The 68963-nt window shown below is 34.8% G+C and overlaps 6 protein-coding genes across 7 annotated transcripts; 5 read left to right on the top strand and 1 right to left on the bottom strand.

Moving 5' to 3' along the window:
- Positions 1-8229: 8229 nt before the first annotated feature.
- On the top strand, positions 8230-26698 carry LOC130630513 (ectonucleotide pyrophosphatase/phosphodiesterase family member 3-like). The gene is made up of 28 exons (XM_057444032.1): positions 8230-8558; positions 13315-13362; positions 13475-13516; positions 14031-14091; positions 14432-14453; positions 15247-15332; positions 15488-15567; positions 15914-16033; positions 16508-16583; positions 17008-17041; positions 17171-17236; positions 17496-17568; positions 18044-18152; positions 18398-18441; positions 18523-18592; positions 18775-18806; positions 19608-19681; positions 20120-20170; positions 20278-20344; positions 20432-20519; positions 21281-21471; positions 22484-22544; positions 22911-23056; positions 23356-23482; positions 24287-24373; positions 24673-24802; positions 25524-25680; positions 26222-26698. Exons 1-28 carry the CDS (start codon positions 8556-8558, stop codon positions 26369-26371), a joined length of 2295 nt encoding a protein of 764 aa, XP_057300015.1. The 5' UTR covers positions 8230-8555; the 3' UTR covers positions 26372-26698.
- A 2644-nt stretch (positions 26699-29342) lies between these two features.
- On the top strand, positions 29343-32450 carry LOC130630514 (uncharacterized). The gene has a single exon (XM_057444033.1). The coding sequence runs from the start codon at positions 29703-29705 to the stop codon at positions 31815-31817; it is 2115 nt and encodes a 704-aa protein (XP_057300016.1). The 5' UTR covers positions 29343-29702; the 3' UTR covers positions 31818-32450.
- Positions 32451-37502: 5052 nt separating this feature from the next.
- Positions 37503-38858, bottom strand: LOC130630512 (8-oxo-dGDP phosphatase NUDT18-like). The gene has a single exon (XM_057444031.1). The coding sequence runs from the start codon at positions 38816-38818 to the stop codon at positions 37919-37921; it is 900 nt and encodes a 299-aa protein (XP_057300014.1). The 5' UTR covers positions 38819-38858; the 3' UTR covers positions 37503-37918.
- A 2841-nt stretch (positions 38859-41699) lies between these two features.
- LOC130627535 (uncharacterized) lies at positions 41700-44545 on the top strand. Of its 2 annotated transcripts, XM_057441391.1 has the most exons (3): positions 41700-42578; positions 42750-43274; positions 43776-44545. In XM_057441391.1, the coding sequence occupies exons 1-3, from the start codon at positions 41930-41932 to the stop codon at positions 44543-44545; spliced, it is 1944 nt and encodes a 647-aa protein (XP_057297374.1). In that variant the 5' UTR covers positions 41700-41929. The 2 variants fall into 2 exon arrangements, with proteins under 2 accessions (XP_057297374.1, XP_057297373.1); XM_057441390.1 differs by having other exon boundaries at positions 41700-43274.
- An 840-nt stretch (positions 44546-45385) lies between these two features.
- LOC130627561 (ATP-dependent DNA helicase PIF1-like) lies at positions 45386-47049 on the top strand. The gene has a single exon (XM_057441392.1). It carries the CDS (start codon positions 45407-45409, stop codon positions 46454-46456), a length of 1050 nt encoding a protein of 349 aa, XP_057297375.1. The 5' UTR covers positions 45386-45406; the 3' UTR covers positions 46457-47049.
- A 354-nt stretch (positions 47050-47403) lies between these two features.
- Positions 47404-48368, top strand: LOC130630081 (uncharacterized). Its single transcript, XM_057443479.1, has 4 exons — positions 47404-47564; positions 47839-47868; positions 47980-48033; positions 48112-48368. Exons 1-4 carry the CDS (start codon positions 47513-47515, stop codon positions 48366-48368), a joined length of 393 nt encoding a protein of 130 aa, XP_057299462.1. The 5' UTR covers positions 47404-47512.
- Positions 48369-68963: the final 20595 nt, after the last annotated feature.

Genomic DNA, 68963 nt, shown 5'->3' with positions numbered 1-68963 from the left:
TATTGAACAATTGTGCACCATAGTAGCTCGTAGTCTTTCGGCCAGCTTCTGTTCTAACTTTTGGTAATCTTATCTGCGACTTGTTACCTCTCGTGTTGATATTATGATTCACCAGCTCGTATTGAATATTGCTAACGTTATCAATTTTATGGAGAATCTTGAAAACATCTGTCACAGCTTTTCTTTTACGTTCGTTTTCAATAGAAATCGAATGTTCTCTGTTCGAACGGTCGTTTGTTATCTTTTATGTGATCTGGAATTTACCGAAGCTAGATTTGTATTTCGTGCAACGAGTTTCAACTGGCTAAAATTCGTTTTAAAAAACGAAATAAATCAAAAATAGTTTTCTTATTGCTTTTTACGTTTCATTTAGGTTTCATAAAAGCAGTGTTTGCAAACTTGGACTTATTTTTCTACTACTTTCATATTTTTCATTCTCTTGTGCTGTACCATAATAATTAATTATTAATAACGTGAGCCTTTTTTTTGCACAATTATGTAAAGCAAATACTCCTCCGTAGAGGACTACTAAGTCAGTAATACGCCGTAGAGCCGAAACGACTGGTTTATTTAAAATTATTTCGTTATCTGTAAACGAAATTTCGAAAACAGAAAGAGATCGAAAGCTAGATCACGTTCCCAGGAAAATCAAACCTCCTGTTCCGCAGTGCTTAGTTACATTGTTCAGCGATAAAATAGGCAGAATAAAAGACTTTACCGTCAAACTTTATATCGATAAAAACGTAAAACCAGTAGCCTAACCTGTAAGGCGAATTCCGTTTGCATTGCGTGGTAAAGTTAAAGAGGAACTTAAAAAATTAGAGCGTTTAAGGAATTATTGAGGGTGTTACAGGAAAACCCACCCCGTGGTCTAATTTAATTAGTTGTGGTACCGAAATCTGATAACAGACTTTGTTTAGATATGAGAAATGTAATTATAAATACTGCAATTCACGCGCTCGTTACCCTACCCCAACAGTAGACGAGTTATTAGTAAATGTAAAAGGCGCAACTCGATTCACAGGTCATCTTGGCATAACAAAAATGAAAGCCTTGCTGAGAACAAAATCATGTTTCATAGGAATGAATAAGTTAATTGAAGAACGAACCGAACACTGCATTGGTTGTCAATCTACAACAAGTAAAAAATCTAAAGACCGATAATTAATTCACCTATACCATCCCATGTTTGGCATACTGTCCACGTCGATAATTTATAGCCAATTCCAAATGGGTATTACGTTTTAGCATTTATGGAATCCACGACAAAATTCCCTGAAATAGGTTACCTAAAATACACATCCGCAAAATCAGTAATTGATAATTTAAAAAAAACATTTTCAGCGTCTGGTTACCCAGTGAAAACTGTCACCGTTTAAATCCTTCAAAATTTGACAATACATGAAAGAAAAAGGTATAAAACAAAGAAGAATTTCACCTAATTGGCCACAGGTTAATGGCCAGGTAGAACGCCTAATGAGCCTCATTCGCTTGCTATAATTTCATTTTGTCAAATCGCACCACTCCTCATTCCAGCACTAATATTCAACCAGCAGGTATATACGTACAACAATTCCTACATACGACAACACAGTAAACAACAACTACCGCAAGTTCAATCAATTCAAAATTGATGACCACGTGCTCGTAAAGCAATCATACCAGAATAAACTTACAAATATTTTTAAACCTGATCCTTACATTATTACAGGTAAGAAACTTTCCATGATTACCGTTACGAACCCTCGCACGAACCATTGTACCGCTCGCAACAGCAGTCATTTCAAGTAATTTCCTTCAAATGCATGGATACCATTTTATTCAACGAAGCAAGATGATGATGAAATCGACATAGATGAACATAAGGAACATATTAAAAATCAAAACAATCTTCAAAGTACAGAATCGTCACAACCAAACCCTTCACTCCTCATAAACGTTACCGCACACCACCAATGGAAAAAAAGTATAAGCCTTGAAAGTATAAATCATATAGTCATGTATATAGTTTACACACAGACATAGTTTCAGTTATTAAACCTATTCAACCACATGAATGAAAGTATAAGCATTAAACACATAGAGCACATAGACATGCATATAGTTTACACACAGGCATAGTTTCAGTTACTCAACCTATTTAGACATTGAAACTGCACAAAGTACTTTTATATTCTTAGGAACATTCCGATAAAAAACGGGGAAGATGTTGTATCGTGTAACTTGGTTCATACAAATAGTATGATGTGCAACTTAGCGAAGAAAAAGATGATGAAATTCACGTGGTGAGAAAGACAGTTGCTGTACATATGAGTGATAAGAAAGACGGATAATATTTACGAGTTTTATATTTTACTTCTAAATCCCACGATATAAAAGTTTTCTTTTTCAACCGAATATCTATCCCTTTTCTTGACCGATCGATTGTTTGAAGGAAGTGCAGTTACATTTTTTTGTGAAGAGGTTTTGAAGAGAGGTAAAGGTGTTTTTTAGAAAAATGTTTTTTAAAACACATTAATCTTGATGGATTGATACGTGCACAAAACGTTTTGAATTTCGAAAGTCGTTATTTACTGTGTCCCAAAGGTCGTTTCAAAATTCTTATTTTTAGCTCGCTGCAAATACGAATCGGTGTTGGTGATAAAAACAGACACAAAGAATTTCTCACTCATAGAGTACTTTTTCTCTCATAAAGAACAATCAGATCACAGAAAAACGTAGAGAATAAAAAAAATGTGCGTAATATAATGCACGTGACAGTTCTAACATAAAATAATAAAACCACCGGTTCACAACTAAATAAAAGATAGCAAGTGAGCGTCACATATTTCAACACTCCCACTTGACGGTCACTCCGTCACGATAGTCATTTCGTCAATGTCAAATTCAATGTATCTTGGTCACTCCAAGTTTTAAGCGAAGCTTCTTGGACTGTGGTAGAGGGAGTCCCTTTGTCAATAAATCGGCAATCATTTCCTGTGTTGGACAGTATTTCAGCTTAATCTCCTTGGTCGAGACAGCGTCGCGTATGTAATGGTACTTGATGTCAATGTGTTTTGTTCGTGAGTGATGTGCGGGGTTTTTCGCAGGAGCGATTGCACCTTGGTTGTCTTCAAAAATCGTAGTAGCATTTGCCTGTTTGAACCCCATACCATCAAGCAGGACTCGCAACCATACTGCCTCTTGTGTTGCACTGCATAATGAAACGTATTCAGCTTCGGTCGAAGAAAGTGCAACGATTGACTGACGTTTCGATTTCCATGAAATCGTGGAATTTCCGATTTGGAATAGGTAACCGGAAGTCAATTTTCGTGTTACCACATCTCCAGCCCAATCAGCGTCGGCGAAGCCACGTAAACAGTTCATCGTTTCGTAAGCTTTACTCCCCTTGTACACCAAACCATAGTCGATGGTTCCTTTAACGTATCGGAGAACTCGTTTAACACCAACCCAATGTTGCTTTCCAGGTTTCGACATGTGTTGACTAAGCACTCCCACTGCAGCGGACAAGAGTGGTCTGGGCCCAATCGATGCGTACGTCAGGCATCCAATGACAGATTGGTACTCTTTCAGATTGACTGGTTCTTCGTCATCTCTCAGCTTTTTGAACTTTGTGTTGGGTTCGAGTGGAGTAGCTACTGGCTTGCAATCTTCCATTCCAAATCGTTTCAGCACAGATGATAAGAACGCGTGTTGGTCGATTGTAAGTACCCCATCCTTACGGTTTCGTTTGACGGCCATCCCAAGAATGTAGTGAACTTCCTCTTCGTCACCCATTTCGAAACGTTCACCTATCTGTTTCTTTTCGGAGAGGAGTTCTTTGTCGTTGTTTGATGCAATCAGCAGGTCGTCGACGTATACAGCAATAAGGAGGATAACTTCCTGTCCGTCCTTGATGAATCGTCAGCATCGTTTTGTATGCATCCTGAATCCTTGAGGTATTCGTCGATGGTTTTGTTCCAGCATCGTGCAGACTGTTTCAAGCCATAGAGACTCTTTCGCAATCGACAAATCTTGTTCGGATGTTTCTTGTCGATGAAGCCTTCCGGTTGCTTAACGAAAATCTCTTCCTCGAGATCTCCATTTAGGAATGCTGTTTTAACATCCATTTGGTGGAGGTTTAAATCAAGTTGATTGGCAATGGCTAGTACAGTACGAATAGAACTATACTTTGCGACAGGTGAGAAAACTTCGTCATAGTCGACACCGGGTTTTTGAGAGTATCCCTGTGCAACAAGAAGAGCTTTACACCGGGTGATCTCGCCTTTAGCATCACGTTTGTGCTTAAAGACCCATTTACTGCCAACAATGTTCTTACCGGGGGGTAAGTCAACCAAGTCCCAGGTTTGGTTCTGTTTCAGCGAATCAAATTCATTATGAAGTGCTTCAGACCATAGCTTTGAGTTCACACCGCTTAAAGCTTCTTCAATGGTCGTTGGCTCCTCAGTGTCCATAGCTGCGACCGATGCCGCCTCCATCAGGTTCCACCAATTACCTGTCAGAACGTTCAGTCTGTCAGGTGGTCTCCTTGCTCGTTGTGGTCTGGCATCTTCTTCGACAGCGACTTGCGGTTCACCGATGTTGTTTCCTGGTTGTTCCGTTTCAGCTTCTGCCTCAGCTTCTCTGAATGTTCCAGTGAAAAATTCGTGAGTTACGTTGTCCGATTTTTCGATGTCAAAAGCGTTCTCTACGAAGATGACATCACGACTTTGAAGCATCTGTCTTGTTTCTGGATTGTACAGTTTGTACCCGTTTTCGTTCGCAGGGTATCCAACAAAAACGCATGGAAACGATTTCTTCTGGAGTTTTCCATTACGTTTTGATTCAGGAATATGCACGTACGTTTTGCAGCCAAACACTTTCAGGCCACTAACTTCAGGCTTTTTACCGTGCCAAAGTTCATAAGGCGTTGCTTCCTTCAGTGCAGCAGTAGGACTTCGGTTCCGTGTGTAGGATGCGGTAGATACCGGTTCAGCCCATAGGTTAAGGGGTTTCTTTGCGTGATGCAGCATTGATCGTGCAGTTTCCAGTAGGGTGCGGTTCATGCGTTCAACAACTCCGTTTTGTTGTGGAGAGTATGGAATGGTCAGTTCACGTTGAATTCCTCGATTGTTGCAGAATTCGTCAAAGTCCTTTGAGAAGTATTCACCACCATTATCTGAGCGAAGGCGTTTTATAGTTTCGTTCTCCACGTGTAATCGTTCGACTTTCAATCCAGTGCGATTTTCAACAAGGTTTACAAACTGCCCAAACTTTTCAAGCACTTCAGACTTTTGCTTCATCATGTAGACAGTAGTGTATCTTGAGAAATCGTCTATAATAGTCACAAAGTACCTGGAACCTCCCACTGAAGGTACATCCATCGGTCCACACACGTCACTGTGAATCAGCTCGAGCAATCTGGTTGTGGTGCTTTGCGATTTCTTTGGGAATGATTTGCGATGCTGTTTCCCCATTGCACATCCTTCGCAGATTCGATCGACGGCTTCCTTGGTATCGATATTCAGGCCATTTACCATCTCTTTATCGTTTAAGAGTTTGAGGTTGTCGTACCCCAGATGACCGTATCGTTGGTGCCACAGCTCGATTGAATCCTGTTTGATTGTTTTCCCGATACAGCACGTTTCCTCGTTTCGTGGCTTTATCGTGTTAAGTTTGTAAAGTTTACCGTACTTATGTCCAATAGTATACTGCTTCCCCTCCTTGGTGATATCGCAATCCTTGCCTTTGAACTGCACATCGACTCCCTTATCGGTTAGGTAAGATAGAGAGAACAGTTTGTTTTGGATCTTCGGCACGTAAAGTACGTCGTGTAGCACAGTTTTGACCTTTTCATTTTTGCTCAAAATGGTCAAATGTACATTTCCTTTCCCGAAAGCATTCAGCACGTGATCATCGGCGAGTTTTACCTTTATAGGCGTTTCAAAACTGGAATAGTCTCTTAAGCTTTTCAAATTATGGGTCATGTGAGAAGAAGCACCAGAGTCAATCCACCACTCATCCTCGTTTACTTCAGAGGATTTCAGAGCTAGTTCATTATCGTGATCATCGTTAGCGAGATTTGCGTTTTCTTTCTTCTGGTCACTTTTCTTCTTAAAACAGTCACGAGCATAATGTCCTGGTTTCTTGCAGTAATGACATTTACCGGATTTCTTGTTGTTGAGCTTTGACGAAAAAAGGGCATCACCAGAAGTTTCAGCTTCAGCAGGCTTTTTCTTTTCGCTTTCGTGAATAAGCCTGTCCCTAACATAATCCCAGGTTAGATTGTCCTCAGCAATTGTTTCAAGCGCCGTCATTAAATAGTTATACTCTTCGGGTAAACTACTAATAAGAAGAATAACTAGGTCCTTTTCTGCAATAGCATCATCAATCGCTTCCAGGTGTTCTGACAATGTCTTAATGTTGTTTATGTGTTCAGTCATATTTTGACCTCTAGCCATCTTTGCTGAAAATAATTTTCTCCGATAGAAAATCCTTTTTGAAAGTGTTTTCTGCTGAAGATATTTTTCAAGATTTTCCCATGTTTCCTTAGCCGATTTCGTGGAGCGAACGTAAATTTGTAAGTTTGTTAAAATTCCCAAACAAATGGCGGCAAACGCTTGGTTCTCGCGTTTCTTGATTCGACGTTTCTCAGCCTCCTGCATATCATACTCTATGGTTTCATCACCGGTTACAATCTCCCAAAGATCTTTTCCGATTAAATACATTTTCATGTTGAATTTCCATGAATGATAATTTTCAGCAGTCAGCTTCTCAATTTTGAAAGTTGCGTCTTCAGTTGCCATCGTAAAAAATCAAATTCAACAAAACAAAATTATTTCAGTACTCGATATAACATTGAAAAGTGTCTGGGCCCATAACCTGATAAAAACAGACACACAGAGTTTCTCACTCATAGAGTACTTTTTCTCTCATAAAGAACAAGCTGATCACAGAAAAACGTGGAGAATAAAAAAAATGTGCGTAATATAATGCACGTGACAGTTCTAACATAAAATAATAGAACCACCGGTTCACAACTAAATAAAAGATAGCAAGTGAGCGTCACATATTTCAACAGTTGGCTATGGTTTTTTCCACCTATTGTGTTTCCGAACAGAAAATAAAGACTTGGAATGAAGATGTGGAAAGTCATCGGGATTAATGTGTTTCCAAAAAACATTTCGTTCTTAAAAGTAGCATGTTCCAGATTTCCGTAAGAAACACCTTTTACCTCTCCTTAAAACCTCTACACAAGAAAATATAACTCCACTTCCTTCAAACAACTCAGGCCTAGATCGGCCGAAAATTAACATAGATATTCGGTAGAAAAAGATATATCAGATATTTCTTCCCATAACCTGCGTTAGTTGTCCATTTAATATGATTATGTGACATAAAAACGTCATTTCACTCCCCAGAACTCTTAAGAGGTATATCTCGAAGACCTCTCGGAACGAGAAGGACAAAATTTATTCCATATTCGCGCTAATTTACGGTGCCTTATGTACATTATTTTTTTAATAAAAACATTTTTTAATTCACAGCTTTATCGAGTACCTATGCCCAGTGCACATAAAGATTAAAAATACGGAGGAGGGCATCGCTCCTCCCAAGATGTTAATTTCCGGGGGGTTTGGATAGTAGAATGTATATTTTAAATATTTCTACATACTATTATTCTTAATGTGCAGAGAGTCTAGATTTTGTTACTTAACAAACACAAAGTTTGTGCAACCTCTTCCCAATGGCTTTTTGGTGCCGTCTAAGATTGTCAAAAAAAAACCTCTGGGAACGAGGTTGTCGTTTTTGCAATTAGTATTAATAAATGACATACATTATTGTTTTTATTATAGTAGTGTGGGTAAAAAATGTCCGTTAAAAATTAAAAGAAAGTGTGTTTTTGACATATTTTATTCTTTAGCAAGCTATCTCACCGGTGACTGGAAAACATGTTCCCAAGCAAAAAGACACTTCCGTAGAAGACCATGTGATAGAGTGTGATCGCCTCGCTAATTTTAATGACTTTTCTATTGTTGTCAAAGAGGCACACAACTATATGCTCGAAATAAAGGAAAGTCTTGTGATTCAAACGGAGAAACCACCTCTTAACAAGAACGTAATGAGCTCTGCATTATATTAATTTAATCAAATTTCTTTTGCACACTTTCACGATTATTATACAGCTTTTTGTTTTTTTCCTTAATGATCCGTGAAGTTGTATATATAAAGAGATAACATAGTTATAATTGCTAAACGTGATCATGGCTGTAGTATACAGCCGAAAGCTTGTTAAAGAATAAAATATGTCAAAATCACACTTTTTTAATTGTTTTTATTATGTTAAACCACATATTACAGGCGACGAAAAAATTTACTTATAATTTCTTGTTTACTAATGTATGTTTTACAGACAAAAGCAATCTGACATTCTCGATAGAGGCTTTTTTAAGTTATATAAACATTCTAAATGTTTATTGAAATAATATAAGTATATATAGAAAGTTCAATGCATCCGTCAGTGAACGATATTATGAACGATTTCGAGATTTTATATCACAAACTTGCAATCAACCATGGTAAGCATATTGTTTTTCTAATGTTGATAACACACGCTCAAATGTTTTTCTAACAAAACCAGTACAATCGTAGTTATTTTTCTCGCTTTGTTTGTGTTAGGTGTTATTTTATTTTTAAATTTAATAGTCAGAACAGAACTTTAGAATCCAGCATCTCTGATTCTTTCTTATGCAATTTCTCTTCTTAAAGTTCTGTTTAAATAAGATAATTTAGTGTTAATACGTATCTCTATCTTGGGGTCCTAAGATAACGAATTTTGAGTCACTCTGAATATACCACTCCCGCTCAAAATAACGCCTCTTTGAATAAATGAGCGCCTTCTGAAATGAGCGCCTTCTGAAATGAGCGCCTTCTGAAATAAGCTCCTTTTGAAATGAGCTCCTTTTGAAATGAGCACCTTCTGAAATGAGCACCTTCTGAAATGAGCGCCTTCTAAAATGAGCACCTTCTGAAATGAGTGCTTTTTCAAATGAGCACTTTTTTAGATGAGCGCCTTCTCAAATGATGGCTTTCTGAAATAAGCGCCTTAGCCTTCGGAAATGAGCACCTTCTTAAAAGAGCGCCTTCTAAAGTAAGCGACTTCTGAAAAATGCGCCTTCTCAAATGAGAGCTTTTACAATGGAGCACATTTTCAAATGAGCGCTTTTTCAAATAAGCGCCTCATGTTTTAAAAAAGATGCTGAATTGATAGAATGGTGCTTAAAGAAGTTGCTCATATAGGAATTATTCACTACAGCGAAAATAATACAACTTCTTTTTTTAACTTCTTTTCGCTTAACAGTCAAGGTTATTTAAATGTTTTTAATCTATTATATTAACTAGTCAATAAGCCTGTGGAGAAACCCACTTAGGCAAAAGGACAATGAAAAATAACCTTAATTTGAATGACCTCTGTTATATAGAGCTGGAAAGACAGATGAAGAAAATGTATAAAATCATGTGTTTTTGACAAACGCTAATTTAGATTTTGCTGACGTCAGCAATGATATAACAAAATGCAAAAATATTATTTCAGAAATTTGTGTACCTTTTATCTTTATCATATACAACCTAAAACACTGATCAAGAGAATATATATGATCGGGTATTTTTGACAAACGGTAAATTTTATTGAGATTTAAAGGTATTTTGAACCCGTCTGTACCAATACGGTTGGTATGATCCTCATCTTCGTCCCCAGGGTTTTTGTCTTTTTGATATGATGAGTTCATATCATTGTGGAAGCACGGTCATACCACCCCAAGCGAATTGGTCCCTGGTGCCCCTTAGTTACCCACGCAGGGGATGTTAGTTATTTCTAGCTGATTCCAAGATATAACATAACAGTGCAATGTAATTACTTCGCTAATTTCAAAAATGTTGTTGACGTCAGTCAAATGCATGGACGTCGTGCCATTCATCAAAAGTACATTTAAATCTCAATATTCAAAATAATAAAGTCTTGAAATCAGAGCTGGGCTACTTTATGCATCGCTTACAAAGTGATGGACAAAAACGAAGGAAGTTGTGTGTACACATTACTCCTGATTGTTTATTCTTGACTTTATGTGTGACAGGTTATTCTTTAACAGTCAATGCCAATCGAAAAAAAAAAGGGGAATCCAAGAGAAATTATTAGAAGGCAACAAGGTATTGAGAATTCCTTAATTGCTATCTAGCTAGACCCTGTTCATTTCATCCAACACCAAACTGTTCCACTGCTAGCTAAACTGAACAACAGAGGAAGAGAGAATCTGCAAGTGTAACTAATTATAGTTCCTCCATCTGGCTAGCTATATCGAAGTTCATAAAGTTGCAACACAGAAAAATGTATATAAAAGATTCTGCTAGAAGTACTAAGACAGATGCGTTTGCTGTATAGCTACGATGTAGCTAGCTAACTTATTCGTGTGAACTACCTAATTTGTTATTTTTTGTAATAAGAAACATAGTTTTATGAAAACATAGGTCATTAATGGTTTTAGTAGACCACTTTTTATTACTAACAATGACATACTGAAAGTAATAGCGAAATGATACAGATCTTACAACATCACCTTTTTTTTCTTTTGAAATTTAAACATACTTACATTTTTGTTTTATTTTACTTGTAAGCCTGACCTTTTAAACTAAATATAAATACACAGAAGCAAACGTTAAATCCATTTTGCAATATTTTGATAAGCATTTTGATAAGTCAGGCAATACTACCTCGATAAAACGAGTAGTCCAAAACGATGGTACAGAAACTTCTCACCCAAAAGAAATTTCCAACACATTCAATTCATTTTTTGTCAGTGTTGGTGCCAAACTAGCCTCTAAATTTTCTTCTGACACTACTAATGTTAATCCACCTGTTAGCGGACACGATTTTCGGTGGGCTCGTATTGAGACCAAAAGTGTCGAAAAAATAATTAGTTCACTAAAACTTAATAAAGCTACAGGCTTGGACGGAATTGGTTCACGACTGCTAAAAGCAGGTTCGTCAGTTTTAAGTATTTATTTATCAAGTCTTTTCAACAAATCTTTATTTACTGGTTATGTACCTAAATGTTGGAAGACTAAAAGGGTCTCGCCTATTTTTAAAAGTGGCAATAAAACAGATCCTACTAATTATCGGCCTATCTCCATTTTGCCAATTCCTATGAAAATTTTTGAAAAGTTAGTGCATGAGCAAATGTCTCATTTTATTTCTGAGCACAACTTCCTGAATGACAGACAGTCCGGATTTCGAAAACTCTTTTTCACAGAAACTGCAGTAGTCGATGTCTCTGATTTTATTCTTACTGAGCTCGACCAACATAACTTTGTTTGTGCTGTGCTCATTGACCTTAAAAAGCTTTTGACACTGTTGATCATAAAATTTTGTTAAAAAAACTATGGTGTTTTGGCATCAGAGATGCTGCCTTTGACTGGTTCGAGTCCTACTTAACGGGCCGAATGCAGCTGACTCTTGTAAACGACACAGGATCAGATCTGCTTCATGAAGACGCTTTTGGGGTGCCGCAGGGATCTGTGTTGGGGCCCCTGCTCTTTCTTTTGTATATTGATGACTTAAAATCTGTCATCAATTCAAACTACCACCATCTATATGCAGATGATACAATAATTATTTCGTCTCATAAAAACTTGGATACCCTTGTCTCCCAGGTCGAGTTAGAACTTTCGCAAGTCGACCTCTGGCTGAATAATAACAAAATGACTATTAATACGGACAAAACTGAAACAATCTTTTTCGGCAACCACAGCCAGTTAAAAAAAGTTGAGAACAAAACTATCAACTATATGGGTATTCCTTTGAAAAGGAGCGAAAAAGTTAAATATCTTGGGGTAACATTTGATCAAAAAATGCAATGGGAAAAGCACATTAATGACATAAATAGAAAAATACTAATTAAATATTCTAAAATTAGAACCATTGCATCCTGTTTAACACCTCGCACAAAAAACCTTTTAATTAATGCACTTGTCATGCCATATTTCCACTACTGCTCCTCGGCATGGGCTTGTGCCACCCAAGGTAGATTGGGAAAACTAGAAAAACGATTAAAATGTGTCCGTACCTTTCTTGGGAAAGAGAGGGAATATTCAATGAATAATTTACTCATCAAAAACGATGCCATATTAGTTTTCAAAGCCATGAATCACATTGCTCCTGATTACATGCGCTCAAAATTCCTTTTGACAAAAAACTGTCATAATCATCAAACAAGAGGAGCTTCAAAAAACAGGTTCACACTTCCCTTGGTCAACACGGAATTTGGCAAAAAAGCCTTCCCATTTAGAGCTGCAAAAGTGTGGAATAATCTTCCAGACCAAGTGACCTGTGATGGAAGTCTGCTTTCGTTTAAGACTTCCATCTCGAATGTATTTGGCAAATTCTAATGGAGATCACTTTTTAACTTTTTAATTTTTGTTTTTTATTCTTTTTCTTTTCAATTTTCACAGATTATAAATGTTACTATGTTTGATTGAGCTGAGGCAGTCTAAGGTTTATCATTTTTTGTTTCTTTTTTGTTCTAGTGGCCCCCAGTGGAAACAATCCACTAACTATAGGTTTTTGTGATTTTCTGGGCTAGCCACTTTAAATATTTATTATTATTATTATTATTATTATTATTATTATTATTAATATACAAGCTATAGCTATATTTTTTATTGTGTATAGCAAAGTGTTATATATATTAACTGAGTTTCAAATCTTCCATTAAGGCTCCTCGTTGGTCTTTTGTGAGCAATCTTATCTTGGTATACTTCCTTTCTCAATCTTTTTTTCTGTAATGATGTAAATGGACCACTCTATTGCTTCGTTTTATGTTTTTGTTTATTTATTTGTTGTTGTTTTTAACAAAGAAAGTACGTTTGCACTTTTCCCATTTGCTGATCTGGTTTTCCTTTGATTACATTCCTGTCCAAGTATGTCACGCAACTTAGTAATTTCCTGATGGTAGTGCTGGCCTACCTTTTTTACCATCAAAATGTCAATTATCAAAGCCAATTAAAGATATAGATTAACCCAGTTTATATTCACACAGTAATGAACAATTTCAGAACAACTTCAGGGTGGGCATTCATAGTCAAAAGAAAAACATTTTTTTCCTTTTTCAAATAATTGCATAAAAGTGCCAACCTGAGAATAAAGTGTCAAATTTACTCGTTGCGAATGGGTAAAAACTGACTTTAAAAAAGTGGGTTTTCTTTCCCTTTTTTTAAATTGTCTACAACCTGGAAATGCAAAACTAATGATAATGGTTTGAATGTTTTTTGTGTTTTAAGGGTTACGACAGCCATTACTCAAAAGATGAAGTAAAATTTACACCATCGGTAAGTCATACTGCAACTATAATTATATATTTTAAAGTCCTTAATTATTCAATGACTTATAGAAAGAAGTTTGAATGTATAGTTTCATACCCATGTTTGTGTTTATTTTTAGAAAATAACAAACAAAAAGAAGTGCTGTATTGGCATTATTCTGGTAAGCAGTGACTGTTCACACTTCAGTTTTTCTTATTTTAAACTACGTTTCTGTTTTTTCTACTTTACCTGCAAAACGGGTTTTTTTAATATGTGTGCTACGCTAACAAGCAAGGAGACAACATAAACATGAATTTTCAACGCTTTATACCACCCCTAGCTCCCCATACTTATACTACTCTCCTGTTTTAAGCGATCTTCTATCAGTAACAGGGTGGGATATAAGGGAATTCAAATTCCAAACAAACCTAGACAAAGGGGGACATCATTTACATAGGACCATAAAGTACGTAGATATTAAGTTGTTCAATACCCTTTTTGTATGCCTTTGAATCTTTTAACCCCTGCTTAGTGAGACCAAGCATATTTGAAAAAAGAATTTAATGTGTGGTTAACGCCTTAAGAAAGAACATTCACCTAGACCACTATTTGTAATATTTCAATATTAACGCTCACAACGAACCCAAAATATTTCATATATGTCATTTGCAATGAATGTAAAACTTGTCTTTTAGATTACAGTGATTGTGATTATTACTGTAATAGTACTTGCAGTTGTGCTGTCAAAATCTAAAGGTACGTTGATGTAGTTGGATTTACCATTAAAACATCATTAGAAGGAAGATGGGAGGTATTTCATGTAAATATGATACATGTTCAAATTTCCAAAAGAGAGAGAGAACATTGCAGTGTTTTGACATGGCTAGTTAAAGCATATATTTACCATTTAACCTGAGGCATTGTCTATTACTCTTGGAGAACCTTCAAGGCTTACACTGACCCTCAAAGCTTATATTACCTTCAACATGATAATTTTGTATTGCTTCTTGATTGTGTTATATATTATGTTTTGGATATTTTTTAGAAAAATGTAGTAATTCTATTTGATACTACTGATAATTTTCTTCCTTTTTAGATGAGTCTGGTACAGACCAAATGTAAGCTTCCGCATAAATAATTACTTTTATAATGGACCATTATTTTTAAGAAAAACTCTGATGTGTGCTATTTCTAGATTATGTGATTATGTTACACAGATTTAAAATGAAGTTAAGGTTATTCAGGAACACAAGTTTGCTAAGAATAATAATTTTGAAATAGGAAAGATTTTATTCAATCTATTGCTTTCATCTGGGTCGATGAAAAAAGTTAATTACTTAAATTGCTATGATCTGATTGGTTGATTTTGTTACTCTAATTATCTCCTCAACTAATAAATAGCCAAAGATGATTACAATCATTGCCTGTCAATGACAGCTGTTAGTGTCGAAACGTAGCCTAGAATAAAGTCGCTTGTTCATAATATGATAATATCTTTATTACTCAATAATAATTTTGGTTATACAAAACGAACAAGATGACACAAAAATATGAGTTTTGGTCATATATTTGAGTAGAACGGTATATAAAATTCATATGGAGAATTTGAATTTAAACCAGTTTGTTGTAGTGAAGATTAATGTTTGACAACAAACAGAAATACAAATACAAAACAAGAAATAATATTTCTTTCTAAACAAAGAAATTCAGATTAAATACAATAGTTTAGTAGTCAAAAAAGTACTACATATTTTGTTTGATTCATTTAAGTCTTTTTGTTATGTTATTTGTAAAAAATATTTTTATTAATAACACTTTTATATTAATTATTTTACAAACAATAACCGGTTAAATTTTAAATTCTCTTTTACTTGTGTATATATATATAGTGTGCAAAATAATATTTTTTAGGGATAATGTGGTTCTACTAGTTTCACTTGATGGTTTCCGTCATGATTATCTCAGTCTTGGACTTACTCCAAACTTGAACAAAATTGGTACGTTTTTATATTTATCATCATACTACTATTAAATATTTTTCCCTTCCCTTTGAGATGACATTAAATTACCCAAATAATACAAGTCTAATATGGTGCTACACAGCTTACATTATATTACACAGATTTTTAAAATAACATCCTTTATTCTGTAGCTTCGTTGGGCGTTCGAGCTGAGTACTTGCGTCCTATTTTCCCTACAAATACATTTCCCAATCATTATTCCATCGTTACGGTAAGAAAACCTGTTTTATGATGGTAAATTTAACGAGAAGTTTGTGAATTTTTTGTGCCGTTGTTTAAAAAAGTTGGTTATGACATTTTAATATTTCACCATAATTTTTAATAACAATTTTAATAAAGATATTTTTCTTTTTTTTATATCTTAACGATTCATTCGGTCTTCATCAAGCAGACCTTCTTGTTCGGTTTGAGTTATTGCTCTGCACTTATATTTTAGTGAATTCTGCATGATAGAAATTTAAAGTTGCCAAACTGAAACTTAGATTGTAACTGTTTCCATAAGTAAAAACTATGCCTACCATATATCTTTTCATTTCATCTCAAGTTAAATTATTTAGGGCTTGTATCCTGAATCTCATGGTATAGTTACAAATACATTCTTCGATTCACAACTAAACGACACTTTCCGTATTGGTGGTGCAACATCATTTGAAGGGAAATGGTGGGGTGGAGAACCAGTATGATTAATCTTTTCTCGTCTCCTTCTTTCGTTTTTTAGCAACTATTAGCAACTATTTTAAAACAACCGTATTGCAGTTACAGTTACAAATTTGTTGGAAATACATACTGTACAACCATAAATTACAAGTAGCGTAGCACAACAAATGTTGTAGATATATGAACTACTTCTATTAGTACGCCTGGTCGCACAACAACAGTGGCACAATAATTACACATTTTAGTGGAAACCAAGTGTTAATGCCAATGTCTGCTTAATTTTTGTGTCTCTAATTGTTATTGGAAAATATAGTAATTTTGGAAACTATGAAATTTCTGTCAAATAGTTAGATAGTATCACGTTATGGGTTACAAACTTTTTGTTTTAATTCGTACACTTGAAAACCAGTAAAAGTTGATACACCTTTTATTATGGAAGTTATCCATAATATATGCATTACAAAAAGCGATTACATGTATGTTTGTTATGTTAGATATGGCTGACTGCAATGAAGCAAGGGTTAAAAGCAGCTTGTTTTTTTTGGGTTGGATCTGAAGCACCAGTGCAAGGTTGGGTGTGATTAAAAAATATTTTATTCTGCAAATTACACATGTAAGCTATTATGCATAACTAATAAATTTATCCATAGTGTGAAGCTATTTCCATCCCTCTTCCACTTTACACACCACTCCTCGGTTTAGGTATCGGCCGCAAGAAGCAATCTTGTAAATGCATATCAATTTTGTATTTGTCATAGCATGGCAAATTTAATATTAAAAAATAAAGTGCTTTGTATGATGGAAGATTTTTTAATTAAGCACAGAAATTTATTGAATATATATCTCAACTAAACTAATAATTTACTGCGACTGTGTTGCAGGGTTCGCACTATGTTATCATGCAATTTATAAAGTAACCAAGGATCATCAAACAATTTATTCAGCAATTCAATAAAAGATTACGTTATCATATCTGGGTATTTGTGCCTTATAGGTATTCGCCCAAATTACTGGAGAAAGTTTAACAGGTATGTAGGTTGTTTTAATTTCAAATACGATTTTAGTATTTACAGCAAATAAAGTATATCATGAAGGATCTTAATGTTAACAATATTTGTGCGTGTTTGGTATTGCAAAATTTAATTTTTACCTATTAGCAAGGTTCAGTTTTCTACTCGAATTAATCAAGTGATAGCATGGTTAAAGATGGATTCTGACAAAAGGTATACTTGTAAGAGATTACTTTACAATAGATGATCTATCATAATCTTAGCATTATTTATTTTTTTATTTGTAATATATTTGCACATGATTTCATTTCAGTTGAAAAACTGCTTTCAAAACGAGTCCCTTAAAAAAATTAATTAATATGAAATCCGTTCAAAATGCACTATATACATAAAATGTAGAATAAAATGAAATTTTTTGGACTAAAGGAATGTTTTGATTATTATTATACATTGCAATTATGTGAAAATTTAGACCTGGTGTGATTACCTTGTACTTTGAACAACCGGACAAGAAAGGTCATTCGACTGGTCCACTTTCAGCCGAAGTAAGTTTTCTTAGTGGTTCTCATATTTTGCTCACCATTTTTTATCACCATTTAGTCATGTAAATTAATTTCAGAATCCAGAAACTTTTAAAACGTGGAAAGAAATACGACCATTTTTTTAAAAAAAATACATACAGTGTACTTAAATTCTAGTGACTGCCATAACGGCCCTGGTTGTTTAAAATTAATTTTAAACTTAGATGGAAGGTTATTACAAGGGGGCGCCAAAAAGAGGAAATACGGTATAAAAACTTTCGACATGTATATTCTCTAATGCACTGCAACTGAGAATTACACTTTTAAGAATCACCTCAAACATCCATCAAATTTATTTTGCAAAAAAATATTAGATATCAATCCTGTTGTAATATATTAATTTTTGTATAAAATATGACTAGGTAAAAAATATATTAAGTGCTAAATTTTTGTGTAAACTTGTTGTCAGTGCTCACACTGTTAGAGGGTTTTTCAACAGGTAAAAAAGACAATCAAGTTGGTTGACGACACTGTTGGAGAATTGTGGAGTAAGCTTGAAGAAAATGATTTCATGAAAAAAGTGAATGTGATTATTGTATCAGATCATGGTAAGACCACAAATATAATCAACTCCATTGTATACGATTTTATTCTACCCAGACCTTGAAATTTTGAGTATTTATCACTATCTATTGGATATATATACCTTTTATTAATAAAAATTATTTTAGCCAAACTTGATTGATTTATAATTCCTTTTGTTCGCAAAAACATGTGAATGCTCATTTATATCTTGTGTGCAAGATATAGCCATCCAGTTTATAAAATTACTTTTAAAAACTTGTTTTTACAGGAATGGCAAGCATTAACTGCAAGGATATCGTCAACATTGATTTAGTGAGTGAAACCTCAATCTTAGAAATCTCCGCTGGACAAAATATTCTAGTGCTCTGAAACAATATAATTTTTTTCTTCTAGTTAACTGATTTGTCGAATATGACGGTAAAGGGCCTAGGTTCTTCATCAATGCTCTACGCGAAAACTCAAGGTAGGGTGAAATGAGACCATCCTATTGATTTTAAGCTTCCAAATGACAAAAGCCTGTTATGCGTATCTATAAATACTTGTTATTTGGAACATTGTTTAACGTAAGAAGGTAAGAAGAACAACGCACTGTAGGTGTAAGAATGTTTTCTAATTTCTTTAAAAATATATTTCTTCATCTTTTAGAGGATGGAGAGAAGGTATATCGTGATTTAAAGGTACGCAACGCTGTTGTTGTTCTTCTGTGTGAAATTTTTTATTGTGTTTTCTTGTTACAAAATCTTTGCATTTTCTGACACACTGATTATTTAATATTTTTGCTCAACTTCGTCTTTTTGGCAATACCATTTATAGCATTGATTTTTTCTGTTTATTTTTTATCTTCGTTTAGTGTATTCTTTTATTTCATTTTAAACTTTGAAAGCAATAAACTCACATTTTTCAACTTTCTTAGAACTGTAAATAATTATAATTACCATACGAATATCAATTTAATTAAACCTAAGCGCTTAATACAATTACAGGCAAAACAGCCCCACAGGTTGACTACCATAACTCCTATGGTTTCGGTTCTATGAAAGTTCTTTCCATGTTTGATAAAAAAGATGAATTGGGCAACCCGACGGTACCAAACTGCAAGTTTAGGCCACCAACTACAACTCAATATTATTCGTGTAAACCTGTTACTTAGTCTGAAAGGGAATCCAAGGTGATAACTGATGGTGAACTTAAGTTGTTTAACCAGTCTTCTTCTGCTCATTTTGTTATTCATTCATTTAGTAATAATACGACCAGTTCTTATTTTTATTGAGTCAAGAGTGTGTATTTGGCAAGAAATGTGATAAATCAACATTTTTTTATCTTTTTTTTATTTTTTTTCACTCTCCTATTCGCTGGAATAATTGCTGGTGGAGAATGTTTTGCCGTTGAAAGAAAATATGTGAAATGGAACAGTTAGCAACTTTCTTATGGAATAGAGTCCTTCTGGTTATATTTTTTTCGTCTTCGTCATCGTTTAGTGTGCTGATAACAGGTTAACAGCTTTGCACAAAGATATTCACACACCACGTCGAATGCACTATTCAAACAACAGGTAAATACCAACGCATGGTATGTAATTTTAACTAACACATCAACCATTGCAACGACCAGTGAAAGATAAGTATTTGTTCACATATTGTTTACCCATGGCAAATTCGCTTTGCAAAAGGAAAGAAAGATAATAAATAAGCGTGAATTTGGTTTCGATTTAAAGCTTACGTTTTTTTAAACCTCGTTACTTTTACTCTAATGGTTTATTTTTTCCTTGTTGTTGTGGTACACCATACAATTTTGAGACGTCACAAGTTTGGTAAAAGCAATGTAAAATGTAGAGACAGAAATAAAATTACTTTGTGTTCTTTCCTTTCAAACCGATTCCTCTATTGCTTGTTTCAACTAGATTCTTTCAATGTTACAACCTAACGAATAGTTAAAATTGTCGGTGATCAATGTACTGCATTTATTTATTTATTTTTCGGCAATGTTTTAGACGCATTGGAGATCTCTTTTTAACGCCTGATAAAGGATGGCAAGTGTTAAGGTATAATGTAACTGATGCTCTTCTTTTTACCACTGTCAGCAAATGATTGCATTTCCCAATGAAGTTTTGTATATTTCTCTATTTTTTGTTTGTTTTTTCTTTATCAGAAATAATACCTGTCGATCATGGATGAAAGGCTATCACGGCATCGACAACATTGAAAAGGATATGCAGGTTAAGTAGACGCTATTGCTTTTTTGTAGTTGTCGTCGCTGCCGTTGCTAGGGACAGTTTAACAGCAAATCTTATCTTTACTTTCAGGCCATATTTATTGCCTCTGGTCCTGATTTTAAATCTAATTACACGTTCGAGCATATTCAAAATATCGAGATCTATAATTTGTTAACAGGTACCTGAAATATTGTGTTTTTTGAAAAGAGTTTAATTAGCACGTCAGTTGGAGGAAATAGGTCTATAGAATATTATTACTAGTTCATTCGATAGCATAGACCACTTCGGTTTGTAGAACACTTATTGCTAGACCACTTAGGTTTATTGGAAAATTATTACTAGACCAATTTAGTTTATAGAACAATTAATACTAGACCACTGAAATTAATAGAACACTTATCATTCGAGTTTATAGGAAATGAGTTACTAGACCACTTCGGTTTATAGCAAACTTGTTACTAGACCACATATTTGTAGGACACTTATCACTAGACCATTCAAGCTGAACCCAGAAAGTATTTTTCTTGTAATAAAAAAAAGTTTATGCAGTACTTTTTAATTTTGATTAACACGGAGGTTATAAACAACAAAAACTACAGAGTGATGGGCTACACATTCTTAATATCAATAGCACAAGCAGCTACACAAATTAGCGCAAACAGACATTTGAGTTACAAGAGTTACGTGTTGACACAAACTAATTGTAGCCTAAAACCTTGAAAAAATTATCTGGATCAGGAACCACTTTTAATGATAGCATATTCGCACGATTTTATTGACCATGCACAAGCGTAGCATGAGGACTATGTAGATAAAGTTGGTGCTAAAAACTTCATGTTTAGACTTGCTAAGAAACGTACATCTCAGGCTTTTTAAATAACACATTTTTTGCTATTTCTTTTGTGTTTGAATTCCTAATAGTTTCAAAAACCTTTTTAGATCTTCTTCACATCAAACCAGCTCCTAACAATGGTACTGCTGGCAGCTTGCGTCATCTTTTGAATCCTAAATTTTTAAAGACTTTACTGCCTGTTGCAAGTAAACGTATAACTGAACAGAATTGTGGATTTCCTGATGATCTTGAAGCGGCTTTGAAGGAATGTAAAACATGTGTTTGTCCTTACTGCAATGTGAGTTCTCTCTTTTTCACTTAACTCCTTCACCTAACCCATCTTCTGTGTCTTAGATTTCAAATATTTGCAGCATTTCCCGCGTTTTTGGACTTTGATTTCGCAAATTTCGAGAAATTCCTGCGATATAACTTTATTCGCAAATTCAATTTTGGTTACAATTAGCTAGTTTTTTTGATGAACACAATGGTATTTAACAGTTAGTAAAAGTGAGTAAGATTTTATCAATTTATATTTATTTTGGTAAAACACTTTAATCATCGATTAACAATTTGGCTAATGAAGTGGCGATCCTTAAAAATCTCTGGACACAAAAACTTTAGACATTAAACTAATTCACGATGGTACTCTTCAATTGCCGACCTAATTATTATTGTGTTAAAAAACATTTTCCGACGTAAAAAAATCCATCTAAACTTAAAAGACATTTTTTCTGGTAAAAATTGCAAGGAAGTGTACACCAAAAGAGTATTACTGTTAGGCTGAAAAAAAATCGTATGGTTTTGTAAAAATAAAAAGAAATCAATCTGAATTGCAAACTATGCTAAGAAAACATAATTCGTTGTTAACCAATTCTTTTTCTTCGGTTTGATATCGACAAACCATGAAAACGACATTCAAGTTAAGTTGGACTCGCACACAAAAATAAAACAGAATGGCTAATACTTTAATTTTGTTTGGGCATTCTGCTAATTGCTCTTTCATTTAATCGAAAATTTCCGTTTCTGTTCGCAAGAAAAGTTATAATCATTTTAATTTTATGTTTGGATTTGAACGAAAAATATATCAATTGACTAGATTTCGAAAAACACAATTTTTGACCCGCTTCATCCCATTATTATGTAGAAATCTAGCTGTATCATAGCTTTTCCCATGTTTTCAACCTACGTTGTTATCACTTCATTGACCCCCCCCCCCCCCCCCCCCCCTCCGTGTTCTCATCACTTTCACGACCTTCCTTTCTGTTCTTCTAACCTTACTTAACCCTTTCTTTGTGTACTTCTTTTCATAGTTTAATATCTCATCGAATCTGACATTGTTCCGAAAAAATTTGAATCTGACGCAGAAAGAAGGTAAAAGAACTGACCTCTTTGAAAAAGTTACTTAACATGTTTCAGAGAAACGTGAAAAGTTTTGAAAAGTCAAAAATAAATCCATATTGGGAACATAAATCTAAAAAATCATATTTTCTACTCCAAAGTTCGTAAATTGACCCTGGTTTTACTTTTGAAAAGAGGAAAGCAGGCACCTTTTTTTAGGTTTTTTAAAAAAAATTTATAATAGGGTAAAAAACATCTCTCTTTTGATAATCAAATATGATTTTTTTTCTTATGAATTTCTGAACTCATTACTGTAAGTAGTGGCTATTTTTGTTGAATAATGCTTGAAATTGGTCTATGTTATAACGCAAAATTGAATTTCATTTCTTTTATGTATAGTTATCCGATCTCATAATTTACACTTGCCGTGGGCGTTACCCGAAGGTCACCAAGTGCAGTGTATTCTCACACAAAAGCATTACGTCACGGGATACAGTACCAAATTGCACATTCCACTCTGGGTTGGTTATAAACTGACGAAAGAGGTTTGGATCCTATTAGTATGTTTTGTGAGCAAGTGTTTTTATTAATTTTAGTGGGATCTACTGAAAGTGTGCAGATCCTGTCCTATGTTTTACAGTCTGTTCGGCAAGATCTTATTAACTTTTATGGAATTATTTTTTCATTTCCTAATATTTTACTAGCCGTTAAAAGCACCTATCATCTTAGTTTCGTTTTCTAAAAAAACTTACATTGAATGCATCCATTGTAATACACCAATTTCAATACACCCATTACAAACTTGCTATTTTGTTTTATTGAAATTTTCGCCATTCATTTTTAGCAACTACTAGTAAACATTCCACGTAAAAATTGCTTCCGTCGCGATATCAGACTTACCAGCGCACAGAGTTCATTTTGCAAGTCGTACAGTCTTTCAGGTTACGATCGAGGCCATATTGCTCCCTCAGGTATTTTTTTTTGTACCCACATTCATATTATATTAGTAATTTTGGAGATAATCTATCCAGTTAAAGGGTGGTGTACAGCGTATGGGATTTATATGTATAATATTCGTAAGCGCGTAGAAACTTCAATTGGGAATTACCCAATACCCCGTGCATCCTTGCCGCCTGTAATCATGAAGCAATGTACTTTACTTGGACGGGGGTTGTTACTATTAGTATAGGTGCGATTATAATGTGCTTTTCTGTTTTATGGCCCCTGTTTTTTAAAACGTTGCGAAAAGACCACAGAAATATATTTTACAATAAAAAACAAGTGTGGAAATTACGCAAATATTGCGCAACCTTTTTTCCGTCTTTGTTTGGCTTGTGGTCTTGTTTTGCGAGCCAAATTTTTTCTTCTGTCTATGAACAATCCAAAATAGTCGTGCGACCTGATCAAGAAGTCTGCTGGACTCTTAAAACCTCGAAGTCAGACTAGATGACCTTACCTCTTCATTATTTTAACATTCATCATTTTCTAAAATAAAAACCTTGATAACCCTGGATAGATGGAAACTTCAAATAACCTTGAAATGCAAATATTTACAAAATATTTACAGTAGTTCTGTCTATTCATGAGTTTACATGCTTGGTAATGTACAGGCTATACCTAGGTACTGATTCTATGTGTTGTAAATGCTTGAATTATTGAAGAACAACTTGAAAATGCTTAAAATATGGAGGAAAAAAAACCTTGAAAATCTTTAAAAGTTTTAAAGAAATTCGGAAGACAGGTTGTTTTTTTTGTGCATCTTTTCTTTTATTTAGGTGATTTTAATTTCGACGAATTTGCAGCGCAAGATACTTTTATGTTAAGTAACATAGCTCCACAACACAAATACTTGAACAGATATGGTAAGTCACTTGCTTACTTGATTGTGAAGTATAGTGCTACGCTCCTTGTTGAGTTTTAGTATAAGGATGTCTACTAATCTATTATATTTGTTCTTAAAATATTCGTGGATAATTATTAGTAGTTGGCCGTAAGTTGGTAATAACTCCGGGTATGAGTAATGACTTGACCTGAAATATTTACAATGCAGCTGGATAACATTATCACCATTTTCATTTCGATTCACCTTACTTAGATAGAAGGACCTCGGGTGTTTATTGTTTCTTTTACTGCTATTTTATTTATTTCCCTTCATTTTAAGGTGCATGGTCGTATCTTGAAAATCTAACTCGTGACTTAGCGAAGAAATATGGAAATATTTACGTCTTATCCGGTTCAATATTTGATATGAACAATGATGGCCTTTATGACGCTGAGTTGGACCAGAAACGGTTAGTGCACAACAAACAAACAATCATATTGCTTGCAAATTATAAACTTGTGTCGATTACCTTGTCCACATTCGTTCTGGTTTTGCGCACGTTTAACTGTAATCGAATGCTAATTTCGCGTAGAGACTCGCTTTTCATAAAATAGAATTTTGTTCCCTTTCTCTTGTATGTTAATAAGCTGTTAGCTGTTTTAATCAAAACATGTGTGCATTGTACACTATGTAGCTCATGTGCAATGTTGTGCACTTGGTAGTCTAATTAGGATTATTCGCTTCGCTTATTACTTAACACTCGGGGAGTCAAGATTACAGAGATGGGTTAAATAGTGCAAGGTACTTAATCAACCCATTTACACTTAAATATTGGTTTAAGCTGGATGTCGTTGAAGTTCTCATTACATTCTTAGCTAAACAACCTTAAAAAGCGTAAGCAAACTGTCAAATTAGGCGCTATTAACAGCTTCTACTGTTTCAGTCAAACCTGGCCGTAAAGTAACACGCTTTGAACTTTGTTTGTAAAAGTTTGCCTAAAATATTGATTAAAGCTCAAAACGTGTAGGTAAATTCATTGCTTTACAAGAATTTGTTTCCTAATTCAATTTACTTTCAGCACAAGACGCCAGCTAACAAAGCAGGTGCTGTGAAGCTAATTCGTCTGTATCACTTTTATGTTTGTACAAAAATTGCTAAAATATCTATCATTTGTTTCCACACATACTCAGGTGGCTTCACAATACTACTGGCGATGTTCCTATACCAACCCATTACTATAAGATTCTCGCCAAATGCAACAACGCATCGAAACCAGTAACAGATTGCAACAAGGAAATAGATACACTAGCGTTTATTGTTCCGCACAATGAGGAGAAGATGTGTTCAGTGAGTTCGTTTTTTGTGTGTCTGTACTAACGTTACAAACTAGGAGTGAGGGGGTATAAGCTCTTTATATTCAGAAGATGATTTTGCTTTTAGGCTCTGATACTTTTTGTTTGAATGTAATTTTTCGTCAAGTCTTCTACTGTACTTCGTGACACTCTTCGTTTTTTTAATTCATTTTAAATTCCACTTGCTCTTGGTAACTTGCTTTCGATTTATTCTGACTTTTTTTGCCAGAAGGTATTATATGTCTAGTGCTTGTGTAACATTGTTTTTAAGGCATTTTATAAATATAGACATTTACGTCTCTTCCATTTACCAATTCCATAAAAACTTCTTTTAATTCAAATAATTAGAAGTGGGGTTAGTCAAAGGGTGAGAAAATTAATTCCAACAAAAATTTACTCTGTTATGATTGGTTACTTTATAGTATGATTTTAAACTTGGGTTCTGATATATTTTGTTTCAATGTAATTGTATCATTACACATAAATGTTATTTAAACGTATAAGCTAATGAATAAATTAAAAATTCTCTACTCTAGCTTTGGTCTGTTTCTGAATACACAAAGAAACATGTGGCTACAATTAGAGATGTTGAGTTGATCACTGGACTTACTTTCTTCGCCAATTTAAAGGCTTCTGAGCAAGCAAGGTTAAAAGTAAAATTGAACACAGACATTTGGCTGCATTGATTTTTGAGCGAAGAAATCACATGATACGCACACCAAAGCTTGAATTTATGGCTACTAAGTACAGAAGAGTATGGCAGTCTTAATCTCTATGTACAATACACTTACTGCGCACTGCATTTATTAACATCAGAAATATTTCCGCCATTATATTCAAAAGCATAATTTTGGACATTTTTATATAGTGAAAGAAACCGTTAATTTAAAATACATTTTTATTGTATTTTTATTTTATGTTATGTTTTTTTTGTCGTACATATATAAATTTTTTGTTACCCAGCATTTTAAGAAAATGATTTTGTGTATAATAAATGAAATACGATTAGAAAATCCATCATTTTTTGTTACACAAATTTTCGCGTCAAAACATTTTAATTTCGTAGACTGTATCTTTTTTTTCTGTTAACGCTGAAAGATAATAAAAAATATCGGTGGTAAGAACTTTGTAAAACAATAAAAAAATTTCATTACATGTTTTATGTTTTTAAGGTTCCCGTGCAAAGGTGTTATTTGAGAATTTGCGAAAAAGGTACAATAAGAAAAAAATTATGTAAAAAAAGATAAAAGATCGGGCACATCTACAAAAGAGGCAGAGAAGGCAGGGAGAGCTCTATCACCATGTAAGTTTTTGAGTTGGATGGATTCTTTTATGTATCCAAGAGAAAGTAAAATCAATCTAAGTACATTATGAGGAGCAAGATCTAGAAGAAGTGGAAACCGAGGATTCAGATATACCATGCGATAATGATGTCGACGACATAATTTGACACCCGATTCAGTGTTCATAAGTCCTCAGCCAACATATAAAAGATTAGGGAAGTCGCCGTGTACGAGTGACCCAACTCCGCTAAGAACTAAATGTAATAAAGGAAAGAAAGTCTCCAAAGATTTTTATCTCGAATATGGAATTATCGGTAATCAAAAGTTCAAAAGATGAGCTGTCATGTAAACGGAATGAAAAGGAACTTGATGCTATAGGCTTGTTTATCAGATCGCTGGCAAGTGATCTTAAAAATTTAAAGGAAAGAGATTTATATATGACGAAGCATGAAATCCAAAACATCGTTTTCAAATATTAAATGGCGCAGTTCGACAAGCAGCCAACGTTAGCTTCAAATACAAAGTGGATAAATTTTGGCGAGTATTTAATTTGGCGAATGACCAAAATGGAATATTTGGCGAGGATTTAATTTAGCGAATACAAAAATGTTTATTTTGGCGGGGATTTATTTTTGCGAATGAAACAAAAAAATGATTTTTTATGTCTTGAAATGTTTTATAAAAAATAAGAATAAACGTATATATAAACTCAAGATTTACCTGTAACAATCCTCTTATACTTGTATTTATAAGACTTGTTGTAAATATAAAAAAAGTTTGTATTTGGGGGGAAAAAAAGCATTTTTCTTTTTTAATTAAAACTGCTAGGGATTTAATTTGGCGAACGATAAATTATGTTAAATTTAACGAGTATTTAATTTGGCGAATAGTCAGTTATCAAAATTTTGGCGGGTATTTAATTTGGCGAATTTCGCCGAAATTCGCCAAATTTAATCCTCGCCAAAGTTTATCCAATTAAGGTAGTTTTACGCCGACTTCAAATAAAGGCTTTTCCCAACAAATGCTGGGCCCTTATAACCAGCACTATATGCCTGCTATAAACTAAACACCGTAATAGCTAAGCTTGACTGCATTGTTCTTCTGATGTACTGCCATTGCCATGGCAGTACATCAGAATACCTTCTTCCACCTCCTTCGCTGTTAACACAACGCTTTAACGTTTCCCTCATTCCTGTGGCATCTTTTGATTATCTTGAGCCACGTACAGCATGTATATTCGCAAAACATCCACTGTTTTCATCGCTATGTTGCAATGACCTCCATTCTCCTACTTTAATGGTACCATCTCTGCTCTCGGAATCGATAAATCCGATAGGTGTTTAGGTTGCCTTATCTATTTGGCGAAGGAAGTTTTGCAATGCAAGGCAGGCCAATGTGTACCCTTTGACATTTAGCAGTGGAAGCTGTCATCTGTTTGTGAAAGATTCTCCAGCTTGCCCTTAGTATTTCAAACGCATTTTCAACCACGCGTCTTGCTCTTGATTGCCTATAATTGTATTTATTTTCATCCTCAATCATCAACGCCCTAGGGTATGGCCGGATTAACCATGTTTTTAAGGGAAATATTTCATCCCCTAAAAAGCCCTTGTAGTTATAAAACTGGGTTTCTTAAAATTTAGGGCAATGCATGCTGATGTGTTTACCGGTAATTGCCCCAATAACATGCGGCATATTCCATTGCTCATTAAATAAGGCAGCTATTTTTAACAAATACTTCTCAGTTTTTGGGGCAGATAAGTAGTCCTTTCGGGGGTCCTCGTAAATCGCGTTACACGTTTCCCAAATTATGTGAAACAGAGTGGTTTTTCCAATTCTGAAAGAATAACTAATTGACTGTTGTACGTCCCAATTCGCTAAAAAACGCAGCGTTACAACAAGGCGTTCTTCTGCAGAGATACTTTTCATCAGACTGGTATCTTGTTTAGTAATCGAGGTGCTAACAAGAGTGAGAAGGTATTTAAACTTTTGTGGAGACATGCGTAAATATCTAATTGGAAAGTAGTGGTTACATATTTTTGACTAATCATGTTGAGAAAATCAAAAGTTCCCAGCGAGAAAATATATAGTAGTTAGCTTCCTAAAAGAATATTCACGATCAGATAAGCGGTGATACTCTCCTTATTTCATCCTGCTCTCAAATATTTCTCTTATCCAAAACCGTTTCTTCCTTATCGAAGTTTTCCCATCTTTTTTCTCTCTTTTTCTTCTCCTTTTTCGTAATAATAAAATTAGCAGTAAGTTTTTCTTAAGTACAAGCCTGTCCGCCATTCTGTTTTGTGAAAGTATTATGCTGTAGTTTTTCTGGCAGTGAAAACTAAATTACAGCCTGCAGAGACAGTCCAATCGTAAATATGCCTATGATTATCGTTGTGTTAGCGCGCAATGAAAACTAAGCTTAATAAACAGAAACAAAAAACATATTTGAAATACCCTAGCACAAGGGGAAATACCCTGGTCAATAGAATTTTCCCTCATTAAAAAGTTTATTTTATAAATTTGGCAATGAGATGCATAGTCCTTATTACTTTTGTTTTGTTGTTAGCATATTTTTTAAAACCGTTTTGAAAATTGTGTAACTTTAAAGTTGTTGTTGTTCTTTGTTCTGACAACATGTAGTTTTATGTTTATCGGTAATGTTTGGCTATGTAACAGATCTTACATACTTACAACACCTAACTTTCAATTTACAGAATAATTTAAAAAAGAAACCACCATGTCGGCATTAATAGGGGTGCTTTTGGATGTGTCTGGATCAATGGAAAAAAGTATCGGTACCGACGTTCGTGAAGATGGCGGAGCCTGGGCGCGTTCCATATTTCAAGTTTTAGACGACCTGATTAAACACGATGTTTCACAGGAGAATAAAGTGTTTGCCCTTGCAGTGGGTGGTAGAAAATACATGGAAACCTTTGATTTACTGAACACTGTTCGAAAACATCTGGAGCGTCGTAAAGCATACAATAATTATTTTAAAATAGATATCATAGAACAGTGTTTACATTTGTTAAAAGAAGGTGGTGCTCCATATGTTGATAAATGGACTAGTATAAGCACGATTGATGAGGCTGTTTCTCTTGAAGATGCAGAATTGATGCTTGACGAGCTTACATACGACTGTAAATTCAAAGAAAGAGTGGCATTGGAATATCTACCTGGCCCATGTCGGAATAAAGTAGCATCTACTGCTCGAGATAAAGCAGCATATGCTGCTTCAACAGCTGACAGTGTATTAAAAACATTTCCGAATGCTGTTTCAATGGTTGAAGGTGTATTAAAACGTATTCTGACTGACTTTAGTTTGAGTATTGATGAGGAAAAAATTGGTTTAATTGCAAATAAAAGAGATATTAGGGAAGTTGTGTCTCAGGCCAGGGAATATTTACTGAAGCGAGATGAACATACTATTATTGGTAATTCTGTCATTACTGTTCATCAAGCTGCTGAAATTTTGCACGGTTGTATAGAAAACAAAGAAAGCTTAACAGAGGGTCAAATTAATGAATTAATGGAAGTGGTTGAACCGTTTATATACGGTAACACACCCCTTATTACTGCAATGCGACAAGCCACACAAATATTTGATTTCAGTCCTAAATATCAGCAACAAAAAAGAGTATTGTTCATATTGTCAGATGGTGATCCCTCTGATGGTGTTTTATCAGATGTACCCATGGCAACACTAGAAACCCTAGATGTCACTGTCATCTGCTGCTTTATAACAGATATGTCCATTGATGAGCCAAAAAGGCTTTACAGTAAAGAGCAGGAAAATTGGTGCAAAGAAGCCAACTTTATGTTCCACGTCAGCTCAAAGGTTCCAACACAACTCTTACCCCGGACTATATTTGTTAAGCGAGGCTGGAACGTGGATGTCGATAACAACGAGACAAGATTGTTCATCCAGGCTAATCATCCAGATATTATAGCTGAGGCTTGCGATTTAGCTAGAAATGTTGTTTGTTGCCAAGATGCTTTGACAGATGTACTATCGTCAGTGTCGCTAGATATGTACATCAACCAAAGCCAGCAGAATTTTGGAGCTCAAAAGCAGGTAGGGGGTACATGTTATGCAAATGCTACTGCAGCTGTTCTTCACCTTTCTATGCATCGTATCATAGGACGAGATGGTGGTTATCCTGAGTTTGATACTTTAAGAGATAGCATTATAGCTACGTATGGTAAGAACGGTGCGAGCACAGCAAAAGTATTAGAGGAAGTCTGTCCAAGGTATCGTCTGCAGTTCAAAGAAGTGGATACTGTGCATGCGTTGAATTCTGTGACTTCGAAGCGACCTGTATTGGCGCGGTTTTACCTAACTAGCAGTGAATGGGAGATATTTTCGAAATTTTATCGTGAAAATCCACGAGGAATATTATCGAAAGCGGTTCTTGACATTACACAACGTCCTCGAAATGCAAAGCTTCAAGGTCATGCCGTTGTGTTGACCAGCTTCAACAGTGAATGTTTACGTCTAATGAACTCGTGGGGGTGCAACTGGGCTGATCAAGGTTTCTTCCGTGTGAGTAACGCCAGCGTGCTTCAGCTTTATTTTATTGATGTTTACTGGACATTGAATGATCTAAAACTATCGGAAATTGACGCATATGACCGTTACGGTGCCGCAGTCGCAGATGTGCTGACTAATAATTTAAAAGGTTTACAAACGGCGCGTTACACTTGTCCGCTGTGTGGCGTATCATCCCTTGTGTCAGAATTTTCTGGACGTCTTGACAAAGCTACATGTCCAAATTGCACAGATGAGTTTCAAGCAAATCAAACATGCAATATATTGGCCTTGAACCTTTACCTCACATCTTTATGTTATTAAATTTGATAACGGAACTTTAATTTTGAGAGTTTAAGCATGGTTTAAGTCTTATTTCCACCACATCCATAGGCAGTATTTTTATGCACGCATTTAGAAATATTATTTATTTAAAGTTTATTTCTTTGTCATTTTGTTTATTTGTAAACGTTTTGCTTCGAAATACCCTACATTTTTCGGAACACCTTCGGCTTGGGGTACATAAAAATAAAATTTGTTACCATCGCACTTGCAGATATAATAATCCATGTTTATAACATTACAATTTTAACATTTACCAACCCTACCAACTTCGATCCTACGACTTGTAGTAGCGTTTTTTCGATATGAGCGCTAAAGGCATGGGATTGAGGTTGAGTGTCCTACCTTCTTTTTTATAACTTTGAAACGTTTCATCTAATTTCCTAGAAACATTCAGAAACCGATTTTTTTCTCTAAATTTGAAATAAATTTGTGAAAATACTTTCAGCAAATTTTTGACCGATTGTATGCCAAGCTCATTTTCAAAAGAAACACGTGCATGTATTTAGGAGGTCTTACTTTGTAAGCATTTTAATTGTACGTAGTTATTTCGGGTAATTAGTTAATTACGCTGTAGTTATATTAATTGTCTGAAAAAAATCGTGCAGAAGTTGAGTATGGTCTAATTGATTGAAGTAATTTAAAACACGGGGTCGCAACTTTTAAGAGTAAGGGAGTGGGTAAAGTGGCCGGGGAATATAAATCCAGAATTACTTAAGTAACGAAACTTGGCACAATAGGTGGGAGAATGTTTTAATATAAACTCATTCAAGGTAGAAAAATATGACGGCGTCATAAGGAACAGAATTGACGTCACATATATCAAGAATTGGCCATTTCCCCCATTCCAATGATTTTTTATAGATTGTAGACTGGGTTGGAAACACTGAGTTTTCACGGTAATTTTGAAGATGATCTCAATAATGTTTGCAGGAAACTTTCTTATTCTGCTGATATAGATTTAAAAAAAAAATCGATGTTGATATCAATCAAGTTACCTGTGGAATATTGTTTTAAAAATGACATATAATGAGGACATTGGAATTAGAACGAATGTCAGATCGATGTTTTGATATTCCCTTTTAACCTGACTTGTTTTTTATGATGCTAAGAGCTAATATATCGCCTTGGTATCACCTTGGTGAACCTGATAACCAGATTAAATTAAAAAATAAGTAACTATATAATGAATAACCATTAATATAGCATCAACATGATATTCATATAATACTCTTATATGGATATCATCCATTATTAAAAGTTGGAAAAAGCTTACCGTCTCAAAAATCTTCTTCCTTGAGGAGTTCCAAAAAGTTTCTCCCAAATTCTTAGTGTCTCACTGTAAACATTCATAACACAAAAATATGGCAGGGTTTATATATTTGGGTCGAAAAAGTGTTTCTTTTTTTAATGTCACCAAAATCAATCGCATTTCATTATTTTAGTGAGGACAATGTTGTATATGTTACCTGTCAAATAGAAAAATACCGATTAAACCAAATAAGTACCAAGTTCATATAAGCACCCAATCCAAATAAGCATCCAGTCTTAGTTCAACACGTCACCATCGTAAGAATACAAGTCCGTCATAATGTCCATACCACGTTTTTTTTAAAAAAGAAAATGCTTTATCAGGCCGAGATGTCGGGTTAAAAACGAAAGGTCTATTGTTTAAAACAATAGGTAAATATGATTAATATTCAGTTGGATAGAAAGAATATTGGTAAAATGCTGTGTATAGTTTTTAGTATTCTTATTCTCATGTGGTTATTCTTGTTGCTTTCATCCTAAATGGTTTTTATTAGGCGATCAGTGGGCAAATAAGCACTCAGTCTGAATAAGCGTACAGTGTAATAGTTTAAAGTATAAACAGGCGCCCAATTGTAATCTATAATTTAAAGCAATATATATATTTCATTCCTCTAGTAATGTTGTTTTATATGGCTTTAATGACTTCTCCAGAAGAACACACTTAAACTGAGTACTCGTTTCTTACGGTTTAAATTACAAAACTTGGTTTTCGATAGAATTCTACTTAACGATCCGTGGCTACATTTTTTCTATCTTGATAATTATCCGTACTGTAGTCAATTAAAAAAAATTTAAGACATAAACTTTAGAATATAGGCCTTATTTTCAGTTAAAATTTACGATTTTTTTTTGTTTTTGTTTTCTACTTGTGTGCGTGTTTTTAACATCAATAGACATTTTTTGTTTAAAGTACACTTTACAATTTCTTGACATGTTCTTTTTCAAAACAATTAGAAAATATACTTAATTAAGAAAATCGAATCATAATTGATAAAATATATAATAGTATTTATTAATTCACAAATTTAAGTTATAAAGTTATATGAAGCGATAACATTCCTTATAATAGCAAGAGATTAATCTTAATCACTGTAATTATAGATTTTAGATTAGGCGAAGAAATGGACGATCAGTTGACAAAATCACTGGAGTGTAACATTTGTCTCGATCAGTTATCTAAACCCAAAGATTTGGCATGTCATCATTACTTCTGTATAGAATGTCTCGATAATTTAATCCAGTTCAACATAGATGGCACGGCGGGAATACAATGTACATACAAAATTCCAGAATGTTACTCTACTACCAAAGGACTGGACCACTGAGAGTTTGTCGACCAACTATTTTTTACAATCTGTTCTTGATATAGTTCAAACGAAGTAGGCTTTTTTTTAATTTTCCTTTTAAAAGTTTTTGGGTTGAAAACGTTAAACTGATATATTCCGCAAACATTATTTATTCATTGTACCAACGTTTTCTAATTACAAAATTATACACCTTTTTCTTTTGAAAAAAGACACATGTTTGAAAGAAAATTAGCACTAAAGCACTGGCAACATACGCATGCGCAATAGATTAGTACTTGAAGTGAAGTAAGCAGAAGAATATCGCATTGCTACCTATAACCATGGAGGTAAAAATAGAGAAGGATTTTGAACTCATTTTAGTGTGCGCATTAAAATTCTATTAAATTCCTTTGTTTTGGCATCCCTTTGATATCTGTGCGCGATGCGCATTTCATTGGATTTTAACAAAAAACCATTACGTAATCCTTCAGCGCGCCGGTAAAAAAACGTGATTTTTAGACAAAGCAAGACTACTTTGGAGATGTTGCGTTGCTTTTATCTCTCAGGGAAAGAGTGAGTAACAACTTTTAATTATTTTCGTTATTTAAAGATTCAGCTCGTTTAACCAGTTTTCTAACCTTTGTATTAAACAGAATATGCTCAAAGATTTATCAAAATGTAGGATGATAAAGCCATGAGTCAAGAGTGAGTCAAAAATGGAAAAAAGTAGAAGGTTTAATAGTTATTTTTCTTTTTAAATGGTGCAATTTCATTAATAGATTAGAAAGATATTAAAATTTCCGTTTGGCTTAGTTCCATTTCTTTGATTTTGCTGATACACAAAACACATATGAGCCATATTGAAATGAACTATTGTTTGAGCGACTAATAAATTACGTAATGTTATAACTTATTAACATTCCATTGTTTTCTCAACCAATGAAATTTACTGAAATTGACACGCGCTAGAATTTAAAACGACAACATGAATAGATTTGCAACTGATCGCATCACGGATGATTTCAATAGAAACAAAAGAGTTCAATCTCCTTCTCAATTTTTACCTCTGTGCTATAAAATAAATATAACACCGTGGTATAGGCGGGAAGATAACATTTATGCGAAAGATGACAAAGTTATTGTTTAAAAAAAGTTTAAAAATTAGCAATAAAAAAACAAACACATTAGTTAGGGAAATATTTAAAAATCGGTTAAAATATTTCCCAAGTTTACGATCTTTGTTTAGCTTATCGCGAATCTTTCTTTAAAAGACATTTTTTCAGTATTTTTTCATATAATCGCTTTCTGATAAATTCACGCGTGTTTAATTTTTTCATGAATACACGAGGATGTATTTAGAATCATTTGGCGATTTGTTAAAGTTTTCTTATGATTATGTTATTTCTGGCCGCAAATGCAGAAAATGTGTTGCAAGCAGGACATAAGCATAACAATATTAAAAGTTCTTGATATTTTATGTTATTTACAATGTAAGTTCTTATGCTTATGGCGACGACGTTCACATAGAGATTTTTCGTATGCTTATGTCACCAGTAGGAAGTAGGCTTAAGACTACCCTAAACTTTTAAGAAACCTTTGGAACCAGAGCAATAGATAATTCTGTCATCAGAGACGGTACAAAAAAAAAGTTGACAGAAAGAAAAAACCCAAACAGGAATCTTTCAAAACTACAGTGGAATGAAAAATACATTGTATCTAGACTCCTTTCTTATATTGTTATGATCTCGAATGTACCAGTTTTTAAATTGATGCAACCAACCGCCTGCACAAATAGCATACACAATATCGCACAGGACCTGTCAATTATTGTACGTCTCACTTATGCGCAAATAAAACATACGTATCCATGCGATTTATCAACAGAACTGATAAAATTGAACCGTTGTAAAGATTACACAGCTCAATAGCGACATACATATGCAAGAACTGCAAATATAAATTTATTTGTGCATAAATGTTAGTTCACTTATTCGAATAAGATAACTTAACTATATTTTTCTATTTTTAGTTTCGATAAAAGAAACTTCGAGTTCTTAGTAAAGCTTTGGCTATTTCTACACGATTCTTGTACACGATCACCTAAGTAGCCGGATAATATAGACATGTCAGTTTTAAGTAACCAGAGATATAAGCGCCCTGCTGATGATTGGATCAACGATCCAACGGAGTGACCAAGTTTGAATTATTACTTGATAACGACAACTAGCAAGTACAAGCTGTAGTTAGAAATTTATTACCTGTTTTTTTTCAAAGTTATTTTGACTTACCTATATTGTATTCTAGAAATTTAGACGCCCGAGGCTATGGAAAATTATAAAGCCGTGGAAGCTCATATATTTTCCAAGATGGCTGCTAAAAACATGCAAAAGTTACCAGAGCAGTTATTGTGATATGTGATTTGAGACCATCTAATGTACTGCTGTAATGATAAAACTAGTCTAATGACACATACAGATAAACTTGTGGAGGTTACACCCGCCAAAGATCAATATGCAACGCATGATCCCTTTTTGCAAGGAAAGTCTGCAGGAACAAGGTAATTGAATTAACCCTCTTTAATTTACATTGCGAATACTTAGCAGCGATTACACAACATCAAAGAACACAACTATGGCATAACAAAGAACGCACACATACCATGATACAAATAAAAAAAATATAAAAAGAAGGAGAGCTAAAGTAGAATTAACAACTCCCTATTAACCATGGATTGGGGTTGCACGAAGAGAAAATGTTGGTGGAAAGGTGCGTTTGCGTGGTGCGTTAAAATTTCAAAAAAGTTGACTGTCCTTTAGTGTACCTGTACTTCAGGTGTCTCCATTGACTTGATACGCATGTTTTTCAAATTGTCGCGAAAAGTTCGCAGATTTGTGTTTAGTCACACCTTCGGAAGTTATCTTTTGCTATTAGGTGGCTTAAAAAAAACTTTTTTGCGATTAAAAAAATGTAGAATAAATTTTTGCGTTAAGGGCGCTTAATATGTAATCGCAAGATTAGCTATGAGCATATTTAACTACTTCACCTCAACAAAAAATGCTGACACAAGCAGAATATTTAACCCAAATTGCATTGCGGTTATATACAATTTATAAACTACAATCTAAAAAAAATAACAAGCCAAATTAACAAAAATTAAAAATAGTACTTTTCTAACTGCAACCTCGTCTTCAGGGCTTTATAAACTTTTAAACCTAAAAAACTTGGAAAAGAGGTTAACCCAACGGATATTCTCACGTTTAGCTAGATCAGATGATTGTTATCAAAGTTTTTTCGCACACCGCGGTTGAGTAAAATAGACTAATACTGCAATTTAGGGTAGCTTCTCTACAATAAAAATTGAAAAAAATGTGTTGACGAAACGTCTACACGACTTTTGATGTATTGTCAAGGTCTCACTAAAAAAACAATTTAACAAATATTAAAACTGGTGAAAAAAACTTTTAATTAAAATGCGATTTGTAACATTTAAAAGATTATAAACGAATTACTGGCACATATCTGTTCAAGTATGTTTTTTAAATTTTCGTCTAAAACAATCCAGTCAAACGATTCGTTATCCTCTCCCTCCTCCACCCTAAACAATATATTAAAACACACTCCATCAGAGCGTTTATTCTTGTTTGGAAGGTGTTCGATTGACAACATACCTAGCTTTTTCAAACGAAATGTTTTCGGCGTGAACACACTATTCAGCGAAGCTTCAACTCTTTGCGTCAGTCGCTCCCAGGGAAGAATATTTAACGTCTTTACTAACGCCAGACGAATGCTATCCCTCTGCCGTACGTCAATAATAATAAGTCGCTGTATATGATGCGTATAAGGCGCTTGAATCGGCAACGATTTAATGTGTTGAATAGATTTCTCGGCCGACAACCAGTTTACTGCGTCTTTTATCACGTGCAAAATATCACGGCACCGAAGATCAAGAGCACCGTCTAGGACATCACTGATAGGAAACCATTTTGCTTCAAGCGACTCCTTATCTTGGTCTTCCAATGTTTTTAGCCGACCACCGACTGAATGACCAATGAAATTGTATCGAAACCAACTTTCAAATAAATCATGATCAATGCTAAGCAAGTGGTCAGCCTTACCTTGAATAAAACTTTCTTCGACTAATTCCCTCTCGAAAGCGCTTTCTAAAGTTTCGTTTTTTTCCACTTTGCCAGCCGGTAGATACCATGCGCCATAACACTCCGGTCTGTTTTCACTTACTAACAAAATTTTCTCTTCTTTAATCAAAATGGCGGACACGATATATATTAAGTTCTCTCGATGCACACATGCTGGGTGATCTTGCAATTTGCTCTCAAAGTTTACACTCCCAGTTTGAAGTTTAAGTATTTCTTGCATGAAATCCGACATTTCACAGTTTTATACTTTTCTATAAAGTAATAATAACAACAGTGATAGTAATAATAATAAAATATGGTGTCGCATTTCGAATTCGCATACATCATGTTGCTTTGAAGGGAGATTATATACATTAAGACGAAATATTTTACTGTGAACTTTTAACAAATCAGTACGCAATATTTATAGTTTATTCTTAGAAATGAGTGATGAATATGTTTTTTGTTTCTCGTGGAAATCAAGAACATATTTCGCGGGTAATTCGCCCTTAAATTCCCCATTTACAATTTACTATCCAAAAATCCTTTGTTATTCTCTGTAAGCGAACATAAGCCTAAAAAATGATCACTAACAAGCAAATGCGGAAACGATAAACATAAATAACTAACTTAATAGCTAAATAATAAATAAACAAACAAACAAACATAGAAAAACATACACTAAGCAAATACAATACTTTTAATTACGCCAATCAAGAGTTTCTTAGTCGTAGAGGATCAATCAACACCGTCAGCAACGGTAAGTCACCGAAACGAAACTCGGCATATTTTTTTCTCAACAATGTTTGGCTTTTTAACAGGGTTGAACTTGAAACGAAACTTATGTTCTATTAACATATCTGCAAAAAAGAACAATAAAGTACAATTGGTTTCCTATGGTTTCCTTGAAAGAGCTTCATTAAGGTAAAAAAAACAAGCCACGGAAAATTACTGTACTGACATGATTACTTTCCTCCTCAGAGCTCTTTAAAATGCCCCATGATAAGGTTTGGAAACGAGGAAGCCGAATATATTTTAGATTAACAATATATTCAGAAAAGTTTACAGATTGCTCATGTGATGCGAAAACGTATTTGTCAACATGTGTTTAAATGTATTACTGGAGACGTGTGTGAACATTTTAAGAATTATTTTGATACTATGTCAAACAACAATAGAAATAAAAACACACTCATACGTCTACCTAGAGTGAAATTGGAAATTTCCAAGAAAAGTTTCTTCTTCCATGGTGCCAAATATTTTAACGAATTACTTACTTATATGAGAGGGTCTGAGAATTTTGCTTAATTTTTAAAATATTTTGACACATAGTATATTCAATACTACTAACGCTTCCTCCATCTCTACTCGCAAGATGATAAAGAAGGAAGTTATTAATGATGCTTTTAATTGTTTTTATCATTTTTCCCCCACACATTTCGTTATCAAAACTTTTAGATTATTATTTTTTTTTCAGGACTCAATAGGAGAACAAATGTTTTGTACATATTTTACTGTATTGATAAATACAAAAATGTCACTTAAAAAGAAAGACGAATGTTTAACTTGGCTTGCTGAGTGTGGTCTATCCTCAATTGGCTCTTACCACGAACTACAAATGAGGGTTAACTGATTTAGTTTTATCCATCATTAGCTCAGAAATTAAGAGTCTGCCACTAGTGTTAGCCCTTTTAATAACAGCTACATGGGTCCCCAGTGAAGGCTTGCACCCAAAAGTGACTTCCAAGAAACAATAGGGAAGTATAGGGCAACAGCAAAATATTTATACAATGCTTACCAGCTGAACAATAGTATCGGTAAAATCCCTGAAGCATTCAGAGAAAGACATTTTTGTCAAGGCATCAATAAAAAATCTTATGGTAAAGATGCCAGGCCAGTAGTTTTTTTCAACTGGGCATTGTGAATGCCCAGTTGGAGTTTGCGGTTTACGTTGCTACGTACTAGCTTGTTGCTTTATCTCTTATAATAATACGGAGCTTCTGTCTGTGACTTTTGCAAATACGATGTTTTTTAACAACCGAGTGCGCGAGTTTGCCGAGTTTTTTTTGTTTTGTTTACATTTGTCTCGCAATCGTCACAAACCACGTGATAGAAAATAAGCAATATAATTCGCTCAAATTCGTACTTTCGAACGAGACGGCATTCGAATAGAAAGTTCCCTTGGTGTAAAAACAAACAAACAGAAAACTGTTTTTAAAGTTCTCGCGACAAAAGGCGAAGTTAAAAAAGCGAAGAAAAGTTAGTAAAGTTTAAAGATAAAGATAAAAAACACATAAACATTTTATGTTAAGTGAGAAGGAGGAATTTACAGGTAAAGTTTTTGTTTTTAAATATAAAGCTGTTGAAAGTATTTTTAAAAAATGCAGAAAATCAATTCAGCTAATAGGTTACTACTGAACATAGCTATCAAGTGATGTATATTCCTAAAGTCTTACTGAAAGTTTTTTTAGAAAATGCAGAAAATCAATTCAGCTAATAGGTTACTACTGAACATAGCTATCAAGTGATGTATATTCCTAAGTCTTACTTTTTACCATAATAAGAAGTTTCTGCATAAATCAAAGTAGTTCGTTAAATAAACTTCGTGCAAAGAAAAGGGAAATATTTCTTATGTTTTCCGTTTTGTTTATATATATAAGACAACAACAAAGGTAGCCTATTTGTTTACAAATTTTGCATAAATTACAGTATCTTCAAGTGCGTAACTAATATGCGTGTTTAATTATTTAAAATGCTGTACAAAGATGTGAGAACAATCAATTTTGTAGTTGTTCAAGCAAATTATGTTATACCTTGGAGTAAAGATTATACAGAAAATAGCTTCTAAACATCAATACTCACCGACATCCTTATCTATTTGCCTGTCACTAGACTGCTTTAACTGAAGTATCCCTTCCCTTTTTTATAGCCTTTATTGAGAGAGTTTAAGCTTTCAGCTACTGCACTACTACTACTACTACTTTTATTCAGAGAACCCTGCTAGCTAGCCGTTATTAGTTATATTATAAAAGATAACTAGCTATAAGTTAAAAGAGTGTTTTCTTTTTATTATGTTTTAGCTAGATACTGCACAAAAAAAGAGAGAAAAAAGTTTATCAAAATCTATAGCAGTAGTTGAAACTGTGAGTAAGAAATTCTTTATTTCGTAATTATATATAGATAGCATTTCAAAACTGTTGTTCTACAAATAAGAGGATTTTTTTAAATTTAAAATAGTGGTATCAATTTTTAAAATAGAACAGTCAACCTTAAGTCCCTAGCTATGTATATATTTATATCTTATTTTTTCTCATTTTAGGAACTGTGGTACCTAATTTGTTTTATTCAGTTTAATTAGGATATAATGTCTAATGAGTCTGGAATTAATGACAGCAGTAATACTGTTCGTGGTTTTAGGCTGTTTAATAATTTGGGTAGGTTTGTATTGCAACAACGTGACAATAATCAAGGATTGGTAGGTGCTATTTTGAGGCAACAATCACATATATCCCAAAATTTTGAATTTCCACAGGAAATACAGAGAAATGTAGTGCCACGTTTATCTGATAATGAGGATGTTGCTTTAGCTAGACGTAGGCAACATGCTCAATGTGTCGCATCTTTACGTCGATTGGAATCGACTGATCAGGCCAATACTAGACGGCATAATGACACTGTTAGACAAACTGCTAGGCGTAATGCAGAATCCGCTCAGCAGGTTATAAATAGAAGGCACGTTCATGTCCAAAGACATGCTGCTCTTCGTGTTCGCAGAAGTGCCCAATATTATAATGTTGCACGTCAACATGTTTTACCTAATGTTTATTATTTAGGTCCTATGGATAAAAATTGTGAGTATTGTCAAGCTGTTAAGTTTGAAAATGAAGAGTGTTTCAAATGCTGTCATAACGGCAAAGTCGCGCTTGATAATTTGTCTCCTTACCCTGAGCGGCTAAAGCAACTGTTAACAAATAGTGATACTGGTCAGGCAAGGAACTTTCAAGCCAATATACGTAAGTATAATAGTGCAGTTTCGTTTGCTTCATTTGGAGCAAATCTTCGGCCTCCTCCTGGCCGCGGACCACCATGCTTTCGTATTTGCGGTCAAATATGGCATCGTGTTGGGGATCTTCACCCTCCTGAGGGCCAAACTTCTGTTTTTAACCAACTTTATATTTATGAAGGAGGTAGAGCACTCAATGAAAGAATGGCACGTCCTGAAAATAATGGCTGTAGAGAAGACGTGATGCAAACTGTTCAAGATGTAATGAACAGTGTTAGCCCTTTTGCAGCTGCATACAGATACATGGCTGAAGTGGAAGCTGATGAAATAGCTCAGGCAGCAGCTGAAAACCGTGTCCCATCAGAAGTACGCATGTGCATGAGAGTTGGCAGTGATCGAAGGCGATACAACTTGCCACATCATGACGAAGCAGCCGCAATTTTTGTAGGCCAAGATGGAGCTCCTCCTGGAAACAGGGATATTATTACCTACCCACGTGGAGGCAATTTGCAAAATATTTCTACATTATCTGCAAATTTAGAGCCAATGGTTTATCCTCTATTTTTTCCAAGGGGTGAACCAGGTTGGTATTATGGGATACCCCATGTTGCAGAGCGTGCAACCTGTACTCGAAATACTACTACAATGTTGCAGTATTATACTTACCGTGTAGCTGTTCGGGAAAATTTTAGCCCTATTCATTATGGTAAGAAATTATTTTAACAGTATTGTGTCGATTCTTATGTTAAAGTTGAGGGTAACAACTTAAACTACATACGTGCGAATCAAACAAACTTGCGTGTTGACAGTTATGAAGGTTTAGCTGACCACTTGAATGCACGAGCTGAAGAGCGAGGTGTTCAACCAGGACGTATTGTTGTTCTTCCTTCAAGTTTTCAAGGAAGTCCACGTGCCATGGCTCAAAATTATCAAGATGCTATGACTGTCATTGGTAAATTTGGAAAACCAGATTTTTTTCTGACTTTAACCTGCAATCCAAAACGGTGCGAGATTACAGAAAATTTGTTTGCAGGCCAACATGCACATGATCGACCTGATTTAGTTTCTCGAGTTTTTAAATTGAAACTAAATGAACTCCTAAAAGATGTTACTGAAAGGGGTGTTTTAGGTAAAACTGTATCACATGTTTATGTTATAGAATTTCAAAAAAGGGATTTACCTCATTGTCATTTGTTACTTTATTTAGACCCCAATGATAAACTTCGGGATGCAGATGACATAGACAGTGTTATTTCAGCCGAAATTCCTAATCAACAGGAACAACCTGAGCTGTTTGAAATTATTCGGTCGTGTATGATTCATGGACCATGTGGCTATCTGAATCCTAATTCCAGGTGTATGGAGGATGGTGTTTGCACAAAAAACTTTCCAAAAAAATTTTTAGTGTCTACTGTTGCTGACGTTGATGGATATCCATTGTATAGACGTCGTAATAATGGAATACATATCAATGTCAATAATGTTGATGTAGATAATCGATGGGTTGTTCCCTACAATCCATGGCTCTCCAAGAAATACAATGCACATATAAACTTAGAGGCTTGCATGTCTGTTAAATCTGTGAAATACCTTTATAAATATATTTATAAAGGTCATGATTGTGCCAACATTGAGATCAATGAACGTATTGATCACAATGAGGTACAGACGTTTTTAGACGCTAGGTATGTCAGTGCGCCAGAAGCAGTATGGCGTCTTTTTGAATTTAAAATGCATCAGCAATCTCATGTTGTCCATAGACTGCCAGTGCACTTGCCTAATAATTATACTGTTTATTTTCAGCCAGACCAGGTTGAAGAATTTGTGAACAGAGCTGAAAATCAGGCCACTAAATTAACAGCTTGGTTTGTGCTAAATGGAGAGAATCACAATGCTCGCCAATATTTGTATCCAGACATTCCTCTTCATTTCGTTTTCAATAACAACAGGAAAGTTTGGACACCAAGACGAAACTAACCTTAAAATTGTCTCTAGAATGTATAGTGTGAGTCCTCGCGCAGGTGAGCTTTTTTATTTACGTATGCTATTATTGCATACGCGTGGTGCAACATCTTATGAAGATTTAAGAACTGTGGATGGTAATGTCGCTGAGACATTTCGTGAAACCTGTTTATTGCGTGGACTCCTGCAAGATGATACCGAATGGAACAATACTTTGCAGGAGGCTGTCAACTTTCAGATGCCTCGGCAATTAAGACAATCGTTTGCAATAATACTTATCCACTGTGAACCTTTTGATCCTTTTACTTTGTGGACAAGGTACAAGGGTTCTATGTGTGAAAATTATCTTCGCCAAATGAACGAGAATCAAGCTGAGTACAGGGTGCTTCAAGATATTCATTCTGTACTGAGACAATTTGGTAAATCTCTTACTGATTTTAATCTTCCAAGTTTAGATGAAATACCTCCAGCTGAAAACATTGACATAGCTATGGAGGCTGAAAGAGCTTCTCAACTAAGGGCTCAACTTACTGAAGAATAGACAGCACTTGCTGATGCAGTTATAGAAGCGGTTGTAAATGTTGCTAACAATACGGTCCAAAATAACCGATTGTTTTATTTAGAAGGTGCTGTTGGCAGTGGTAAAACCTTTACTTATAATTACCTTATTTCTGAACTTTTAGGTAGAGGTTTTCAAGTTGGAACTGCTGCATTTACTGGTATAGCAGCAACTCTTTTAAAAAGGGTACCACCATACATAAACTGTTTCGGTTACCAGTTCCTATTTTAGAAAACAGTACATGCAGCATAACTCCAGTGTCTACTTATACTGCAGAGCTACGACAAAAAAATCTCTTTTTACCCGATGAATCTTCCATGATTCCTAAGCATGCTTTTCATGTAATAGATCGTCTTCTTAAAGACATTTGCAATAGCGAACTTCCATTTGGAGGTAAAGTTGTTCTTTTAGGTGGTGATTTTTCACAGTTATTGCCTGTTGTCAGAAAAGGAAAACCAACTGAGATTGTTGACATGTGCTTAAAAAGTTCTCCACTATGGCATTTGGTAACAGAATTTAGATTAACTCGCAACATGAGAACGAGGCCAGGAGAACAAGAATTTGCTGCATGGCTTCTGCAACTTGGGAAAGGTGTTTTACCTGTTCGGGAACAACCACCATTCCAAGGTGCAATTGAGGTGCCACCCAATTGTGTGTTACAACAAAATCAATGTATTGTTGATATTTTGTTTAGGGATTTTCACCCAGAAAATATGGTATCATCTGTAATACTAACACCTACAAATGATGATTCACTTCTCATTAATGATCAGGTGTTGGCGTTATTGCCGGATGAAGAAAAAAATTATTTCAGTGCAGATGATGTTGTTTGTGATGATGAGGAGGAACGGAATCGATATCCGGTGGAATTTTTAAATAGTATCACACCCTCAGGTATGCCTCCTCATTGTCTTAAATTAAAATCTGGTGCTATTGTTATGTTATTAAGAAACATAAACATAAATAAAGGTTTATGTAATGGCACTCGCCTAATTGTAAGACGTCTTCACGACAACTGTGTCGATGCTGAAGTACTTACTGGGAATGCTATTGGTGATCGAGTACTTATTCCAAGGCTGCAACTTGCACCTTCGGATACAGGTATGCCTTTTGTTTTGCGTCGTAGACAGCTTCCACTAAGGCACTCTTATGCTATGACAATAAACAAGGCACAAGGTCAAACTTTTGAAAAGGTTGGTATATTGTTGCGCAGGCCATGTTTTTCTCATGGTCAGCTGTATGTTGCTTTTTCTAGAGCAAGAGCATTTGGTGATGTTAGAGTAAGTGTTGTTCCCTCATCAAAGCAAGGATTTTTTAATGGGAAATGTTATACTCCGAATATTGTTTACCGTCAAATTCTGAATTGAGAATATTTTTCTTATCATTTGGATCAGAGCATGTATATATTACATTTTTCAGCACACTTCTATCGTCTATATGTCCACATGTTATGTACAACCTTGCTGACGTGGACGTTATAGGTGTGTCGTGCTATAGTACACTATATGTGCGTCTGTCAGTCCTACTGTACAGGGACATGAGAACAGATGTATTAGTGGTTTTTAATTACAATGACATGTCAATGCAGTATAAACATTCTTTTGAAGTGTCATTTACTTGGCTATATGTTGCTCCTTTAATTACGATATAATTTTTTGAAAGAAATGGTATTTGGTATATTTTCGTTATCTGCCAAAAAAATATATATATACTCCTGCAATTTCCACCTCTATTATCGATATATTTAAAATCCATCAATTCTACCTAATTTTCTCTTTTCATTAATTTTGTCTTCTCTAAGTTATTAAATGATTTAAAATGTGATTTTTAGGCGTTTTTATGCATTGTAAACACGAAGCCTATACTCTTCTGATACAATGTTGACAACATATGAGCAAATCTATAGTATATTTTATAAATATTTTAATAATACTTAATGTATATTATCTATTAATGCTTTTCTAATACTTACGTTTTTTCTTTTTAGGTGAAGCACAAAGTCCCATGGCTTGCCTTCCCGTGGCGTGCTTCGTTACGTGAATTATTTCTATACTAAAAGAAATAATTCACAAACTAAAAGTCAGGGCAGTGGCATGTTAAAGTGATTTAACCGTCAGTTACAAGCTAAAAAATAGTCTAAAAGTTTCCACTGTTTCATACAAAACATGTCACTATAAAAATAAAAGAATTAACCTTTTTGTCAAAAATTCCTACGTAACCAGAAGTGCGTTCTTTGTTGGTCCCATTATTAGCTACTATTTTTTCTTCATATTTTTCTATTTAAGTTTGTTTTATTCTTTATGTTTATTTTTAACCAAAATGTCTATTGCTTTGCTTTTTGTTTATTATGAAAAAACTCTATATTCTTAACTTCTACTTACAGGTATCATAGATAAATAATACTACTAATACTAATAATAATAATGGATTCAGATGAGACGATGGACATTGAAAGATTACTTTTAAATTCTCAAGGTATCTTCTTCTTACATTATTTTGTTTGGGTGACACGTAATTCTTATAGAAAACATACTTTTTGGTTTTAATGTAGATAACTTTTTAATTTTAAGGTTTTTTTGTGAAAATTTACAGAATTTTTGTATCAATTTATTATTTCAATTTTCCCTAAAATTTCGTGAATAAACAGCGCCAATATTAACATTTTATGTTTCTTAAAAATAATTTTTTTTTTTATAAAGCAATGCATAATACTGTATGCATTAATTTTTATCCTCTTTAATTTTACCAGAGCCTAAAGAAAACAGTATACAAGAGAACGGTAATTAATTATTATTAACACCGTTTCTATGTCGTGTTTTTATCTTTGTTTTTTAAGTTATGTATATTTATTTTTTGGTTTTTAATTTATTTACATATTTATACATTTTAGTATTAGCTAACAAAGATAACCAGAAGAGTGAGAAGGATGGACCCAGTGGTGACAGTAAGTATGTTATAAAAAGTGATGTGTATTTAATAACTACAATTATTAATAAAAGTAATTGTTTTCCTCGCATTTTAGAATCGGATTTTACTTTCAAAAACTTCCTGGTTTACAGGAAAAGTCACCCTGGGTCTAAAACAAAACGTGCTTTTAAATGCTGGAAGAAAAACGGTGGCCAAGACTATGAGGGGTACAATTGGGTACCCCAAAAAACGTTTAAAAAAATCAAAAAAAATATTTTAAAAAAACAAATAAAAGACACACAAAAAAATGTACGAATATTACATTTTCTGGGCACTGTGAAATCGGGGAAATACATTACCATTAATTGGTAATATCTACCTGTATTAATACCAGCATTCAAGCAACAATTCATTTGTTAATACTGTTACCAGATTTGGAAATGTATTGCTCCGATTATAATATTATATTTTGTTTGTTTGTTGTATATATATATATTTATATCTATATAATAGATAAAAAGATGAAATATAATAATAATTATTTATTTATTAATTTATTTATTTATTTAATTATTTATTTATTTAATCAGTTTTTATATTTAATATTTGTAGTTAATAGAAATTATAATTTTTTTATAGGACAACAGTTATTTTAAAAAACCGTTAACAGATTTTGTGGGCCTCTAAAATTATGCTGTTTTGTTTCTTTGTGGACAGAAACACAGCTTTATCTTTTCGAGTCATATAACTAAAAAGCAGAGCTATAACTGTATTTTCTTCATTTAAAAAAAACAATCTCATTTGTTATGGATTTTTTCCTATTTTGTTAAAATTATTATAAATAGGAAAAATTGAGAGAATGTAAATAACATTTTATAAAAATAAATAAATGCGCCCTCTTATTAACGCCCCTTCTTAAGCAATGCCCACTAGAAAATCTTTAAAATTTATTTAACGCTCAAGCCGTTCAATGAAGAATACACGGAGCAGCACCAGAAGTTTCAAATTCAACAAAATAAGATTTAAGAAGATTAATCCTTTATATTTTGCCAGTTAAACATTAACTGTAAAACAGAAAATCCTCAATCATTTTTGACAAAATTTATTGTAATTGTAGATATATGTTAAAATATTGTTACTTATCTAATGTCAAGTTTTTTTTGTTCCATCTAAATTGTTACCTTGACTAATGTGTTGTTTTTTACAGTTAGCATGAAAAACGGGTTGATGACGTCATCAAAAAAACTTTAAACCCCAATATCTCTGCAACCGTTTGTCAAAAGTACATAATCCTATACATTTTCTTGATCACCGTTTCAACAAGCTCTATATGATAACGGCAACAAATATACAAATTTCTAAAAAAAAATTTGTATTTTATGGGGACGTTGCTGACGTCAGCTAAATTTTTAAACCCATATATCTTATTAACCGTTCATTAAGAGCGCATTATCATATACATTTTCTTGATCAGCGCTTCAAGCTCTACACAATGGAGGCAACATGAAAACAAGTTTCTCAATTTATTTATTTTGTATTTGCACTGCTGACGTCATCAAAAAATCTAAAACAACCTACTTTTCCATTGTCCTTCTGCCTAAGTGGATTTTTCCCCGGGCCTTATCGACTAGTTTAAAATATTTCTATATAAGTAAAAAAAAATACTGGCATTGACATGTACTGAGCAGTTACAAAAGTGGCAGCAAGAACACGGTCAGATAAGATTAGTAATGCTACAATAATCCTGCTGATCCTGAAAATTCATCTTTTAAACGTGACAAAATAAAAATAAAAAACAGAACAAAGGAAAAAATTAGAAAAATTAAGAAGCTATTTGAGCAACATTGCTATGAAGTCTTACATCAATCTTCAATAAACTCATCTCTCAAAAAACAACTAGAATTTAAATATACTACGCTTTCTGCAATAAGTTTAGCTGGCCATGATTACACTGTTAATAAAACTCATGATAGCAGTGTTATCCAAATTCCAACTACAAAAATTGTAAATATTCAAGAAAGTATTACCGGGCAATTGATAACAGAAAAAATACTTTTACAAAATGTGCAAGTAAATCTCCTAAAAATAGAAATTATAAGGACATTTTACATAGTATTCAGCAACAGTTAAAACAAAATAGAAATAACATCAAGATCTAACTCACAAGTACAGAGGCAATTCATCCAACTATAACTTCGAATTATGGCAATGGTAAAACGACAAATGAATGGCTTTCACCTAAAAATAAAATAACAGGTAGCCCTTAGCCTGCATTACTTGGAATGTACAGTAATAAAAAGTTTGACACATATTGCAAATTGGTAAAGGAAGATACAAGAGAGTAATCTATTATATACGAACTTTAAAATTTAAAAGAGGTCACCAGTATAAAGATGATGCACTGACCTATTTCAACAACAAAAGTAACTCAGACAATTACCAGTGGATCATCTATCAGAAAAAATGTATGGTGTTAGTCCTGATGGACTAACTTTGTTCTGGTTTAATGTTGGGAGTTAAAACAACAGCAACGAATTCAGAAGATCCTTTAGAGTTTATTTGAAAAAGTTCTGGTTACTTCATTCAAACTCAATTACAAATGGAATGCACATCAACTGATTTTTGTATAGTAATGTCTATGATTAGAGGTATGGTTTATGGTCAAAAATTAAAAGTGTAATCACACGCATCAAAATATTCCAATTACCGAATGGTTCCATAAAAAAGAGCGAGAGTTCGAAAAAATAATATTTTTACAGGGTCCCAGGAGTTCGATCTCTTAAGTCACTGCTTACATATAACAACAGAAAAGTGAAGAAACTTACCTACTTTTACCTTTATATAGTTTAAACAAATACACATATTTTTAAATATATATGGAGAAAGCAATTATAGTAGATAGTTACTTATTTATTTATTTAATTTGTTTTAGAACCTGTTGGTGGCATAGTAAATTTACTATAGGACACAACACTAGCCATGTGGATGATAATACATCCATTCTTTGTAATGGCCAAACTGAGATTAGAATTGTCCAGTCCCTCGCTCTACCAATAAGTGAATTCACGTGAAAACAATATCAAAATTTGAAGCCAGTTCAAAATAAAAAATCTAGGCATTACTTTTCTGCACTGGCCGATTCCAATTAACACCTTTAGCAGAACAGTAGTCTTGAATTGTCAATGCTCTGTCAGCCATTAGCTCATGCCCTTCTTTGATGTATGCGAGAACCCCAGTTTTTCCGTAATGACACTGTCAGAAATTGAACCAGGTTAAATATCACTAAAAATAAGTCCACTGCCATGGGAAGGTATCTCAATCAATGCTTTTGCAGTGACTGTATTTTTATAATGGGAAAACATTAATCTGTTTAGATCAAAATTTATTGCATGCTGATATTTAAACTAAGTACAATCTGGACCATGTCAATTAAACCATGGATAGTGTTTATAAAGATTTCAGGCATTTTTTTTAAAAGAAATCCATCTACAGGCTTGAGGTCAAGTTTATTAAAAAGAGTGTCTAAAAAAATATCCATCTAACAAATGCAAAGTACTGTCAGTTAAGCATGTGTGCCATTACATCGAGAGGAAGTAAATGTCTGCATATGGTGGAAACTGAAAAGGGTTTTGAACTTTGTCGAATGATCTACTTCCATCCTTTTAACAATTGGGATATTCAATAATTGACATATATGGTTTAACAAATTTAAATAACACTTTAAATTTTTCTATAATAAGTGCAAATAAAAATTAGATTTTAGCAAGGTGAATTTTTTCTTTAATTCGATAGAATATAATGTTTTGAGTTCTCCTTACTTTTCTTAGAAAGACTGTTAAGTATATTTTAACTTTGTCTTCAGTAATGTATTCTCTGTGTGTAAAATGTTAATAAGAGAAGAAATTCATAAAGACCTGCTAAGTTTGTAATGTAGGGATTAGCTTTCTCCAAAGTTTCCGCTTTAAACACAGAAAACTCGTTACTATTAGCTTTAATAGATTCATTTAGCTGTTTCTTTAGTTCTGTTATTTTATTTTTACAAGTTGAAAGCTGAGAAATTAACTGGTTGCGTAAAAATGTTTTTTACTAGTTGATATGGGCGTAGAATGATTTCTAACAGTCGGTTCCTTTCTTGACGAATGTGCTGAGTTTTCTTTTCTTGCTATTTCTTATTTGTGTTTGATTGAATTATAGCAGCTTTTTTCGGCAGATGTTGGTTGGTTAATAGATATTTACCTTGCCCTAACCTTTTAAATTTACTTTCAACAATATTAGGCACTTTTTCTTATTTTATTTCATTGCTCGCAACACATATGGCCATTCTTTCAATTTATACCAACGGTTTTTAGCTTAATCTGTAATGTTGGGTGTCTAGGCAGGCACCAAAGCTCAATTGGCTTACCATTTGCTATTTTGAGCGAAAATTGTTAAAACTTGACCATTATTGTAAACCACAGCTCGTTATATCTCATAAAAAATATGACAGTGTGGCTATAACTAACTGCTAGCTAACTTCACCTAAGGTAGAAACAAAATGCTGTTAATAATAATCACCACTAAAGCACTTTAAACAAATTCGTGACTACAGCAGAACTCTTAAAATTAGTATTTAATGGTAAAATATAAACTTGCTGAAAAGAAATAGAGCATAGAGCGCATACAATAGTATGTATTGACACGTGTCTGAATACTTCCAACTACTTTTGCCACACGAAAACCCCTTTTTCAATATATTTTATGCGGGACATCCATCCAGTTACAAATTTGTCCCTACAAGCTCTACAACGCAAACAAAAAACTGTTCGTCCAAATATTTGCCATTTTGACAACCTTCCATCTCCTCCTTCTCCGCCTACGGTTGCTTTCGTCATACCAAGGGCGTACTTTTGTTTTCTAAACGAACAAATAGTCCTCTGAAGGCGTCCCGCGGTTGTCAAAAAACAAGTAGTCACTAAAGGGCGCCCCATGATATTAAAAAGGCAAGACATCTATAATCTTGGTCAAAATACGTTAAGACAAGACAGCTTATTTTAAATTTAGCCAACACAAGTGATTAGTGATTACATACGTATTCGCGCAGTTTTACCTTTAAAAAGTTTACTTGTCAATATTTAGACCTTGGATCTCAGGTTACTTGGTTGAGGTGAGTCTTGAAGAGTGATTATTGTTGCTGAAGTCATCGTGGCCAATGTGGGTAATTCGTTAAGCGGTTGCGGGCAGCAGAGCACTGACCATTTTACACTTTTGCCCATACTTTAAAAATGACGAAAACGCGGCCTTTGTCTTAATACTGTTGTCCAAGAAAGAATCAAACCCGGGAGAAAATGGTATCAGGCCAATGGAATTGCTGTTTCCCAAAAAGTCAAAAGTATACTGGACATAACACCTAAACATTTGCCGTACAGCATATGATATATTATTATTTCTCTTTTTCAAGGATGTTTCTGCAAATATATTTAAAATAATATTATATAACAAATATATTTTAAAAATAATTTTATCATAAAAACTATCCCTCTCCCGTTTGTGACAAAGTCCCGCATTATCAACACAGTCTAGATCAGATTGGAAGTCAGACACAACCTGTACAACTAATGATTGCATGGGAAATGGGTGTCAAGTCGAATATAATGAATAACTAGTCGATCAGACCCGCGGAGAAATCCACTCAGGCTGAAGGACAATGGGAAAATAGGTTGTTCTAGATTTTTTGCTGACGTCAGCAGTGCAATTCAAAATTTTTATGGCGAAATTTAGTTTATTCCTTGCCTCTAGTCTGTAGAGCTTAAACTGCTGATCAAAAAAATGTATATGATCGTGCGGTTTTGATGACCAGTTAATAAGATATAATTGTTTAAAAATTTTGCTGACGTCAGCAATGGCCCGTCATAACCTAAGAATTTTTCTTTAGAAAATTCTATACCTGTTGCCTTCATCGTATAGATCTTGAAACGCAGATTAAGAAAATGTATAGGATCATGTACTTTTGACAAACTGTTGCAGAGATATTAGGGTTTAAAGGTTTTTTGATGACGTCATTAACCCGTCCATTCCAAAACGGATTCGGAGATCCAGGTTTAGGAAACTTACCCAAAATGGTCCCAGGTGGTCCCTAGTTACCCATGCGATGAAAAATCGTTTCCAAGTTATTTGGCCTCAAAGTTTTAAGTGCACTGTAATGGCTTCATTAATTTACTATAGATACTGACGTTAAAGTAGTATTATTGACGTCGCGCCGTAACGTCAGAAAAATTAACATATTAGACATGCATTTTTCGGCAACATCAAAGGAAAATGAACACATCCACTTTGCCTGTTACACACAGTCTCCGTATTATTATAAGAGATGTTTGTATTAGAAGAATGAAAATTACAAAGTGCACGCACAATGATAAACTCGACCAGTTAAGTCTTAAAATTTAAATTCTAGAGGTTTTGCTCTTCTAAAGAATATGTTCATATAAAGGAACACAATTCTTCCTTTTTCCAAGGAGGTAATTGTCACAAAAATTAAACAAACAAACAGACAGAGAGACTAGGACAGGACTTCTGTAAAGGGTACAAGGGTTATGACTCATATTCCTGAACCAAGGCACCCAAAATGTCTAGCTGAGTCACCTCAAAAGAGGTCGGCGAACAGTCTTCAGCAGGAACTAGACATTTCTTTCGTCCATAACTTTTCATCTGTCCAACTCTGTACAATCTTGTGTGACTGGGGTTAGAAGTGGAGTTGTCACTCTCCAAAGATAAGACCAGTGCAGTCAAACCCCCTTGCTGACATAATTTTTATTTTGTTTTTTCCTTTTTGACTGGGGTAATAAGTGGAGTCGTCACTCTCCAAAGATAGGACCTGGTACGGTCAAACCCCCTTGCTGGCGTAAATTTTTTTTTGTTTTCCGCTTTTATTTTGACTGGGGTAATAAGTGGAGTCGTCACTCTCCAAAGACAAGACTACAGAAAAAAATAAAAGAAAATAAAAAAGAAAAAAAAAAAAAGAAAAAAAAGAATAGTCAAACCCCCTTTTTGACATAAGCCGAAAGTTGTGATGCTGACTGCAATTTACCTAACCTCTTCAAGGAAAAGGATGTAAGGTTGTACACCATTAAGCAAGCTTTGTTTGCAAGGGACCACTGCTCTGTCGTTGCAATCAAACCACTTACCATGCACTTGGTTATAAGCAACAGTAGTGTTATGGCCATTGTTCAAATTTCCGGAGTGGTTAATTACAGCCCTTAAGTTGTAGTGCTTGCAACAAGAGACTTCACTGTCTACAGTGATAGGTATAGAAACGGTGCCCGGGTAAGATGTGACTGGAGAACAAACCTTAGACACAAGACCTTTGTTATAGGCAAAGCGCTTTAATTGCAGAACCAAAATTGAACTGCACTCTGCGACCTCTTTTTCAACTGTTGCAGTTTGGTAACTATTGCAGTATTGACAGAAATACGAGTGATACCTGACAATTCTTCGCTCTCCAAAAAGTTATTTATTGAAGATTGTACAGTCGATGTCAAGGGCAGTTGAAGAAATGGACTTACTTGCTCAGAGGTGTTAATATTATTGCAAGCGCTGCAAGCAGTGCAGATTTTCACACGAGTGTTGAATAATCTACCAAAGAAAGGAAAGGCTAAGGACAACTCTGGTATGAAATACTCAACAATCTCTAGGGCATCTTGCTGAGACAACGGATTAAAAGCAGCACCCCTTGAATTAGAAACATGTTCTTTTAATGCATTTAGAAATGAAGAAGTGTTCACTGGAACCTTGGAGGAGGATAGTTTGCGTAGAATACTTACAAGACTTTTACCTATCGGCATATTGGAATCATTTGCAGAGATGGCTGTGGCGACTGCAGGTAACACATAAAAACATTGCAGATGGAATTGATGTAACATGTGTTGCCCAAATTTAGGAAGCCGCTGATGCTGCCTAGTGATTCTTGTGCAGGCAAGGTAGTGGAGCTCTTTGTTACTCCCTGGGGATTCGTGTCCTTAAAGCTAGTGGTCGAAGTTGCTTGTGACTTGGATGATTTCTTTGAAACATGATTGATTGTGAGATAACAAAACAGCAAGCTGTAATGATGGAACTAGTCTACTGACTCTTTTGTTTTTGAATTGTAGAGGTTACACCCTCTAGGGATCTATATTTAGTGCAAGATCTCCCTTTTCACAAGGATAGTCTGCAGAATCAAGGTAATTGAACTAAACGCCCTCTATAAACATTACATCACAAACACCTACTGACAGTTACGAATTGCTATACAACATAGAAAGAAACAAATAAATATAAAACTATAAATACAAAACTATAAAAAAGAGCAGACAACCACCCATGCGTCAGGACTTGTGAACCTGGCCGTAGCTTTCCACATGTGTTACGGGATCCCAACACTCGGCCTTACACAGGTGATTGACGCTTGGAACCAGCCCTATGTCAGGACCAGCCTGAAGTTACTGGGGCAAAATGCGTGGGCGTAAATCCACGAAGACCCGAAAAAGAAATTTCAAACCCCCTTGCAAAGCTTCTTATAACAATACCTGTGGGTACATCAGGATCGTTAACCCTGTAGACAAAGTGAGCAAACTTGGCCTCCCTAATGGACTGGGGTTAAAAGTGGGGCCGTCACACCCAAAGACAAGACAGATTGTCAAACCCCCTTGCTTTTCTTCTTTTAATTACTCTGTAAGAGAGTGGGGAGTGAGCAAACTCTTGAATTAAGGTAGGCTGCCGGTGAAGTTGGTATCAATTGAGCGGTATGCTGTGGAACCCTACCAGAATGAATCCAAGACAAAGAATCTCGAGATAGCCAGATGTAAAACGACGATCGCATAGATGACTCAGTAAGAGATTTCAGAGTGGAACGCACAGACATGTTAGAAAAGCCGAGGCGACGGAGGCAGATTCTAACTGTTTCGGAACAAAATCCTCTAGCTCCTAGACCAATTGTTTAATCTCATGACGGAACAAAGTGACGAGTATTTATCAACCTTAACTCCATGCCGAATCTCCATGTTCTCTTTGCATGGGCAAGTTAAATCAAGGATAATTACAGTTTTGGTCATTACAGAAGTTGAAAAGTATGTCCGGACGAAGTTGCGTTACAGCAAGATAAGGTGGTACTTTTAAGGTTGAATCTAAGTCTGACAATATTCTCCAATCAGAGGCCAGGTGAAGAGTACCTTGAATTTTTAAACGCCTTTTGGTGGGAAGACGTTTACCAGCTGGAACAAAGGATATTTTATAACATCTAGATGGTGAATCTACCTTGTGAAAGGGCTAATTTACAAGCGCCTAAAATGTGGGACACGTTACAAGAGGGTTTTTTACAAAGGGTGCAGCTTTTGTCATTTTGAATTCCGCACTTGACAAGATTTGTAGGAGAAGGAAGCGTGTCATAGGTTGCGCCGATGCAAAACGAAGATAGACTTGCGGCAGAGACAGTAGGTTCTTCCAAGAAAGATCGTATTTAATAAACGAGCACCATTTAGTCCAGTTACCTTGGACATGAAGCTGAACGGCTCGAGCATAATAGATGTCTTACTCATTGTCCTGCACAACATCTGATACAAGTTTGCGGTAAGAATGGGTACCAATTGCTGGGACACTCTTATGGCTAACCAGTCCCAAGCCTGCTCTACCAAACTGGTGGAAAGCAAGTATTTTCTTGAACTCGAGTTGACTCTGCTGATTTTACTGTTTGATCTACCTTCCAGTGTCCAGCCTTAAAGTCTGGAGGAGAGTCTGAGACTAGAGGATCAGCCGAATCTCGGAGGATAAGATGACTGCTGATCTTAGCAGATTTTAGTACAGAGGATAGACTTTTTAAAGGTAACAGGCATGGCGATGAAGCGGAATACAAATTTATGTTAGAAATAGAGTGATGGAGTCTCAGCCACTTTCTTATGAGGAAAGAAAACTTTTGTTCTAGTGAAACAATACGAGATATCGGAACTTCGTAAATTAAAAAAGGCCATCGTATTCAGGGAATTAGAAGATGATGCAAAAACCACACTTTGTGAATGCCTCTATGGGAAGACTTATCTATGAGATTGACTGGCTGTAGAGCAGCGTTAACAATAACCTGTTGGACAACAGCTGAATCTAACAATGTTGAATTTATCGTCCAGCCAAGAAACTTAACTGGGTTTGCGTGAATAGATGGGATTGGATCTTGCAGGACACAAAAAGGAGACTGATCTAAAACTTTTCCATTAGCTATTCTATTTTGCTCAAGTTTGGTCACTAACTGTTGAAGAACTCACCACTTTGAAGTGACACCCTTTTTCACGCGTTTTGAAGCTAGATGCTGGCCAAAAATAAAACCCTATTTTGTGAACTTTGCAGTGTCCCCCCTTTCTTGTCTTTCCTAGATACATGAAGGTGGTTTCCAGTATATAGATGGCTTTTGTGTGATTTGATTTTGCGAAATAATTGCGCATGCACAAAGTGCTAGCAGTCAAAACATTAAGCGCCTGCTAGTGAAACTCTTCACAAGTTGAGACAAACTATAAACATCAAATCACACAGCTATTAAAAACAAAATGACTTCAAACTCTGATACATGGCAAGCATTTAAATATTTCCTGCTTTAGAAAACATCGATAACCCGAAGTATAAAGGAAAATTAACACTAAAAAATAGTAGAATACTACCAGACCCATATGCGTTGGTTGACTCGTCTCGGAAAGATGACATGAAGCTTTTACTAAGTATTCAATGGGGCGACTTGTATATGTACCTGATCAATACTCCAAGCGAATATACCAACCAAAGTTTCAAGGCATTTAAATATATAAAAGCACACGGCCAGATGTTAGCAGTCAAGAACGGGCTTGTAATATTGTCGGTCATTTCGGTCGTTGTAATGTGCGACGGCCCGTTCATTCAAAAGAGAAGAGAATTACATACTGGCTTGGTTTGGAAATAAGGATACGATGAATCAGCATTTATTCATGTTTCGAATAATGTATTTACATGAGAAGTTGATGGGCCTATTCACTTGTTATGATGACATTTTGTAGCGTTTTTTTTTGTGTACCGAAATTTCCTCTAACTTTACAGCTATTAGAAAACTTTGAAAACAAATTTTTGTGTACAGCAATAGCTTTATAATGATTCATAAACCCTTTTTCGGCTATCCTAACGTTTTATTTTTTTCTATTTTCGGTTTAAAAACGCCAAAATTCTATCTCAAGGATCCGTGGATTGTGTTGGCTACCGAAACTGTCTCCAACAATTTTTATCGTTGGTTTAGAGCGATTCGAGACCATACGAATGACTTTGGGCATGTTTTTACAACACAAGAAGACAAACAAGGGAGTCCCAAAGAACATTGTATTCAGTTTTTCCACCTTAGTGTATTAAATTACCACTTAAAAAAAGATAAAAAAAATTCGCTGGATTGCATTGCGTATGTTGGGTGGATAACGTCGAAAAACGGGCTATTCTGACGTACAAAGTTAACTCTAGCCGAATTTCTTTAAGGCTGAAATTTTCAGTTAAAAACAAGTTTGATTTTGTGTGTAGTTTTTAGTTGTGTTTTGTCTTGTTGAAACTTTTGCATGTTTTTTATATTTTTATATTTATATTTTATTTCAACAATGCCTCCGAAAGGCAGTAAAGCACAAAATGCTAAAAAAAGAAATTTTGTTGATTTACAGAGATACAAAAAGAAGTAAGTTTGTCAGAGATTACCTCTAAAAAAGAAAAAAGGAAGTTGAGGACATCAAAATTAAAATAGAAAATGATGAAGAAAAGATTAGGTACAATTCATAGAAAAACAGAAAAACGCAGAGGCATTTTATCAAAAATTGAACCGTGTTAGTGAGAAAGGCAACCAGATGGAGATAGGAACAACATCGAAAAAAGATGCATGCCTTAAGTTGACCGGACTCCTATTTAAATTGAAAGTTTGTGTAAGAATTGGAGGAAATAAGGTGACAGTTACAAATGAACTGTGTGTTTGGAACAGATGGCGAAATAATGCTGTGCCAACATTATAACACATTAACTTTGAAAGGCCACGCACAACTACCCGAAGTAAATGAGTCAAAGCAAAATCCTGTTCTGCATTATTCTGTAAAAGAAAATTGGTCATATTCTTTTACGCATAGAAGTGCAGATTTGGCTAAGCTACGAGAGATTGCTCTAGAAGCTGCATTTTTTTTACCAGTGCAACTAAATTAGTAACGATGTTTCTGACAGGGTTACTGCTGCAGCAGATGAAAATAAAAAAAAATTAATACTAAAACCCATAACAAGCATTTCCAATTATGAAGTTGTAAATTTGCAAGATTTAAGTCTTATGGAACGTTACAATGAGTTTAAAAATTGCAATTAGAATTTCTAAAAGTATAGCCGCAAAGAGATTGAAAAATTGAAATCCAACATCTGATAAAATAGCTATAAAAGCAAAGTCAGTACGACGAACAGAAACATTTTTTATTGTTTCCATATTCATGGCAGCTCGAAAAAAATCTTGCATCCACGTTCATCGCCATAATTGATACCTTGACAAGTCGGTGTAAATCTGAAGATCTTGAACGCGAAAGGTTCACTTGTGAAGTTTGAATGATAGTATTTTGACAAAATATTTTTATCTTTCTGATGAGAATTTGCTTCGGTCATTAAATTGCTACTGTTCTCACAACGTTCTCGAAAAACGGAAGTACATTTCACTTCTCAAAGCAAACAAAGATACTTGCTTCAAAAACACAAAAGTTGAATGACGTCAGTGAGCTAGTACCTAATGTGGTACCTATCCGGGGTAACTATCGTAACCCTGCAGATTATATTTTGAAACTTGCTCAATACACCGGCTCATAGTTTCAAAAAAATACTGCGTTCGCTTATCATAACATTACGTAATACATATGCGCGCGCGGAAAAGGCAGTAAAGTATCTTTCGCTCAAAGAAGTCAAAGGCAAAGAACGTTTAATTTCAGAACTTATACTTACATTTTTCAAGAAAATTTGGTTATAATGGATCCACCAAGTAAAAAAGAAAACTATCGGTTACGTGTGCAGTTTTGAATTGTGCCAACAGCGAGTACAACCTTGAAGTTTGGAATGATAACGTCTGTGATGTTCACAATGTTACCAGACGTTCTGATGCATGCTCATGTAAAGAACCTTACAGGTGAGAAAATATTTTATACAAGATTAAGTGTTTATAGCCAAAAACTAGCAGTAATTAGCAAATAACAAAGGCAATAAAGGGTGGCTTTTAGGTCTTGCTAAAGGGCTAGCTACCTAGCTATATATAGTATTTTTTATTTTATTTTTAGCTAGCTTGTTCACCTTTCCTTCTATAACCATGAGATCTGATGCTCATAATAAATGGAGGTAACTTATTAATTGCGCCAGCCCAAAATTGATGACACACTCAAACAACGGGTTTGTTCCAAACATTTTGGTTGCAGGAAACCATCATACGAGCATTCTTATCCAACTGTATGTCCTGGTTATGAATCAGCTTCAAGGACTGAGAAGTTTTTACCCTCTGCAACACGTCGACGAAAGTTGTCATATTCAACATCGTCATAAAAAAAGCAAACATCTAAAACAAAGAAAGTGGATCCCAATATTGAAAGTCATTGTGTTGGTAGCATAGCATCAAACAGTGACATTAATATTGATATTCAAAGTCCTGGTTATGCATTAAATCTTGTATTTCTTCACCATTACCAGGGTTATTGTCACCTAATAGTACAGTATCATCAAGCTTTTCACCCCCACAAGAGAGGATTTCACCTGACCATGTTTCACATCAAGATAATGCAGGTTTTACAGCTTCGGATTGAAATAAGGAAGGAGAATTACTTTTAAATCCACTCTCTGAAAATATCCTGAAACTAAAAGCCAAAAACAAACTTTTGAAGAAGAAAATCGTGTCACTTACCACAACAAAAAAATTAATTAAAAATCAATTCCATAAACAATCTGCCACCCGTAATGTGTTACATCAATCTGCTAACAATTGTTCATGCAAGTTATCTCCTGGTAAAAAAGGAAGTGCCCAAAGTTCGATGACATAGTTAAATTAACTGTATATTTGTTTTCCACTGATAAAAATCGAAAGAGAAAGTAATCGCAAAAAACCCACGTGCGCTACTTTACACAGCGTGTTTACGAGTTTATAAATAGATATCTACTTTGCTTCTCTTGATCTGGTATTTACACTGCCGTCTCAGTTTTCAAACAAAGATGGAAAACGAAACAGCGATCTTCGGTTTCTCTTGCGCTGGATGCGCCTTATTTTTGTTATATATAAATGAATTATAGCTGAAAAAGGATTATTACATCTAGGTAGAGGCATATTATTTGTTTTTTATCATATTAAAGCTTAGTTGGGTGATTTTTATGATTTCAAAGGCAAAAACAAGCTAGGGAATCGTATTTCTACGTTGTTTGTTTACATTCTTTACTGCTTTTTCTGCGCGCACATGTGCATTACGTAATGTTATGATATGCGCGTACAGTATTTTTTTGAAACTGTGAGCCCGTGTATTTTACTTGAAAGTTAATGTCAGCCGTAACAATAAATTACTTCAATTTGGTAACCTTGAACACAAAAATTCTACTTCCTTTCTTTTTATTTTATCTGTGTTATCTGTGTTTATCTGCGGAGATGGTGCTCTATGTATTGCACTGCGTTTTCGTTTTCTTTTTTAAATGTTGGTGTTCGAATTGCAAGCAGTAAAAATCAGTTTCTATTGTTTAGGGCCGAAGTTGATGAAAATAGTGAGCATGTTAGCCAGTTTTAGAAGAAGTTAGTTTATGATTTAAAATACCTTGAAAGTAAAGTTTTTTCAGTTGTTGTTAGAGATTTGTTGCATAATGTTGAGTTTAAAGTTGGAGCTATTCTTAACGATTTAAAGATGTTGGCTGAATAAAAAACCACTGGAAAACTTCTGTATTCTCCCCTTTACAGGGATGATTGAAAAGCTAATGGATTTTGGATGTACTGAAACAAACACCTATGAATGTGGAAACATGAGGATTGGTGAAATTCACTCACGCTTGGGATCTGGTGCGGGCCCTTGAGTAAGCATCCCCTGCCTCCTGCAAGACACCAGCCACATTCATTGACACCATCCACCAAAACCAATAACTTTTGTTAAACGTTGGAAAAAGAAGAGTCAGCAACTACAATTCGTATCGTTATTGCTTTTACCTACTGACACAGAGCTAAGGAACATTTCATTGATGGTGGCAAAAGCTGAACCTCTCTATCTCAAAAATAATACAATTAAAGAGATGTTCATCCAATTGCTCCAATCTGCCGTTTCAGAAACAAATTTCTGTTCTTCACCCACTTCTGAAAAAATAATTGACTGTCAGTGTCTATTTGTTAAATTTGTTGACTTTATTCGGTTAGAGATGAGTTGCAATTTTTTAACCTCGAAAGTCAAAACATGGTTTAATGAAAATGCGGGGAAAGTTAAGGATAAGAAGTTTTCATTTCGTTTTCCTGGCAAAGAAAGTTCTATCTTTGCAACATTTACCTTCGCTTATTTTATTGTTACTCAGCAATACAGCTGGTTAATGAATCAATACAAAGTTGCACTGCGTATTTTAGAAATCAATTCATCTGTCCGCTTTACCAATTTTAGTAAAGCATTGTTAGAAAATATGGAAATTGAGGCAAAAAGATCTTGGATAAGGATGCAATACAATTGAAGGAAGAGAGCAAAAGCACCAGCGCATCGTTAAAAATGCTAATAATACCACCTATCAAAACCGTTGGCCATTAATTTTCCGGCATGAATTCATCCAGCTAATCCATCTTCGTGAAAACAGTTATGAAAAAAAAAAAAAAAAAAAAAAATACATATGAAAACGTGCAAATTCTGTTCCAGAAAAGCGCGATGATCATTGTGAGCAATGTTTTTTGAAGTTAGACCTGTTTGTGATAGCAAATACATGAAATAAATTTGTGCCGCATTGAAATTTAAATAAGTGAAATGCTTTATTGCCTTTTAGTTGCTGTTTACATAAACATAAAATCTTCTAGTGTAATGTGTTTTGCCAAAAAGTTGACAACTGATGCCTGTGCGCTGTCCTTAAAATGTAAATCTCGTAAAAGTTGTACCACTTGTCCTTTTTTCAACGGAAAAGTTGAGTCGAATAAGTAATCGATAGGACCGACCTTTAACTTAGTAGGCCAAACTGGTTTTTACGCTTGTATATTTACCTTAACAATAACATAAGTAATAGTCACCTTATTTGTAATAGTCACCTTATTTCCTCCTATTCTTACACAAACTTTCAATTCACGCAACGATCAACTACCCAAAGTAAATGGGCCAAAGCAAAATCCTGTTCTGCATTATTCTGTAAAAGAAAATTGGTCATATCCTTTTACGCATAGAAGTGCAGATTTGGCTAAGCCACGAGAGATTGCTCTAGAAGCTGCATTTTTTACCAGTGCAACTAATTTTAGTATTGATAATGTTTCTGACAGGGATACTGCTGCAGAAGTCTGGGAAACATGAAACTGGCGACACTTGTTTTGAGATATGACCATTTGACATGATGAAACGCTTTAACTGCAATATAAGGTGTGAACCACTGTTCACAATTTCCGTCTCTCGTGTTGTTGTTTGATGTGAATTACACAGAGGGCAAACCCACTTATCATTTCCTGTCAAAACCTCGGGTTTTAAGAAGAGGTTCAATGACTCTTGAATTGTGAGTCTTTGTTGCAATTCAAGAAATAGAGATATTTCATCAGTAGAGTGCGATTGGAAACATGTGTCACAAGTGATTGTAAACTGGAACATGGTGGTAGTAAAAAGCAAGTCTGTAGCAAGTTCACTTAGCAAGTAACCTAGGATCTCAGGCACATCATGCTGTGTAAAAATATCAAAATTACCTTTTACTTTACCTATAGCATTTTTTAGGGCTGCAAGGAAAGCTGATGGATCAACTGGGACTTTTAAAGATGACAATTGGTGGAAAACATTCGAGCAAGCTGAAGCAAGAGGTGACAAGGAAGGATTTTCGCCAAGAGGGCTACATGGAATTGCGGCAGGGAGTTTAAACATTGCAGAATAGAATTTGCATAGCAAGTGTTACCCTTATTTTGTATTCCACTGTTTGTAAGCATTAACTCTTTTGTTGAACCTGAGGATGTTATTTTCGTGTCAGTTATGTGGACAGGTGATTTGCTTTTGGCAAATTTGAAAGGTGACTTCTTTCCAGGAAACTGTCTGTTGTTGTAGTAAGCGTTTCCCAAGGTTTTGAATCTCTGGCCAACCAAATATGGAAGGAACATTTCATTGCAATAGAACCAAGTAATTTTTGAGTGCAACGAATTAACTTGGGTGAAAAACCTAGACGACGTAAACAAGTATGCACAGAATCTGAACAGTACCCACGAGCGCCAACCTCAACTGCGAAGAAGTGAACTGCCCAACCATTAATTTGTATTGTCCGCAATAACAGAGAGTATGTCTTTAATAATGAGAAAATTTTGTAAGTGAACCGAAATATGAGAGATTAGGTTTCCACTTGTACATGGGTTAACTATATCATTACAAAAGATGTTGTCAATCAAGGTGAACTTCTGGTTGTTGTTAAATCTTGTAGGCTGTACAATGTGTGGTTGTAAAAATTTTTCTAACATTATATTTAAAAAAGAGCCAGTGTTAGAGTGAGATTCAAATTTTAACATATTAATGTTAAGTTCCCCATCATGATAACTTTTTTGTTCGCTTTTTGAATGTTATGGAGAACATCATTCATATGTAACAAAAACTCGTTTAAATTATTTTTTGGATGACGGTAAATAACTCCAATTAAAATGATTCCTGACTTATTAAAAACCTCTATAAACAAAACCTCAAATTTTTCATTTTTACTGAGATTGACCGAAAATATGTCGTCACGACTTTGTATTTTAGGTTGTTTTTGATGTAAAGGCCACATCCAGAGTTTTGGGTTATGCCAGAAATAAAGTCAAGGGGGTAGTATCCTGGCAGTTCATGTATAGTGCTATCCTTATTTGTTTGTAACGCTTCTGACAATCCAATTACATCAAATTTAAAGTCCATTGAGCTGATAAGATTTTGAAGTATTGAAATTACAGACACTCTAGTCAGATATTTACTGGAACATTACGGAACATTCCAGAACATTCTTGAACATTCATGTAGTATGGACATTGCATCATGTATATATGTACTTGAACTCTCTAGAACATACCTTGGAACTTTCTTGATGTTTCTTACTAGACGCCATCTTTGTTTCTGGAACATTCTAGACGTTTTTTCTTGTATACTAGTATTTTCTAGCAAGTTCCATGTAAAGACTATATATAGGCTGACTGTAAACATTTATGTATGTACATTGTGAAGTAAATATATCTTCAGAACCATAACAAATATTATTCAACAGGTTATGGGCCCAGAGTATTGCCCAGTATAACTGAAGATAGTGAGAAGAAACTTGTAAACAAAGTACGTACACAACTTGACGCCATCTTGGAAATTTGTAGTTCACGGAATTTTGGTGATTGTTATCACGGAATCAAAACATTGGTATTCCGGTATTTAGTTGAAAGTATCCGGAGGAATAATGGCTGCGGAAGCAACGAAGATTCTTTTGAAACCGCTGAATGGATCAAATTATGCGACATGGAAGTTGCAATGTAAGATGGCATTGGTACGAGAAGGTTTGTGGAAAATTGTTAATGAAACTGAAGGTGCTCCTGCTGATGGCGAAGCAGCAGCGGTGAAATATGCATTGAGAAGAGACAAGGCATTGGCTACTATCGTTTTATCGATTGAACCGTCTCTCCTATATCTACTTGGTCCGGATCCAGAGGATCCCGCAGAAGTATGGAAAAGGTTAGCCAATCAATTTCAAAAAAAATCTTGGGCCAACAAATTGGCATTACGTCGAAAACTTTATGCGTTAAAGTTAAAGGAAGGACAATCGGTACAGACTCACATCAAAACAATGACGGAGATTTTTGAAGAGTTAGCGATTGTTGGTGATCCTTTGGATGACGAAAATAAGGTGGTTCATTTGTTGGCAAGTTTGCCGCGTTCGTACGACATGTTGGTCACGGCGCTCGAAGCAAGTTCGGAGGTACCAAAAATTGACGTTGTTACAGAGCGACTGCTTCACGAAGAAAGCAAACAGAAAGACATGGTAGAAACAGAGCCAGGAATAAAGGCGATGACGTTAAAGCATCATCAGCGTAACCAGAAATGTCCAAAGTGTTATCAGTGTGGTAATTACGGACATATTAAACGAAACTGAGATCTCAACAAGGCGGGAAATTATTCAAGATCGGATGGAAAGTTCAAGAAGAAACCCATGAACCAAAAAGCTTGTACCGCCGAAAAGAAGGAGTCCGACGAAGAAATCGAACTCGGATTTGTTGTCGAACATTCTTTAGTAGCATCCGAAAAGTTAAGCGATTGGATAGTGGACTCTGGAGCCACGTGTCATATGTGCAATGACGAGAGCTTATTTATTGACATTGTTGAACTCGAGGAACCACAGAAGATTACTGTTGGGGACGGATACTCACTGGAAGCTATTGGTAAAGGGACAGTGCAATTATTCGTGAACATCCCGGATGTAAAAGTGAAACAATGCCGATTGTATGAAACTTTATACGTACCACAACTGTCTTACAATCTTTTGAGTGTCTCAAAGGGAACAAAGTCCGGTAAGAGGTTTGAGTTTGGTCAGTCGGAATGCCGTATATTGGATGGCAACAAAGTAGTAGCTACTGCTACAAAGTCTGGAAACCTGTATCATCTCAACTGTAGTCAACAGGGAGAAGCGGAAAGCGAGTTTGCAATGTGTGGAAGTGACGACACAAAAGAATCAATTTGGCACCGACGTTACGGTCACCTTGGGGTTAAAAGTCTGGAAATGCTGGCAAAAGATAATTTGGTTGATGGATTTGAATACGATACATTAAAGAATGCAAAGTTTTGTGAATCATGTGTTGATGGAAAGCAGCACCGGACACCTTTTCCAAAGAAAGGAGGAGTGCGGTCCAATGAATTACTTGGATTAGTGCACAGTGACGTGTGTGGAAAGATTGAAGAGAAGTCACTTAGCGGAGCTGAATATTTTATCACCTTTATCGACGATAAGTCACGACATGTGTGGGTGTATATGCTGAAAAACAAAAGCGACGCATTCCAAAGTTTTGTGGAATGGAAAGCAATGGTCGAAAAGTCAAGCGGTTCGAGAATTAAAGTATTTCGAACGGACAACGGAGGAGAATACACTTCAAATGAATTTGAGAACTATCTCAAAAGAGAAGGTATTCGACATGAAACAACAGTTCCAAAGAATCCAGAACAGAACGGTGTGGCTGAAAGAATGAACAGGACACTTGTGGAAATGGTGCGAGCCATGTTAGCGGATTCAAAGTTACCCAAGCGTTTTTGGGCAGAAGCATTATCAACAGCAAGTTACTTACGAAATCGTAGTCCTACAAGTGCTGTTAAAGGTATGACACCATATGAAGTTTGGACTGGACACAAACCAAATGTCAGCGATCTTCGTATATTTGGATGCAACGCTTACGCACTCATTCCAAAGGACGAGAGAGCAAAAGTGGATTCAAAGACGAAACGATGCATTTTCCTGGGATATGGTACGACAACCAAAGGCTTTCGGTTGTACGATGAAGTGAAGAAAAGAGTTTTCTTCAGCAGAGATGTTGTCTTCAACGAAACTAAATCACGAACTAAGGAGAAGGATGACAAAGAAGCTCCAAAAGAAGTTGTCAAGCAACATGAAGTGGAATTGGAATTTGAAGATAATGACGTTGACAAAAATGACAACGGTGAACCTTTACAAACCGATAGGCAGAGACGAGAACGAAAAGCACCAGATCGTTACGGTGATTGGGTATATGTTGCAGAAGAAGTACCAGATCCAAAGTCAATCAAAGAAGCACTTCAAAGTGATGACAAAGAAAATTGGATCGAC

Source organism: Hydractinia symbiolongicarpus, chromosome 2 (assembly GCF_029227915.1).
Source record: "Hydractinia symbiolongicarpus strain clone_291-10 chromosome 2, HSymV2.1, whole genome shotgun sequence".
In the NCBI taxonomy this organism is placed as follows: Eukaryota; Metazoa; Cnidaria; class Hydrozoa; order Anthoathecata; family Hydractiniidae; genus Hydractinia; species Hydractinia symbiolongicarpus.
Note: the sequence above shows the minus strand (reverse complement) of the source record. Positions and strands in the feature narration are given on the sequence as shown.

Coding starts and splice junctions, on each gene's coding strand:
- LOC130627561 (XM_057441392.1), top strand. CDS start 45,407: ATGATTCCTAAGCATGCTTTTCATGTAATAGATCGTCTTCTTAAAGAC.
- LOC130630512 (XM_057444031.1), bottom strand. CDS start 38,818: ATGTCGGATTTCATGCAAGAAATACTTAAACTTCAAACTGGGAGTGTA.
- LOC130630081 (XM_057443479.1), top strand. CDS start 47,513: ATGGATTCAGATGAGACGATGGACATTGAAAGATTACTTTTAAATTCT. Junction 47,869..47,979: donor AAACAGTATACAAGAGAACG/GTAATTAATTAT, acceptor TATACATTTTAG/TATTAGCTAACAAAGATAAC. Junction 48,034..48,111: donor GGATGGACCCAGTGGTGACA/GTAAGTATGTTA, acceptor CTCGCATTTTAG/AATCGGATTTTACTTTCAAA.
- LOC130630513 (XM_057444032.1), top strand. Junction 14,454..15,246: donor GAGTCTGGTACAGACCAAAT/GTAAGCTTCCGC, acceptor AATATTTTTTAG/GGATAATGTGGTTCTACTAG. Junction 24,803..25,523: donor GCTGAGTTGGACCAGAAACG/GTTAGTGCACAA, acceptor ACACATACTCAG/GTGGCTTCACAATACTACTG.
- LOC130630514 (XM_057444033.1), top strand. CDS start 29,703: ATGTCGGCATTAATAGGGGTGCTTTTGGATGTGTCTGGATCAATGGAA.
- LOC130627535 (XM_057441390.1), top strand. CDS start 41,930: ATGTCTAATGAGTCTGGAATTAATGACAGCAGTAATACTGTTCGTGGT. Junction 43,275..43,775: donor TTTTAGCCCTATTCATTATG/GTAAGAAATTAT, acceptor TACTTTATTTAG/ACCCCAATGATAAACTTCGG.